This window comes from Magnolia sinica, chromosome 18 (assembly GCF_029962835.1).
Source record: "Magnolia sinica isolate HGM2019 chromosome 18, MsV1, whole genome shotgun sequence".
NCBI lineage: Eukaryota > Viridiplantae > Streptophyta > Magnoliopsida > Magnoliales > Magnoliaceae > Magnolia > Magnolia sinica.
Genome location: NC_080590.1, coordinates 55,265,083 through 55,333,590, shown reverse-complemented (window position 1 = coordinate 55,333,590; position 68,508 = coordinate 55,265,083). Strand labels below are relative to the sequence as shown.

The window sequence follows — 68,508 nt, the reverse complement described above, 5'->3', positions numbered from 1 at the left end:
CTGACCTTAAGTTGACCTTTAGAGTAGGCCATTTTAGATACATAATTCATATATTTTATATAAGTGAGTTTGGTCTATTCTAAGACTAGTCCTTGACTTTGTTCGACTAGTCCTAACACTACTTCGACCTGTCTAAACATTTCCTGGATCAGTCGTAAGTTTGTTACAAAAATTAAAAATTTTCTGTTAGGCTTTGACCAGTCCTTGGGACTGTTCGACCAGTCGTAGGAACAGTGTCGACTGCATCTTCGACCAGTCGTAGACCTACGACTCAAACAACAACGTTGAAATTCGGCCACCTACGACCAGTCGAAGGGATCCTACGACCAGTCGAAGGAGACCTACGACCAGTCGAAGGAAACATACGACTAGTCGTGAAACTGTCAAATCTTATCGCGCCTGAATTTTCAAATATCTATTGGTTCTACGACCAGTCGTAGAGGTCCTTAGACCAGTCGAAGGTATGATTTGCTCACCTATAAATAGAGCACGAATTTCAGAATTATATATGGAAATTAAAGAACTTCAAGCTAAATCAATTCAGCCTTCTGAGAGATAAGTCGGTGCTCCATATAAGCTAAATGTGCATATTTAATATTCTCTTTCTTTAGCTTTCTTAATTGACTTTGTTTCTTGTATTCCAATCTAATCTGAAAAGAGGAATTGTTGTTTTCCTTTTTCTGGAATCAAAATCAATTAGAGCTAGTCCTTTTGTTTTAATTTAAAATCTATTAGAACCTAGAACCATTATAAAGTGAGTATTGGACATTGAACTTTGACATTCAAATCTCTACTCCGACTTAATTCTTTTGGGCTGCTACAACGAAGGAGAAAATCAAGTATTTACAATTTGTGTAATTTACATTGTTTGGTTTTATTTAAGGTTAAGGTAGAAAAATCTCAAAGTTGTTGGTTATCTGAGGAGAGCCAGAAAATTCAGAAGTGAGAGTTTTTGAATTATGTAAGCCCTTTGAAAAAGACAAAATTGTGAAGGTTTTGGGTGAACCTGTGAAAACCTATTTAATAGTGAACGCTAATATCCCCTGTGTGAGGATAATAGGAGTGGAGTAGCATTTTGTGTGGCTGTTGTTTAATAGTTGGTGAACACACAGGCGAACCACTATACTTCTTTGTGTTGTAGATGTGTGATTTATATTTCCTATCTTTTATCAGTCAGAATTGTGGAATATATGCGTGGATGTGAATGTTGTAAATTTTACATTTCAAGCACAGTGGGGAATGTTGTAATAATTTAGATTTACATTTCAGCATTATATTTTTTTCTATCTCTTTATTACTTTGAGCTTCAGTTTCTTTATTTGTTCTAGTAAGATTGCCCTGCCATTTTTATGGTGCATGGTTGTCCTTAGAACAATCAATATTTTGAGCTAGCATTAAGCAGTGTGAATTGATTTATTTATTCAGTTCTATCTTTCTATATTTCTGCCATATTTATCTTAAAATTTGGCATAGTCCTATTCATCCCCCCTCTATGACATATAGCTTGGCCATTTCACATCCCATTTTCAAATTGACCAAACAACCCCAACAAGCGACTCTCTTACAGTATTGATCACAAAACTCTGACAAATAACACAAACCATCCAGTTTCTGTCAATCAAACGCAACAAACAAACATTTCCATATTCAGACCTATCTCAACCAAGTTAGATTTCGCATGTCAAGTCCTCTTTTGGTCATCAAACGCAACCAGTCCGAGACGAGTCAGATCACCATACCTATTGGGGGCCCACCATTAGTTATAATGATGATCAAAACCCTTGACCAAGTAGGTTCTAGAAAGATTTCATCAGTGGGCAAGTTCTGCCCAAACTTCCCTTTTCTAATGGTCCCGATCTCTCCTTTTGAGTGAGAAAGAGAGAGAGATGGTTCCTTTTATTAGAGAAAACATCCATTCTATGAGAAAAGCTAAGGCATACATCATAGTGGGGCCACATAAAACACATCATGGTGGGTCTGATCGGCGAGGAAAGAGAAGCTCACCTATTTGAAGACGCTGCTCGATGGCAACGGAAGATGTCGTTGCTCGATGGCGATGGGATGCCGCTGCTTGAAAATGGGAGAAGATCTTGAGGGCTGAGATGCGCTGCTTGAAAATGGAAAAGAGCAAATGGCGCTCGCGGGCTGGGATGCGCTGCTTGAAAATGGAAAAGAGAAAATGGCGCTTGCAATTCCTCTTCTAAATAAGATAAACCTTTGAATTCTGAAACAATGTGTGTTTACCATTTTTTATACCAAACAATCTGTTAACATCCGTACATGCAAGAGGGACCACTTTCTGGATGGTTAAGATTGTATTATCTAAGAAAATTATAAATATTAAACATTTACAACTAGAAGGATTATTTGAATGGTCTGGATAACTCTATATCATTACCACTGTTTTCATGAACTAGTCACCACTGTTTTACATTCTGTACAAAACTCACAGTTTTGTACAGAAGAAAAACGGTAAACATATCATTGGAAAGGGGAAGGCTCTATAGGCCCCACCATGATGGATATGTTTCATCCAAGCCGTCCATCCATTTATCAACATTTTTTTGAGATTGATCCCAAAAAATTAGCCCTAATTAACTCTATGGTAGATTACAAAATGAGAAAACTCAAGACGGTTGGATGTCCACCATTCAAAACTGCAGCAATAGCTAAACCTACCTTCAAAACTCAGGACGGCATGGATGAAACACATACATTATGGTGGGACCTATAGAGCACCGACCAACATCCACCAAGTTTTGTGGGCCCCACTATGATGTATTTGTTATATCGTCCATCCATTTTGAGAGATCATTTTACGTCATGAGCCAAAGAATGAGGCAGATAAAAATCTATAGTGGACCCCACCACAGAAATCTCAGGTGCACCACACCACATGAAATCAATAATAATTGGATATCCATCATTAAAATCTCCTAAGGCTTACTGTACTGTTTATTTTTATGTTATAAGTATAAACTGAACGTCTACTATTGAAAAATTTTGGGAGACAGATTCAAAGTTCAAGTGGACCCCATCACAAAAAACAGTGGGGATTGAATGCCTACCATTAAAACCTTACTTTGGGCCATAGAAGTTTTCAACCAAGCTAATATATATGTTTTCCCTTATTCCATGTCTGTATTAACTTATAAACAGGTTGGATCTCAAATAAACATCGCGACGGGCCCAAAAAAGGTTTCAATAGTGGGTGTTACTATCCCACTCTTTTCTATAGTGGGCCCACTTGAACTTTGGATCTGCCCCGTCAGTTAGATGCACCATTCCATGGTGGGCCACGAGCTTAAAAATAAAGTCAATCCATGACTTGGGTGGGCCACACCACATACTATAGTTGAGAGGGTTACCCTCCCATTAAAACATTCACAATCATTTATTGGGCCCACCTAGATGTGGTTCATAGATCCAGCCCATTCATTATGTGTGTCCCACTTGGATGAGGAGTCGGACCAAGTTTCATACACATCCAAAACTCATGTGGGCCCCACCAAATGCTTTTATATGTTTTAGGGATGTCTTCACATAGTTTTAGATGCTATGGCCCACCTGAGTTTCGTATATCACTGATTTTTGGACTTAAAGGGGACACATCAAATGCATGGTGTTGATGTTCTACACACATTATGGTGGGGTGCACACAAATTAACCTCATGGGAAGTTCCCATGAGGTGACCTTATAGTACCATTTCACTATTTAGGTAACTCCTTCATGGGTGTTACTCTAACCGTGTAGGGCCCACCTTGATATATTTTATGTATATCGACACCGTTCATATATTTTTCCATCATATTTTATGATGTGATTTCAAGTCATAAGAACTAAATAATCTTAAGTGGGCTATACCAATCAAAACAATATGATGAATAACCATTAAAAACCTTTTGAAGGCCATAAAAGTTTTGGATCAATTTGATCTTTGTAGTTTACCTTCATCTAGATCTTCTTTACAATATCAACAAGTTGGATTGCAAATAAACATTACTAAAACCTTACGATAGACTCTTTATAATTTTTAATGGTGAGGTACTATATTATCATTCTTTCTAGTGGTGTGGTCCACTTAAGATTTAAATCTACACAATTTTTTATACCCGGCCCAAAAATGGGTTGGAGAAACGTATGGGCGGCAAGGATATACAACACATCATCAAAATCTAACTTTTGTTATCTAACTTTTCAATTTTTCTTGTCAAAATACAAAATCTAGTTTTCTTTTTAAAAAAAATATATTTTTTTTTACAATTTGTCAATTTTTTCACAATTTTGTTTAATTTTTTAAATTTTCTTTTTCAAAATATCATTTTTTTTTATATCGATATCTTACTTTTGTTATCTAACTTTTCAATTTTTCTTGTCAAAACACAATAACTAGTTTTCTTTTCTAAAATATATATTTTTTTACAATTTATCAATTTTTTCACAATTTTGTTTAATTTCTTAAATTTTCTTTTTCAAAATATCATTTTTTTAATCTCACTTTTGTTATACAACTTTTCAATTTTCCTTGTCAAAATACAAAATCTAGTTTTCTTTTTTAAAAAATATTTTTTTTTTCAATTTGTCAAAATTTTCACAATTTTGTTTAATTTTTTAAATTTCCTTTTTCAAAATATCATTTTTTTTATTGAAATCTTTTTTTTTTTTTCAAAATTTAAATTTTTCTTAAACATTGTTAATTATTTTTTTAAGCTTCTCAACTTTTTTTTTTCGAAATTCATAATTTTTTTGAGCTTCTTAATTTTTGACAATGTTAAAGAAATATGTTATTTTGAAAAAGAAAATTTAAAGAGACAGTTTAGGACCGTCTCTTATAGAGACGATCTTTGACAGTCTCTAATAGAGACGATCGATCTTTGACAGTCTCTAATAAAGATGGTCTTTGACAAGGCTATATGACGGCTAAGGACCATCTCTAATAGAGACGGTCTTTGACAGTCTCTAATAAAGACAGTCCTTGACAGTCTCTAATGAAGACGATCTTTGACGAGGCTATAAGACAGCTAAGGACCGTCTCTAATAGAGACGGTCTTTGACAGTCTCAGATTACAAGTAAAAAACGGCCAATGACCGTCTCTAATGCGGACGACCAATAACCGTCTCAGATGACCGCATATAAGACGGTTAAAGACCGTCTCTAATGCAGACGGTCTTTGACCGTCTCAGATGACCGCATATTTCGACCGTCTTAAATGATTTGTGGACGTTCAACATTTTAAGACAATATTAGGGATGGTCAAGAGCCGTCTAAAATTTTAGAGACGGCTTGCGGCCGTCTCTAAACCGTCTTTAAACTAAGGAATTTTAGAGACGGTCCTAGACCGTCTCAAAATCCATCCTTTTTTTTTATTTTTCACGTAGTGCTCCCACATATAAATGTATACCCATACTTGGAATGTAACTTGACTAGTTGTGATCGTAATGGTCCTTCGACTTGGTGGTTATTAAGTGGTGGTATAGATGGATCATTGATGTGGGCCTACCATCCAGAGTTGTTATGCCCAATGATTTTTAAAGATGGTCTTTATCATATGGTTTTTATATCGGCCTTATGTGGCATATTTTAATACTCGCCCTACGTGGTTTTGTTTTGGTACTTGCCTTAGATGGGTTCGATGTTTTATATAGTGCAACCATGCAATAGTAAGCCCCATATACTGTAATATGATTGGCCACTAGTCGACGATTTTTCATTAAACATCCTAAGGTGGTAGTCTCATGGGCCGGGGATGGTGGTCATGGGACACTATGCCCAAGTCGTCAGCCTACGCTGGGACAAGAGCTCCTCATAATGATCGTGAGCTTAATTAAATTGATTAAGTGTAATTGGATTGATAACGGATTGGCTAATCATGCATACATGGCACAGACCAACATCTATTGCTATCATACGTGATGTACGTATTGTTCCGACTGGATGATGTGTCTTGGTTCAATGATTCTGACTGGATGATGTGTCCCAGGTTCGATGATTACATGGGTGACGAGCCCACTGTCCGCACGGATGAGCATCCCTGGGGCAATGATTGCATACTTCACGCATCCATGCATCTAATAAGACCTGCATCATGTATTGTTTTGTATGCTTTGCTTTATAACTATGCTTACCTAATGCGGCGGTGTGTAATATTGGGGGGAATTCACACTGAGTTGGCCACTCATTCATCAAATATATAACCGTACAAGTAGCACAAGTGGCCTAAGTGATTTACAAGTTCAGATTGACGAGGAGCTGGGTACAAGTGCAAGGATGCATGACTGCATCGTCAAGAGAAGCTGTGCGATCTTGCAGCTTATGTTCAAATGCATTTTTATACTTCTCATGTATCAAATTTTGTAATTCCTGTAATTGCTTCATCGAGACATTGGTTTGTATAAGTCATTATGGGCAGCTTCTTGTATATTTGAATAATAATGAAATTTTCCTTTATGTCGATTTATCCATACTACGCTCATCTGCTTACTCTAATGAAAGAAGGAAAAAAAAACTCGAATTTGACCATCCTTTAGGGTTAGCACTCGAGTTTTTGGGAAACGGGTCGTGTACTTGGGTCCTGAAAAGTCGGGGCGTTACACTAAACATTTTAGCTAGGGCTAAGAGGTTAAGCTTATAGCGTGTTGGAATGTTTATTTTGTTTTAATTCTTGTTCTTATTGAACTTCATTGATTTCTAGTTTGATATTAAAGGAATATTTTCAGTTTTCTATGATTTAACTTAAATTACAATAGATGTTATGATAGCTTTAGATATCTTCTTTTCCTATTTTGAAATAGTGAGATTGGTAAATCTCATTGTTCACCATCGTCTCCTAATCATGATAGGGTGATAGAATCCCTTCCAATCTTCACAATTCTCCTCCATTGAGAATTAGGTCAATGAAAAGTTTAGATTTGATTTAAATTACTTTATCTTCCAATTGGATAGGATAGGACTCCAATTCCAATTGTGTTTATTGAATCAAGCAAGGTAGCATTTTAATAGCTACAAGTGGATCTTTGGCACCCTAGTTCCCACATTTAATTGATAGTTTAAACATTATTCACAATTACTATCTTTTATTCCGGAATTCATATTTAGATCTTCTTCTAGTATTAGTTCTGTTCGGAATACGTACAAGTTTAATCTCTGTAGATTTGACCTCGTTCTCACGAGTTATTACTACATTGTGACCCTACACTTGGTGTCACGTCCCAAACCCGGAAATCGGATTCACTGGAATCCCGATTGTCAAATCCGGTGCCGACAACCTCCATAGTACCCCATTCTCGACTTCCAGCGCCCAAATGCCGGGTTCCGATCCTAGAATCCTACAAGGAGGATTTTCCAATATACATTTATCTCGTAAGAGGCATAACCACAAGTTTACCCAAATCACAAAGGCAACATCATCATCATCATATATCCACTAATATAAACATTTGAATACAATGCTGAAAGGAAAATACATGTTAAAATCAAAACTCCAGAAGTCACCTACATGCTCCAAGCTCTACGCTACTGCAACCTAACATCACCTGCACGCATCTATCATGCATAAGCTTATAGAAAGCTTGGAGAGTGGTGTAAGTGTGTGCACAAGTTAAGTCAAGTATTCAATATAATGTCATAATCATACAATATCGAAAATACTGGTAAGATCATTAATCATACGATATTAGAGTAAGCAGAAATACTGACAAGTCCATGAGTCAAACAATACACAATACAGATCAGCTATGCAAATGAAGAGTCATAAAGAGTCAAATATCAGATGTCGAGGATGCAATGCAATATACGATTCTTGATGAGTTCACGAATACCGTTAGCCATATATAGACCATATAAATACAGAAACACAGTAACCCAAAATGCCATAAGCCGGGGATGTAATGAAATATGCTGTCCAAATGAAATGACCATGCTAAAGTGTGAAGTCGGGACGATAGTACGTAGAATCGCAGGCTATGAGGTCCATTACAAGGGTCTTCTATCCAAACATGTCTCATACATAATTTGGATAGACAGACTCAATGTGGTAAACTCCTGATCTCAGGTTAGTCGCGCGCCCCAACCGAAATCCTGGTCATTGTGAAGGTACACGTAACAAATAATTGCGCACCACCAGCCCGAGTGGATAGTGAATGAATAAATGAATGAGTATGCAACTTCTGCTCAATAAGTCCTTATATCAGTACTGTTCATCTCTGCGATCATCACTGGGGTCTAGTACACTCTACACCAGCTTGTCGCCCCATCAAGCGCACAACTGGGTAAGTGGAAGAGACCTCACTATCCGCCTGGCCAGTAGTCAGCTAATATCTACCCGGCACGTCGATAGCGGACCCATTCACGAGCTAGTCAAACTCAGTCTAGCTATGCCTACTCCCTCAGGCGAGTAAGGCCACACTCCCTCCCAACAGACCATGACACAGTGGGAGATGCGGCCTACTAGTATATGACCCTCATGTGCTCATATATATCTACTTGGTCTCGACGTTGGGGCGTCATCTGGTACCATAAGGGTTTAGAAATTTTCACCCAGGGCCATCAATGGCAGCCCGATGCTAATAACATATTTTCGGTGTCCCATCTGGCCATCCACGATATACCTATGGAGGCTACGGCCCAGATGTCGCTAGGGCGTACACTAATCACAACACACAATGGCAGATGCATGAGTCATACAATCCAGTCATGCATCAATCCTGCGCATACCGTGCGCTCATGTGAGACAAGTGCGCTCATGTGAGACAATCTCCGCCTATTAGAGAGTCTCATAACAACCTGCCCAATGACAGATGCAATGGTCAACCACATCTCATAACAAATATGCAAAGATGCGTATGGCCATGTATCATGATTTTATGCTGTCACATACTCATAATCGGTATCAATAACTGTCATCAACAATCGGCCTCGACAATGTGGACATTTAACCAACATTGCCCCCAAGGAATGGCCCGCATAAAGCCTAACATATAGTGGACCCATGGCCTCACACAAGGGCCTAATATACAATACCATAGGCCTCACTCAAGAGCTTAATGTACATCTCAATGGGCCTCTAACATGGGCTTAATATATAACACAATGGGCTCCATCGCTTGGCCCTCAAATGCACCACAATGGGCCTCATCACATAGGCCTCACATATATTACATAGGCCTCAAATGCATCAATCCAAGGCCAAATGTTCATCATAATAGGCCTCAAATACAGGCCGCATATACATCACAATTGGCCTTGACATTCGGAATCGGCCTCAACAATCGAAGTCGGCCTCGACAATCGGAATTGGCCTCGACAATCGAAATCGGCCTCAATAATCGGGGTCGGCCTCGACAATCAAAATCAGCTTCGACAATCAGAATCGGCCTCGATAATCGGAATTGGTCTCAATAGTCGACCTCGACAATCGAAATCAACCTCGACAATCGGAATCGGCCTCGACAATCGAAAATTGGCCTAACAAATAGCCTAAGGGAAGGTCACAATGTGAACATTTAACCATCATTGCCCATCGATGTGGACATTAAACCATCCTTGCTCCCAAGGCATGGCCCGCCATAATCATCATTACATACATCATGGAGTAATCACACATCGCAATGGACCTCATATATATCACATTTGGCCCCATACAAAGGCCCCACATATGGCTCATTGGGCCTCACTCGTGGCCCTTATATACATCACATTGGGCCTCAACCCATGGGCCATCAAATACATCAAGTGGATCACATCCACGGGCCGTACCAATGGGCCTCATATACATCAAGTGGACCGCGTCCATGGGCCGCACCAATGGGCTTCATATACATCGACTAGGTTGCATCAATGGGACGCACTAATGAGCATAATACATATCACAATGGGCCTTGCCCATAGGCCTTAGATTCAAGCAGGTGGGCCCCATCATATGGGCCTTATATACATCACATCGAGCCTCACTCATAGGTTCAATATACATCACAATGGGCCTCTCCATCTGGGCCACAATTCTATCATAATGGGCCCTAACCCATGGGCCTCAAATACTTCACAATGGGCCTCTCCATCTGGGCCAACATGCATCAAATGGGCCACATCATATGGGCCGCACCAATGGGCCCATACACATCAAGTGGGTTGGATCAATGGCTGCATCAATGGGCCTCATGTGGGAGCTTGGATTACATCTAAAATCATTTCAATAGTTGCAGTGTAACATGTGTATAGAACACTATCATTTTAAGAAACACGTTGTCCATGTAAATCAGCACTGTCCAAACATTGGACAGCACTGAAAGCACCTGTCCAACAGTTGGACAGCGTGTACAATATACGTACATCATGGTCAGGCCCACACAAATGGGCGGTGTGGATCAAAACATACATTACATGGGTCCCACCATCCTGTGACGTGGATAATAAGGATGAAACACACACTTCATAAAGGCCCACGTGATTGGACAGCATAGATAAAACACATATCAATGTGGGTCGGTGCTGAAACACATACATTCTAGGTGGGTCCCACCGTCCCAACCCAGCGGACGATGCGGATGAGACCCATACATCAACGGTGGGTCACACCTATCTAAAATGTTGGACGGTTTGGATAATGCCCATACATCTAGTGGGTACCACGGAACTTGCTGACATTATGGCAGTGGCCGTCCAACAGATGGACAGCCCAGATATAGAATACATGCATGAGGTGGGTCCATGCGTGTGGGACCCACCATCACCAGATATATGTATTATATTATAATAATATTAATAATTATATCATTAAGCTCCAGCGTCCAGATGGACCACTGGATAGAACGCATGCATCAGAGGCCCGCAGCAAGATATGAAGCACATTCATCTGGTGGGCCCCACGTCCGTGATCTGGACAGCGTGGATGAGTCCCAACCTCAGATGGGTCAGCACCGTCCCAGGTGCAGCTAAACGCATACATGACAGTGGATCCCACCGTCCTATGGTACGGATATAACATATACATGGGTCCCACGTCCTTAGATGGACGGTTGGGATATAACACATACCTCAAGTGCATCAGCACCATTGGACGGTGCAGATACAACGCATACATCGATGTGGGACCCACCGTCCACGCATCTGGACGTGGATAAAGTGCATTTGTCAGATGGGTCCCACACAGATGTGCGGTGTACATATAAAACACATACAACATTGATGGGGTCCACGTGGTGGCCCAGGGCCCCACGGACCAAGCCATTATGAGTGCTTTCACTTCATACAGTCCAATCCATGACTGGATGGCATTAATGAAACCATACATTAAGGTGGGTCCATACGTGTGGGACCCACCAGCTGGCTCTCAGATTAAGCTGATATTTATGTTTACTCTTCATACGGTCCAGCAGCCTCTGCTGCTGAACGTCCCATGGTTGAACAGTATGGGTGTAATACATCCATCAAGGTGGGGTCAAGGTGGGGTCCACGTACACATGTCTCACCAACCACATACATCAAGGTGGCCCCACGTACACGTGGCCTACTGATGAATGGTGTGGATCTAATACATTTACTAAGATGGGCCGCAAAAGGTAAAAGAGAGAAAGAGATATAGAGAGACGTGAGGCGTGGGAGCTCTGCCACTATGAGCTCCCCTTTACAAAATACAATACATACATCAATTGAGTCCCACCACAAGTAGGCTCTCAAATAAAAATCAACGGTGGATCACCCACCTATATCACTCCTTCTTTAGCTCACTGGGCTCGTATGCTCCGTGCCTTCAATTTTAATGGAGGTTGATGAATGATGAATGGTTGAGATGGGAGATGAGAGGGTGGGCCACACTTGGATTTAAGAAGCTTGGGGAGTTGGATGTTGGAAGCTCTCTTGGGAGTTGGGGAGTGAAGATAGAAATGAGAGGGAGGGAGAGGAGTAATGGATGAAAGGGATGGATGGAATGGGTGTTGTAAGGAATGGGAATGAGAAAGCATGGGTTTGTTGGAAATTTTGGTAAAAGAGGGATGGGTAGGGAGAGACAGTTGACTTGGGGAAAAGGGGGGATGGGTGTTAGTACTTGGGATAGGGTGAGGTGGCATTGAGGTATGGTGGTGTACTTGACTTGATTTGATATGACACATTATAGAGATTCTCTCAGAATTCGCAACACAAGGCGTTTCTTTGGAATGAACGCGGGCCCACATCTTCTGGCCCGGGTATCGGATCGGTACGCGAGTCGCGGCGTTGGAACCGCGGCGATGGCGCGGTCGGTAGGGTACAAGTTTCGGGTCGAACCAATTCCGGTATGCAGGACTCGGCTTAGGATCGCGCGCAAACGTCGAGTATAGGTCGAGGGTTGCTAGAATTCGACCGGGAGGACTGCGGAAGCCTACAGAACTGTACGGACTATGATACGGGCTTTACACTTGAGGTTGTGAACATCCTTATATTAGAGAAAGTGGCATAGTCATAAGTATTGTTCTCCTTGTTTAACAAAAAAGAAAAAAAAAAGGCTACTTGATTGGAAAAAACTCGAAAAAACCTTAAATGAGACTCAACTCAATTAGTCAAGACTCAATAAAATTTAAGTACTTTAGATTTTAAATATTAAAAAGAACCAAGATTAGGGAAAAAAATCCAAAAAATTCATCCAAGTAACTCAACTCCACTGAGTTGGCGGGTTTTCAATTGAGATTTTAAAATATGGTTTACACTTTGTGGAGTCTGTTATACCTTATTTCTGACCGTTATTGGGAAACCCAATTAGAAAGAATACCTGTCAAAGTAAAGGAAAGATAGCATGCTAATCTTCAATGATATTTAGAGTACTTTTTATGGGCTTCCAGCAAGCGTAAGTTTAGTTCTGCATGTCAGTGGATAGTCTAGGGAGTATTGCGGTCGATATACAAGAAGTGCGGTCAAGTTGTTTAAGATATAAAAGGTGGTCGAGAGGGCAACCAAAATAAAACATTGACCAACAAAGTGAAGTAAGCAGCCGATAAGCATACGGAAGAAAAAAAGAGCAGCCAATAAGCATTCATAAGCAAATCCAGCAGCTGAGAGGTGTCTAAAACCAGACCGAGTGGCTAAGGGGAAGTCAGGAAATGGAATGTGGTCAAAAAGCTCAGTCGAGCAATTGAAATGAAAAGACATGGAGAATAGTCGGATGGAGCGTAGGCGAGCGACTGACAAAAGAGATGCAACCGATGAGTGTCCGATGATCGATTAGTGCCCAAAAGTGGATCTTGGTTGAGAGAAGAAGAACAACTAGGAAGAAAAATTATAACAGAAAGAAGAGGAACAGTCGAGAAGAAGAAACGTAATAGAAAGAATGATCTTGAGATATACTTTTTGACTATTATAACAATTGCAATAATGGAAGAAGGATATAGAGGAATAAGCTAGAACATAACTCTATAAATAGTAAAAGAATGTGAGAGAGAAAATCCCACCCAATCAACCAATCCAAAAACATAATCAAATCTCAAAATCAATAAATCAAATTTATCTTATCAATTTCTCTTATCTCAACTTATTCTAAGAGTAACGATAATTCTTAACTATAATTTTTAGTTGTAATCCAAATCTATGCTCATATACTGGATTTGTTATGTATCTAATATCAAGGAGTTCTTTCAAAATACACATTCTCACAGTCGTTCTTAGTAATTGATTGTGAGTTTTTCCTTTTGTTTGATTTAGACTAGTATTTTGAAAGTCTTTTTTTGTGGAAGGCACAAAGTAACAATCTTCGGAGGAAGAACTCTACCGTTTGATTATCGCCTCATTGTTATCGAATTCTGCAAGTAACTGAGTTAGTGATCAATCTTTTTAAAATCTTGTCATATAAGTTTATTTGGAGATGCATCGGCTTATTTTAGTGCTTGGGGTCAAAGTTGATTGGTCTATATCAAATTGTTATATCGATTTTGGCATAAACAAATTGAGCAACCAATAATGTCCTGAAAAACTTATGGACAGGATGATGTACTCACCCCGAGGGGGGCATGGCTTCATTTTAGGGCTCATTGTGATATATTTGCATTACATCTATTCCTACATATGTTTTAACAGTTCATTTTATGGCATTATCCATATCAGATAGAACACACCACACAAGAAGCAGGGGTGATTGGCCATTAACGCTTCCTGTAGGTAACAAAAGTTTTAGATCCAGCTGAAATTTATATGGTCAACTTCATACCGTTCTTTTTTACCACGTCAACTGGTTGGATAGAAAATAAATATTCCGGTTGCCCTTAAGAAGTTTTTAATGATGAGTATTCAATCACAACTATTTCCTGTGTTGTGGCCCACTTAAGTTTGTATCTACTTCATTTTTACAATTATACTTTAAAATGAGATTTCAAAACCGTTGGCATGGATGTAAGGCACATACATTACCGTGGGCACCCACAATCAGGGATCCATCGGAGCCGGGCCTGGGTAATCGGGTTGCGTAGAGTTACCAAGTATCCTTTTATCGTACGAGTAAACTCTGTTGACCGCACCTTGAATGTATATAGTTTATCCACACCGTCCATCCATTTTCAGCTCATTTAAGGGGTTGATTCCAAAATTGAAGCATATCCAAAAGCTCAAGTGGACCACACCAAACAGCAAGAATAATGATTTCCACCATCGAAACAATCCGAGGGCCCACGGTGATGTTCGTTTGTCATCCAAACCGTTGATAAACACACAAGGGAAAACACAAATATCAGTTTGATCAAAAACTTCTGTGCCCTCTGATAATTATTAAATGGAAAACGTTTAATTCATATTGTTTCGTTTGACCTGGTACACTTAAGCTTTGAACATGCTTCATTTTTGTACTCAAACCTTAAAATTATATGATAAAATGGATAAACAGAGTGGATAAAATATATAAATCAAGGTAGGCTTCACAGAGTTTACCTACACAATCCACTTCCACTCGAGGTGGTGGGACCCCGACTGTGGGGCCCACTATAATGTATACATGTTACTACATCCAGGCTGTCCATCTATATTGAAAGCTCGTTTTCAAGCATGATACAAAAAAATTAAGCAGTTCCAAATCCCAGACAGGCCATAGTACATGAAACAGTGGTGATTTACCATTAAAAGCTACTCGTGGGCCACAGAAGCTTTGGATCGTGATGATATTTGTATGGTCTATTCATCTAAGTGTTCGTAACATTATCAACAAGTTGGCAAAAATAAGCATTCTTGTGAAATCCATGAAGTTTTTAATGATGGGGATTCAATCATAACTGTTTCCTGTGGTGTGGTCCACTTAAAATTTGAGTCAGCTTCAATATTTATTTTTATTTTTCGTAACTTAAAATAAGCTTTCAAAATGGCTGGATCAGTGTAGATTCAAGACACGTATATCACTGTAAGCCCCACAGTCAGGGTCCCACCTACATCTGTAGATCCAGAGTCACACAGCCTAGTGGGGTCCACGACGGCGTGGCGATGCCTCCATGCATGTTCACGTGAAACCACCGGTTAGCACGTTAGATGCACTAAAGAAGTAATGTGATAAGAAAGAAAAAGCTGTGAAAATTGGTATTTGTTAAAAGAGTCCAAGACAAGAAAAATGGTCGGTGAAGGAAAAGGACCCACATCTCCCTTACTTTGGATTTTATAATGAAATGGACACTCTCTTTACACAGTACGTGGGCCACATATGGAGATAAAGAAAGGGACTCCAATTGCCTGCTAAAGCCGGAAGTTAGGTGGGGCCCACTGTGATGTCTATGAGGAATCTATGTCGTCCATCTGTTTTTCAAGATTCAAAACTCAAGTGGGTCACACGATTAAAAAAAAAAGAAAAAAAGTGAGGATTGAACATCCACCGTTGAAACATTCGTACGGCCACAGAAGTTTTGGATCAGGCTAATATTTCTGTTTTCAGTTTATCCCAAGTAATGTGGCCTTGTAAACGGTGTAGATGGCATGTGAGGAGGTTTCAACGGTAGGCATCTCCCTACCCACGTTTTTCCTTTTTCCTTGCCTTGCCATCCACTTGAATTTTGGATCTGCAGCATTTTTAGCCCCATGTCTTAACATGATCGGGCAGAATGGATGGACAGGTCGATTTCTCATCAGCATTACAGTGGACCCACCTATCTTCCCGTCACAGGAATTCCCTCCGAAAGGCTTTCAAAAGCAATTGGTGTCCGAAAGGAAGTGGGAATCTTCAAAGAAAGTGATGCATTGGGAAGAAAAACATAAAATTAAAATGGAAAAGAAGTGTTTGGTAAGGCTGCTTCTGACGTGGAATGGGATTGGGTACAAACGTACCCACTAAACTCTACGTGACCCACCTTAATGTATGTGTCTTATCCACTCCGTCCATCAGTTTTAACAGCTCATTTTAATACGCGAGTTTAAAATTAAAACATATCCAAAGCAAGTGTACACACAACAGGAAACAATTGTAATAATAACATCCACCATTGAAACCTCTTAAGGCCTACGGTGATATTTATTTCTCATCCAACCTGTTTGTAAGGTCACAAATCTGGATGTAGACAAAACACAAATATCATCTTGAACGAAACTTCTTATCACTCCCAAGAAGTTTTCAACCATAGGTGCTCAATTCACATGTTTTTTTCCTGTGGTGTGGTCCATTTGAGCTTTAGATATGCTTCAATTTTGGGTTTATATCCTAAAATAAGCTGGTATAATGGATGGACGGCATGGATAAGATACATACATCGTAGTGGGCTCAAAAGAGTTTAGTCAGTGCGCTCTAGCTAACTGAGTTAGCACGCAATCCGCTTTCCTTGGGGATGAAGTTTGGAACCTCTTTGTTATCTTTCTTTTCCCTTCCACCTTGATCTCCACTCAAATATTTTTTTTTCCCTTTTTCAGGGCTGGGCTCGTATATGCTTTATTCACCATTTACGTTAGAATCAATCTACACCGTCCAAGTTGTGAGCCCCACTATGGATGTAGTGGGTTGTGATGATCACATCAATCATATGATCTTAACCATCCAATATCATCCCTATTTTTTGTAGCCATCCTTTTCTTGGAGCCATGGAAGGGATGGCTAAGATTGCCTGATAAAATTGACTCTTTAAAATCATAAATAGTCTATAATGCGCTCCAACAAAAAGTGATTGATCAAATACAGTACCGTACCTATTTTTGAATAAATGATCTGGACGGTCCAAAATAAATGGTAATGATATCAGACGGTTATGATTGTCATATTAGCGATATTAGCACGTTGGCTCATAAAAATCTGTGTTGGATCTAAAATACAGTACAGATCAAACTACACCCTCCAAGTTGTAGGGGCCTCTTGTGGATGGATTGGGTACTAGAATGTCACGTAGATCTGATGATCTTGACCATTTGCTACTGTCTGTTCGATTTGGAAATCTGATCATTCTCTTTCCTAGCTGTTTGATCATGGGAAACCGATTGGATGGCTAAGATCGTTTCGTAAGTGTGCTGATAATCAGAGTGGTGGGACAATCGGATTTGGACCACACAAACATTTATTTTTCAAGTTTTAACTTTCCCATTTAATGGACACCAATTGCATATGTTTAAATCATCAAATGAACAAGATCTCCAGAATATGCACTATCACTAGTGGGGACCACATTTTGAAGAATCCAGATTGAGATGCATACATGCCACGTGTACAGTGGTCCATCCATCACTGTTTAGTGAACGGTGCAAAACGCAATTTTTTAACATGTTCTCTACCTATATAAACACTCCACACCCCTCCACTCCAAACTCCCTCCAATTTCATTCCCTTATGAGCTACGATGCACTACAGCCCCAGCGTGGCCAGAAAACCACCAGTCGAATAGCTGGAAAACCGCTGTTGGAATGGCAACAGTTCGGAAATTGATTGTGGAAGTCGTCGAAGCCCGCAACCTCCTTCCAAAGGATGGATCTGGATCGTCGAGTCCGTATGTAGTCATGGACTTCTACGGTCAGCGAAAGCGGACCCAGACGGTGCACCGAGACCTCAATCCGACGTGGAACGAAGTGTTCGAGTTTCAGGTCGACAAGGATGCGGACTTGGCCGTAGAAGCATTGGAGATTGACGTGTACCATGATAAGCGTGTGGGGCCCACCGGGAGGAATAACCTCCTCGGTCGGGTGCGGCTCAACGCTAGCCAGTTCGTACGGAAAGGCGAGGAGGCTCTCGTGCTCTACCCGTTGGAGAAAAAGCACTTCTGGAGCTGGATTCAGGGCGATATCGGACTCAGGATATATTACGTCGATGAGCTTGTTCCGCCTCCGGCATCTCCACTGCCGTCGCCGCCGGAAGATGCTGGAAAGTCTGACACACCAGCGACTCCGCTGCCGCAAGCGGAGGATGCTGGAAAGCCAAACATGCCGGAAGCAGAACCCCCTGCGTCAGTTGAGCCTACTCCCCCTACTGCCGAAAAATCCGACGCACCACCAGAAGCCAATCCGCCGCAACCAGAGGTGCCGCCACCACCAGAAGCTGGAAAGCCCGAAGAACCGGCAACTGATCCACCAGTCGAAACCGCACCTGCACCAGAACCTCTCCTGACACCGTCGGAAAACATTCCTAATGCCGAGCCTACCCAAACACAGCCGGAGTCAGGTGCAGGGAACCCCCCACCGCCAGATCTGACATCAGACACGACCATGCATGGACCAGATCACAAACAGAAAATGACTGGATTCAATGGTCCGCGGCAGAATTACCGGCATCCAGTATCCGATATCTACCCAAGAGAAGCGCCGGATAGATTTCCTGGGATTCCGAACGAGCGATCATCATATGATCTTGTGGAGAAAATGCATTACCTGTTCGTAAGGGTAGTCAAGGCCCGATCGCTACCCTTCGATGCAAATCCGTTCGTCAAGATCACTGTCTCTGGCTGCAACGTCCAGACGAAAATCGCCCAGAAAACCACCCTCCAATTCGAGTGGGACCAGACATTCGCCTTCGGACGGGACGCGCACGGATCGGCCTCCACCCTTGAAGTCTCTGTGTGGGACCCACGACCTGGGTCCGCTCCGACCCCAACGCCCCCACAGGAACCCGGCGGCGGCAGAGATGAGAACTTCCTCGGCGGCATCTGTTTCGACGTTTCCGAGATCCCGCTGCGGGACCCACCAGACAGCCCGCTGGCCCCACAGTGGTACAGGCTGGAGGGTGGTGGGGCCCACCGAGGGGATCTGATGCTGGCTACGTGGATCGGGACGCAAGCAGACGAATCGTTTTCCGAAGCGTGGAAAACGGACACGTCCGGCACCGTCAGTTCCCGCGCAAAAGTCTACCTGTCTCCAAAACTCTGGTATCTCCGTGTAACGGTCTTGGAAGCCCAAGACATCCAGCCTTTAACGCCGTTAAAGGAAACTGCCTTCTCCGTCAAAGCCCAGCTCGAATTCCAGATCTTGAAAACCCGAACAGCCATCAGCCGCAACGGCTCCCCGTCTTGGAACGAAGACCTTATCCTCGTCGCTGCCGAGCCTTTCGGCGACCTCCGCGTCGTCTTCTTCCTCGAGCACCGCTCCGGGAAGGACACGACAGTCCTTGGCATCGCCGGAATACCACTCACGACCATCGAGCGACGCGTCGACGACCGGAGAGTGGTTTCCCGGTGGATCACCCTCGACAGCCCAACCAAAAGCAGGAAAGACAGTTATAACGGCCGGTTGCACGTGCGTGTCTGCTTCGATGGGGGTTATCACGTGGCTGATGAACCAGCTCACGTGACCAGCGATCTCCGGCCAGCGGCCCGCCAGCTCTGGAAACCGCCGATCGGGACCGTCGAGCTGGGGATCGTCGGGTGCCGGAACCTTCTTCCGGTGAAGACGGTCGGAGGGAGGGGCACCGCCGACGCGTACGCAGTCGCGAAGTACGGCGAGAAGTGGGTCCGGTCGCGGACGGTCGCAGACAGCTTGGATCCACGGTGGAATGAGCAGTACACGTGGCACGTTTATGACCCTTGCACGGTCCTGACAGTTGGCGTCTTCAACAGCGTGGACGAATCGAAAGACCCCGCGCGGCAGGATTTGCGGATAGGAAAGATACGGATACGTATTTCTACGCTGGAAAACAACCGTGTGTACAAAAACACGTACCCATTGCTTCTGTTGCATCCTACCGGAGTCAAGAAGATGGGCGAGGTCGAGCTCGCAGTGCGGTTCGCACGTGTGGTCCCAAAGCTGGATGTGTTGCACGTGTATTCGCAGCCAATGCTGCCACGTATGCACTACTTGAAGCCCATCGGCACGATGCAGCAGGAGTCGCTGAGAGGAATGGCCGCACGTCTGGTAGCCCAGCACCTGTCGCGGTCGGAACCGCCGCTGCGACGGGAGGTCGTGCTCCACATGCTTGACGCGGATTCGCACGCGTTCAGCATGCGGAAGGTGCGTGCGAACTGGCACCGGATCATCAACATGATGGGGTGGGCCGTCGAGATGGCCCGCTGGGTCGACGACACACGTGCGTGGAGGAACACGACAGCGACGCTGATCGCGCACGTGCTGTTGGTGTTGCTCGTGTGGCACCCTGACCTCATGGTCCCAACTATCGCATTCTACACGTTTGTGGTTGGGGGTTGGAATTACCGGGCGAGGCGACGGGACCCGATGCCGCACCCGTGTGTGAAGATTTCGCACGCGGAAGCCGCGGATCGGGAGGAGCTGGACGAGGAATTTGATTCGATACCTAGCTCGAGGCCACCAGACACGGTGCGGGTACGGTACGATAGGCTCCGCACGCTGGGAGCGAGGGTGCAGACGGTGCTTGGCGATATTGCAACACAAGGAGAGCGGATGCAAGCATTGGTCACATGGCGGGACCCACGTGCGACTGGAATCTTCATCACCGTATGTTTCTTGGTGTCCTTCGTTCTGTATGTGGTCCCATCGAAGATGGTGGCGATCGTGGCGGGGTTTTACTATCTACGGCACCCGATGTTCAGAGACCGTATGCCCGGTCCTTCTTTGAACTTCTTCAGGCGGCTTCCGTCGCTTTCCGATCGCATCATGTAGGTCCAAACAAGGCATGGGAGTCGGTATTTTTCTAAGCTTTTTTTTTTTGGATGCATCTCTACCTCGGTAATGTAATGAAATGATGACAGTTTATCTGTTCAAACGATGGAGTAAATATCGTGCCTTTTATAAGACAAATCATGCGTTTTTATTGCACTTTGCATTCCACCCAGAGTTGGGCACGGGACGACTCCAGTCGGTAACGTTCAACTCGTTAAGATCCGAGTGGTTTTGAACTGAGTGGGTGAGTCGATCCGAATCGACTTGTTCATATCCGAACTGAGTGGGTGAGTGGATCCAAATTGAATTGACTTCATAAATCAAAACTCAAACCGAGTCGAATTTAAGTTTTGAGTTATGATTTCAGCCCATTGATACTCACTATGCAACCGACCCTACTTGGTACTTGTGACCAAATCGGACTCGGTCCAAATTAGTTCAAGTTAGATCAGGACTCAGATCAGGTTAGGCATGCTAGACTCTATACCGAGTCGGGTCAAATTTGGGTCAGGCCTATTTCAAAGCCAAATCAAGGCAGATCAGCCCTAACTCATCCAACTCGACTCAGATCCCTGCTCACACCTCAAAAGCTCTATATCAACCAAAGAAAATAGAGTACCATGCCCCAACACACCATGCTTGGATGCCTGTCGATCTGTTCAAAGATACACTTGGCTACTTGTTACAAGAATAAGTTCTCTCATCTACTTAGCCGCTCAGTAACGCGACTCAATCGGAATCCTTTCAATTGCACGTCCAATCAGTCAGAAGCGAACCATTCCAACTTGTAATGGTTTAATTAAGGTAAATTAATAGTGAGTGGGAATAAATGCAGCAAAGCTAGATTAACACATTGTAATGTTAACGACCTAACAAATTCTTGCAAAATTACAGAAAACATCACCAAGTCAGCATGCAGGGCACATCCGAAAAATATCAAATGACAAAGGACTGGAGAACACATTGTAAGGCAGGCACGTGTGGGTTTGCCATGCATCATCTACCTATAGAGATAGTACCAACTATATATTGGCAAGAAATCAAAGAAAAAAAGAAAAAAGGATTGCAACTAAAGGCCATACAGCTGTAATGTAGCCAACAATGATCCAACCACAACTATAGATGGAGTAAGATATAAATCGCCACTATGATGACTACCAGACGGATAATGAATGGATAAAATGCCTACAGAATGATATAACGCTCCACTTCAGAAATTCAAATGCCATCACTCTCTACTTCAAAGTCGACCCCCATCGCTTCTATTTCAGAAAATTTCTAAAAAACCCTCAAGTCATCGGAATGCATTATGAGAGGTGTGGGAGTCACGGTTGCTCGCCCAACCAAGCTAGAGTAATGGGGCTTGATACTTGTGGGGATGGGCAGCATGCATTCACGGCACAGGCTTCCTATAAACTAGGTGGACCATGCCGCAATAGCATCATGGTAGTGCTTGTATGAACAGTACTCACACATGCTGTATGGATTTTCGATCTACCCTGCGCTTGGGCAATCCTAGCTCCCATGAATAGATTTTCGATTTAGTAGAGATGTATGATTGCTTGTCGAATTCCTTGAGTTATGCTTGTTTTCATAATTTTATCTAAATCTATCTTGTGAGATCCTACTTTAAAATTTGGTGTACGGGTTTTTGGAGCCGAAATTAGAGTACTAAGGAGGCTGTCACTTTCGAATTCGGATACAATGTATAGCTATTAGAAATTGAATTTGGGATGTGATAGAAGTTGGTATCAGAGCATAACTTGTAAAAACCTACAACCACTTCATATTTCAATTATTCTTTTACTGTGTGATTATTGCGAACTTAGAATCACTAGAGTCCTTATGTTGAAAAGACCTAAAGGATTACATTTAGTTTTCCTAGTTTGCGAACTTATTCTAAATTAGCATTTCTGTTCGAGAACTTAGAAACTTTTGAAATAGAACTCTAGCAAGTATGACTTTACATATGGTTTGGGTTATTGAAAAATTTCGAGAATAAATTTTTTTTATAAGAATGGTAGAGTTATAAGACCCGTATCCCTATAAGGTCGACCATACGCTTCATTTTCGATGTCGACATGTTTCAGACAGACCAGATCGACGAGCTTTGATCGCGACCCGATTTTAGTACTACAATAACCCAAGACTTGTACTCTGAAAACCGCGTAGGCGCTGACGCCACATGGCGCGCCCTATTTCAATGCTCTGATTAGAAGTTGATTTCTTTGGCACAATCCGAGGTGGACCATGCAACACACATGTGGCGCATGCCTCACTTGCACGATTATGAGGTAATCCAATCAATCCATCAATAAACACGAAAAAGTCAAACAAGCCCTTACCTCCCATTACTCACTCATGCCCTTACCCATGCTAGGCCACTCTCCTCTCTTTTTCTCTCTCCTCATTTTGTCCCATCATCTTTTCTTATTTCACTCTCTATCCAAAAAGTTCCACCGCAAATCCCCTGTAGACACCGCAACACAGGGGGAAGCGTTCACAAGCCCCATACCCCTCTCATTTCCACAAATTTTTCCTTGTAAGAGAGCGAGAAGAAAAGAGTGAAAAGAGATTAAGGAAAAAGAAAGAAAAGATTAGTGAAAATTAGGGAGATTAGAAAGAGTGAAAGAAAAAGAGATTAGGGATATTGTTTGAAAGAAAAGAGAGATTAAAATATATTAGAGCTTGAGGGAAGGTTAGAGGAGTTTAGGAGATGAGCTTACCATCCGAGCCATCCGATCAATGATTCGGCCTAATCCAACCGTCTATCCACCATTGTAAGTGCAAGAGAAGAATTCCTTCCCTTGATTTCCTTGATTTACATTATTTCAGTGAGCCCATGGGGGTAGGACCCACGCTAATGTGTATGGAATGGTTGTAGTGGGCGTCATAGTGGTGGTGGCCCACACCTTTATGATTGCTTTGTCTTTCTTACATCCCTTCCCTTCTTTTTCATTTCTCTATACTTGAAGTAAGACTCACAAGTGGGCCACACTACGAAACAGCATGCACATCATGTTGTCATAGCATGGAACACCATGCGTGGCCCACGGTATTGTTTATTTGTCATTCTACATGTGTTAAGTTCACACAGATTAAGATGAGTGTAAAGCACTATTTTCTACTCGATCCAGATCACTTTATGTGCAGGTCCCAAAATTGAGCCAAATCCAGGCACAGGTGGGCCATAACATAGAAAACAGTGGAGATAGTGACGTCCACCATTGAAACCTTGTTGTTTACTCGCCATCCAACGGTGTCACAGGCTACATGTGACTTGTCCCCTGGCCACGTGTGGCTAGGATGAAGGGAGAATACAAATATCGGCTTGATCCAGAACTCGTGGGAGCCACACCAGTAGCAACAAAACCTTCGAATAAGGCATAAGACACAGATTTCCAAGGAAAGGATTTCACAGGAAGCTCCTGACTGGGAACCTATGTGGGGCCCACCATGATGTTTTTGATAAATCCACCATGTCCATCCGTTTTGTGAGTTCATTTTAGGAGAAGATGTCAAAAATGAGTCGGATCCAATACTCAACTGGCCGAAAATGTGAGAAGTAAACGTCCATAGTTAAAATATTCGTGGGGCCATAGAAGTTTTGAATCAAGCTAGTATCTTTGTTTTCATTTCATCCCATTATGAACGGTATGGATGGCATCTAAGCATCACTGTCGACCTTAGGGAGGTTTCAACGGTAGGAATTTTCCTACCCACCTTTTCTACTGCGGCCCACTTGATTTTTGGATCCGTCTTATTTTTCAACTTTTATCCTAAAATGAGCTCAAAAAAATGGATGGACGTTGTGGATTTATCTAAAACATTATGGTGGGCGCCACAATGGCTCTCAAGACAGGAACTTCCTGCGAAAGCCTGAAATCCGCGTAAGATTGGGTACTCTGGACGACGCGGATTTCCTGCGAAAGCCTTTCGTAAGAAGTTCCTGTACAAGGATATTGGGTGGGGTCCACTGGAATGTATGTGAGAAATCCATTCCATCCATCCATTTTGCGAGTTCATTTTAGGACGTTCAAGCAAAAACAAGGTGGATACAAAACTCAAATGGGTCGCACAAGAAGGAAAATTAGGAAATACAGTTGAAACCTTCTTAGGCTCCATCTTGATGTTTATATGCTATCTAAACCGTTTATAAGGTCATTCCCAATTGGATGAAGTGAAAACACCTAAAATATAGCTTAATACAAAACTTTTATGGCCATAAAAATGCTTAAACGATGCTCCACTGAATGCCCACTGTTTCCTCTTAGATGACACACTTAAGTATTGGATAAACTTCAATTTTAGGCAGGGAACCTAGGAATTGAGTGAGGGAACCTAGAAATTCAGCAAGACAACCCATAAATTGAGCGAGGGAACCTAAAAATTGAGCGAGACAACCAAACAAACCACTTTATGGAGTCGACTAGGTACATATAATCTATGTTACATATATAACCTAAATATTGAGCGAGGTGGCCTAAAATTGAGCGAGGCAACCTAGAAATTGAGCAAGGCAATGTAAAATTTGCACGAAAAAACCTAGAAATTGAACGAGGCAACCTAGAAATTTAGGGAGACAACCTAGAAATTCAACGAGGCAACCTAGAAATTCAGTGAGGCGACATAGAAAATGAGCGAGACAAGCTAGAAAATGAGCGAGACAAGCTCAAAATTGAGCGAGGCAACCTCAAAATTCAGCGAGGCAAGCTAGAAAATGAGCGAGGCAAGCTCAAAATTGAGCGAGGCAAGGTGATAATTGAGCGAGGCAAGCTGATGGAAATTAGTAACTCTATTTTTTAAAATAAATTATTATTTAATTTAAAGACAAAAAAAAAAAAAAGACATGGGGTTTTTAAATCCTTTTCAAATGCTACATTCCACCCAAAATTTCTATTACGATGTTTGAGTTTTAAATGCTTTATATACACACACACACACACACACACACACACACACACACAAGAGAATACTCAAATACTAATTTTCTCCTTAATTTTGAATTTTTCTTTCTAGCTCATCCAAAAGAAAAGATTAAAAAAACTAAAAACAAAAAATAATTAATTAAATAATTAAAAATCATTTTCCATTGTCCAATTTCATCTACTACTGTTAAATCTTCAATAGACCATCATCATCAAGGTTATTGTCATCCACTTCAAATTCCAAATTGCACCCAAATGACTACAAAACATGCAGAAGAAATTGCATTCATGAAATTTTATTTTATTTTTTAAAAAGAATTTTAATTACATTTTACTTGCTACATTGCTGGCAGAAACGCTGTTCTAGTCCGCTAGCCAAAACAACCTTGGTAGCCTTGGAATGGAATTCACAGACCTTATGCCAGCGATGATAATGCTTTGCATTGCTTAGATCAACCTTGCATCCTTCAGCCTGGCTTCTTGGGATCTGACTGGTGTGATAGAATCCATGGGACCGTTTGAAGAGTCGATCGATCACAGCAATGGATTTTAGTTGTTAAAAACGAATTTTAGTCTCTTTTTCTTCAGACATGGACCGAGGAAAGGGAGGGTAAGGAAGAGAATGGCAGTGAAAAGGATGGGTATTTTCGTCCTCAAATTCAACGGCCGTACGTGAAGGTCTAAATTGGTAAGTTATGTTTGTTTTGCCTTTAAAAACTGCTGGATAAAAGGTGGCATCTACAGTGGTAAATTTCTCGTATCCAATCCACGGCGGAAACGGATTGGTTGCTCCCTGCCACCAACCAGTGGCTGGTGGTCGGTGCTATGTGGGCCCCACCATGGTGTATGTGTTTCATCCATGCCGTCCATCTATGTTTCTAGGTCATTTTATAATAACAGACCAAAAATGAGGTATATCCCAATCTCAAGTGGACCGCATTATAGGAAAACAGTGTTGAATGAACATTGACCATTAAAAACTTTTTGGGGGCCATAAAAGTTTTGGATCAAGCTGATCTTTGTTTTTTCCATTCATCTGGGTCTATTTGACCTAATCAATTGATTGGATGTCAAATAAACAATACATTGGGCCTTGGGAGAATTTTAATGGTGGATATTCAATCACTATTATTTTCTCGCGGTGTGGTCCACCTGAGATTGATATTCCTCTCATTTTTGGTATCAAGCCCTAAAATGATCTTTAAAAATGGATGAATTGAATGGATGAAACACATACATCATGGTGGGCCAGAGAAGTGTCCCATGTTAAAACTCGGGTGTGTATAAAGCAAAGGAGAAAATCTCTCCCAAACTATACTCCCATCACAAAAAAATTTCAACATAAACGACTCCCATCGGGGAAAATTTTCAACATAAAATGATGGAGCGCTTTCCTTTTTCTGCATTAACAAACACCACTAAACATAGAACATTTTCCAAATTCCGCGTCAAGTACAGAAATTCAGCATTAACAAACAGCCCTGCCATTCTTCAATGGACCTAAAAAGTACATGGTCCTCTTGACCACATGAGATGGGAATCTTCTCTTGATTTGCAATGGGCTAAAATAGGCCCATGACCATTCCACATGGTCCTCTTGACCGCATGAGGTGGTAACCTCTCTCTTGAATTCCAATGGGCTAAAATAGGCCCATGACCATCCCATCTTGACCACATGAGGTGGGAACCTTCTCTTGATTTCCAATGGGCTAAAATGGGCCCATGAAAATCCCACATGGTCCACTTGACCACATGAGGTGAAACTTTCTCTTGATTTATTAAAGGGCCAAAATGGACCCAAGAGTATCACATTGTTCATGAATGGTTTCCCAAAATTTTAGAGCCCAAATATGAGTATGCTCTATATTGCCAGTGAGCCCAAGCCATACACAAGGCCCATGTAAATTTCTAATGCATCCACAAGTGGGAGCCACATGTTCAAATCCAAAAGAAGAACCCAGGTGATGATTTTGGGGTTCTCCAATTTTCAAATGGGCCCACAAATGTGGGTCAAGTACACCCATCCAAAGAGAGCCCAAATGATGGTTTGGGGGCTCTTCAAGTTTCAAGTGGGCCCACAAATGCAGCCGCATACACATGTCCAAAGGGGTAAATCAAAATGAGATTCAAAAAGGACCCAGAAATGGTAGCCAGATGTACACAAATCCACAAGGTGCTTAAGGCCTCTTGTACATCAAATGGGCTTAGAAGTGACCAAGAAGATAAGCTTCAAGAGAATGGGGCCCAGAGAGGCATGGGAATCCTCTAATAACTAGTGGGCTTGGGAAATGGGTCCTCACAGTAAAAAGGCCCAAAGGAAAAGCATGCCCATGGAATGGGCTACTCATGAGAGAGGCCTAAAGATGGCTAAGCCCTCCACACATCACAAGAACACACACACACACACACACACACACACACACACACACAAAAGGAGAAAAAGAAAGAAAGAAAAGAAAACAAAGAAGAAAGAGGAAAAGGAGCACTCACTCATGTCTTAGGTATGTGTAGGGCCATTTCTCTCCACCTAAGAAAGGTCCTTGGGATCAATCATTTACTGACAACCACAAGGTCATCATGATTAGCTAAGTAGACTTATCTTCCTGTCTCATTGACATGGGATGGGCGTGATGAGGTCGAGCATCGTCTTCCTTAGGGGATATAATTACTCCAAATTCACGAAGCTTCTTTGGACTACCCAAAGATATTCCTTGAATCCATGAGGAGAGAGAAAATAGAAATAAATTCTAATAAAATCCAAAATATATTGATTGATAAAAAAATAAGTTTACAATTACTTAATATAAAAAAAATGACTTTACAAGCCAAAAATAATAAGTGTCTTATTTGGCTTAACTATGTTATTCTCCTAAAATTTCTAAGCACTTTTCATATTGGACACAACTCCTAAATATTGATGGATTAACAGTCATCATCGAACTAAAACTTACTATAAATAGTAAAAATGGAAATAAAATGAATTTTCGACTGCCGATCTGATGAAATCTCGCAAATTTGGCGTGGGCAACTTGGCATAGCCTAGTTAGATAGCTAAAGTAGCTTCTCCTACCCAAAATCATATATAATATAATACATAGAATAACTCATTTCAGTTTGCGAGATACGCCTATTTGAAGGTGCTAACCGTCCAGATTACTTCCACTTCTGATCGGGCCTTCTTTTGTCCATTGTAGACTTGAAAGTGCTCACAACCCACTCTACATCACTCATGGTTTGACTCAAGAATGATGCTGAATTTCATGTTTCGACTTATGATTCCATTGTTGTGTAACCTCGTTTTAGTCTATACATAATAACCTAAATATAACCTGCTACCCTGACTGAATGCGATCAATAACAATACGTAGCACTTTTGACACCACCACATCAACCAGTGTGCAGCATGCCGGCCGCTGCACAAAAATCCCATCCTACAAGGTAGGTTTGATCAAATACATCCCCTTGACATGTAATACAATAAGGTATGTGAGGATTCTAACAGCTGGATTTGCTCATTTTCAATGAAACTTGTTGTCTGAGGGGGCTTCCTTTGGATGGGGATTCTAACGGGCATTCTAAACATTTCCATCTCCAAAAGCCATTGGGATTTAATTTAAACACAAAAAAAAAAAAAAAAAGAAGACATGGAGTTTTTAAATCCTTTTCAAATGCTACATTCCACCCAAAATTTCTATTACTATGATTGAGTTTTAAATGCTTTTTTTTTTTTTTTTTTTATACAAGAGAATAACCAAATTCTAATTTTCTCCTTAATTTTGAATTTTTCTTTCTAGCTCTTCCAAAAGAAAAGATTAAAAAAACCAAAAACAAAAAATAATTAATTAAATAATTAAAAATCATTTTCCATTGTCCAATTTCATCTGTTAAATCTTTAATAGACCATCATCATCAAGGTTATTGTCATCCAATTCAAATTCCAAATTGCACCCAAATGATTACATACCATGCAGAAGAAATTGCATTCATGCATTTATATTTTTATTTTTATTTAAAAAAAAAAAGAATTTTAATTACATTTTACCTGCTATATTGCTGGCGGAAACGCTGTTCTAGTCCGCTAGCCAAAACAACCTTGGTAGCTTTGGAATGGAATTCACATACCTTATGCCAACGATGATAATGCTTTGCATTGCTTACATCAACCTTGCATCCTTCGGCCTGGCATCCTGGGATCTGACTGGTGTGATAGAATCCACGGAACCGTTTGAAGAGTCTATCGATCCCGGCAACGGATTTTAGTTGTTAAAAAGGAATTTTCGTCTCTTTTTTTTCAGACATGGACCGAGGAAAGGGAGGGTAAAGAAGACAATGGCAGTGAAAAGGAGGGGTATTTTCGTCCTCAAATTTGATGGCCGTACGTGAAGGTCTAAATTGATAAGTTTGTTTTGCTTCCAAAAAACTGCTGCATAAAAGGTGGCATCTACCGTGGTAAATTTCTCGTATCCAATCCGCGTCCGCGGAAACGGATTGGCTGCTCCCCTGCCACCAGCCAATGGCTGGTGGTCAGTGCTATGTGAGCCCTACAATGATGTATGTGTTTCATCCATGCCGTCTATCTATATTTCTAGGTCATTTTATAGTAACAGACCAAAAATGAGGTATATCCCAATCTCAAGTGGACCACAGTACAGGAAAACAGTGTTTAATGAATGTCGGCCATTAAAAACAGCTGATCTTTGCTTTTTTTCCATTCATCTGCGTCTATATAACCTAATCAACAGATTGGATGTCAAATAAACAATACATTGGACCTTGGGAGAATTATAATGGTGGATATCTAATCACTATTGTTTTCTTGTGTTGTGGTCCACTGAGATTGATATTCCTCTTATTTTTGGTATCAAGCCATAAAATGATTTTTTAAAATGGATGAATTGAATGGATGAAACACATACATCATGGTGGGCTCAGAGAAGTGTCCCATGTTAAAAGTTGGGGTATGTATAAAGCAAGGGGGAAAATCTCTCTTAAACTATATTTGGATCACGAAAAAATTTCAACATAAAAGATTCCCGTCAGGGAAAATTTTTAACATAAAAATGACGGAGTGCTTTCCTTCTTTTGTGTTAACAAACACCACTAAACATGAAACATTTTTCAAATTTCACTTTAAGTACAAAATTTCAACGTTAACAAACAGCCCTACCATTCTTCAATGGACCTAAAAAGCACATGGTCCTCTTGACCACATGAGATGGGAATCTTCTCTTGATTTGCAAGGGGCTAAAATAGGCCCATGACCATTCCACATGGTCCTCTTGACCACATGAAGTGGTAACCTTTCTCTTGATTTCCAATGGGGTAAAGTAGGCCCATGACCATCCCTTCTTGACCACATGAGGTGGGAACCTTCTCTTGATTTCCAATGGGCTAAAATGGGCCCATGAACATCCCACATGGTCCACTTGACCACATGAGGTGAAACTTTCTCTTGATTTATTAAAGGGCCAAAATGGACCCAAGCGTCCCACATTGTTCATGTATGGTTTCCCAAAATTTTAGAGCCCAAATGTGATTATGCTCTATATTGCAAGTGAGCCCAAGCCACACACAAGGCCCATGTAAATTTCTAATCCATCCACAAGTGGGAGCCACATGTCCAAATCCAAAAGAAGAACCTAGGTGATGATTTTGGGGCTCTCCAAGTTTCAAATGGGCCCACAAATGTGGGTCAAGAACACCCATCCAAAGAGAGCCCAAATGGTGGTTTGGGGGCTCTTCAAGTTTCAAGTGGGCCCACAAATGCAGCCGCATACACATGTCCAAAGGGGTAAATCAAAATGTGATTCAAAAGGGACCCAGAAATGGTAGCCAGATGTACACAAATCCACAAGGTGGTTAAGGCCCCTTGTACATCAAATGGGCTTAGAAGTGACTGAAAAGCTAAGCTTTAAGAGAATGGGGCCCAAAGAGGCATGGGAATCCTCTAATAACTAGTGGGCTTGGGAAATGGGTCCTCACAGTAAGAAGGCCCAAAGGAAAAGCACGCCCATGGAATGGGCTACTCATGAGAGAGGCCTAGAGATGGCTAAGCCCTCCACACATCACAAGAACACACAAATACACACACACACACACAGAGAGAGAGAAGAAAAAGAAAGAAAGAAAAGAAAACAAAGAAGAAAGAGGAAAAGGAGCATTCACTCCAGTCTTAGGCATGTGTAGGGCCATTTCTCTCCACCTAAGAAAGGCCCTTGGGTGGACAACCATCATGATTAGCTAAGTAGACTTATCTTGGGGAAGGTCGTGATGAGGTTGAGCATCGTCTCCCGTAGGGGATGATCACTCCGAATGCACGGAGCTTCTCTGAACTCTTCAAAGATATTCCTTGAATCCATGAGGAGAGAGAAAATAGAAATAAATTCTAATAAAATTCAAAATATATTGATTAATAAAAAAATAAAAATAAAATAAAAAAAGAGTTTACAATCACTTAATATTAAAAAAAAATGACTTTACAAGCCAAAAATAGTAAGCATCTTATTTGGCTTAACCATGTTATTCTCTTAAAATTACTAAGCACTTTTCATATTGGACCCAACTCCTAAACATTGATGGATCAAAAGTTATCAGCGAACTAAAACTTACTATAAATAGTAAAAATAGAAATAAAATGGATTTGCGACTGTAAATCTGATGAAATCCCACAAATTTGGCGTGGGCAACTTGGCATAGCTTGGTTAGATAGCTAAAGTAGCTTCTCCTACCCAGAATCATATATAATACATAGAATAACCCGTTTCAATTTGCGAAATATGCCTATTTTAAGGTTCCAACAGTCCGGATCACTTCCGCTTCCGGTCGGGCCTTCTTTTGTCCATTGTGGATGTGAAAGTGATCACAACCCGCTCTACCTCACTCATAGTTTGACTCAAGAATGATGCCGAATTTCATGTTTCGACTTATGATTCCATTGACGTGTAACCTCGTTTATCCCTATACATAATAACCTAAATATAACCTGCTGCCCTGACTGAATGCGCCCAATAACAATACGCAGCACTTCTGACACTGCCACATCAACCAGCGTGCAGCATGCCGGCCGCTGCACAAAAATCCCATCCTACGAGGTAGGTTTGATCAAATACACATCCCTTGACATGTAATACAATAAGGTATGTGAAGATTCTAACAGCTGGATTTGCTCATTTTCATTGAAACCTGTTGTCTGAGGGGGCTTCCCTTGGATGGGGATTCTAACAGGCATTTTGAACATTTCCATCTCCGAAGGCTAGTGAGGGGCCACAGTGATGTATGCATTTTATCCACACTGTCTATCCATTTTTTTTCATATTATTTTAGATTATGGTCCAATATTAAAGAAGATCCAAGGATAAAATGGGCCACATGGTGGGGATTAAATTGTCACCATTGAAAAATTCTTAGGGACCACAGAAGTTTTGCATCAAGAAGATATTTCTCTTTTCACTTCATCCAGGTGTATATGACCATTTCAACAGGTTGGATGGAAAATAAATGACACGATAGACCTTAGGACAGTTTCAATGGTGGACATCCTTAGCACCGCTGCTTCCTATGGTGTGGTCCACTTGAGTCTTGAATCTACTTTATTTTTGGTCTAATTCTCTAAATTGATATGTAAAAGTGGATGGACGGTGTGGATAAAAGTCGTACATCAAGGTGGCCCCTCAGTGGCCCTCTGAGCCCCTGTCCGTAGCTCCGAACAGCAGGGTAGTACCTAATCCCCGGAAACGGATTGGCTACTCCCCCTGCCACCAGACCGGTGGCTGATGGTTGGTGCTCTGTGGACCCCACCATGGTGTATGTACTTCATCCATGCCGGTCATCCATTTTTGGAGATCATTTTATGGCTTGATACAAAAAATGAGAGGGGTATAAATCTCAGGTGGATCAAACCACAGGAAAACAATAGTGATTGGATATCTACCATTAAAATCCTCCTAAGGCCCACTGTACTGTTTATTTTACATCCAATCTGTTGATTAGATCATACAGACTTAGATGAAGGGAAAAATATTTATCTTGAACCAAAACTTTTATGGCCTCCAAAACGTTTTTAATGGTCAACATTCATTCAACACTGTTTCCTGTAATGTGGTCTGCTTGAGATTGGGGTATACCTCATTTTTGGTTTCACACCCTACAATGATCTAGAAAACTAGATGTACGGCATGGGTAAAACACATATATCAAGGTGGGGCCATGGAGCACCGACCATCAGCCATGGGCCAGTGGGAGGGGGAGTAGCCAATCCGTTTCCCTAATCCGCTCCGGGCCGACACCACCCTCAGCAGTAGTGGTTCATTTATCTGTTTTATATCGACCTTGTCCAACCGTTTTTTCAGCTTCTACTGAGTGGAGATACCTCGTTTCAACGCTTGAGGTCTTGGTATCGATCCCTAGTGGGGGTGGCTAGCATTGGAGTGTTTGTACTAACATGGTGTGTATTAACAAGCTAACTCAAAAAAAAGAAAGAAAGAAAGTCACAAACCCAAAACTGAAGCAGATCCAAAACTCAAGTGGACCACACCATATGAAACGCTCAAGAATTTTTTAACCGTAAGCATTCAATCAACACTGTTTCATGTGTTGTGGTCCACTTGCACTTCTGATCTGCTTCATTTTTTGAGTTCGTACCCTAAAATGTGGGCACAAAACGGATGAACGGTGTGGATACAAAACACATACATCACATAGGGCCCCACAGAGCCCAACACATTGACACACCCCTGCTGGGAGTGGTGCACCTGACCTACTGTCCTCGAACACTGTGGTTGCCACTCATGTTCAAAGCATGACAGCGAAATTATGAAAAGTTGTAAATAATTGAATTTAGAGCTTAGTTTATTTTATTTGGACCGTCAAAAGTGGGACTTGTCGTCTCATTGGAAAATGATGCATGTATAATGACTAAAGTGCCAACCAGTCATACTGCAGTAGGTGGGATGTATATTCTATCAAGCAATAGGCTAAAGATTAGAATGTGACGGCCACCTGCGAGAGAGTGATACTTTCCTAAGACGTGCAAAATACGCACCATGGTAGAGATATCAGGTCCTTTCTTAGCTTGGCCCCACACCGACATTTATGATGCTCCAATTTTTCCATGTTAGTCTCAAGCGCAAATCGTCCATTATTTTTCTAACCGTCCTTTCTCTGAAGAACATGGTCCAGCTGATGATGAGCCAGGATATTTCAAGGGTCCTAACCTGGTGAATGGTCTCGATGTTCGGCTACACTTGCCCAAGTGCCATTTACCAACGAGAGAAACTCTTCGTCCATATGCAGGCGCATGCTACCGAGGCTTTACAGAGAGACTACCACCCTGCCCACTTGGATTCGCCACGAGTCACCCCACTTGGAAAAGCTGTTTAGCCCCACCACCGTCATTATATATTTTATGCATGTATAAACAACCCATGCCAAAGAAGGAAATCCACGTGGAAGCACAAGGTTGCCGCCAACCAGGCTGCATTCTTCTTCTTTGGCTGACACCGTTTAAGCATGCGGAGTTTCTCTCTCACGCTTTGTAAATTTGTGGCTGCTGTATATTTATTCCAATGTCCATCTTAATAAATTTATATTTTTACCACCTTATTCAACCTATAAGATAATATAAGGTGATAGTATCAAATATACACCATTAAGCTATATTTTGCTTTTGTATTTTATAGGAATTATAAAAAAATCAGTTTGGAAACTATAAATAATCCCCCACTATTTTCATTTGAATCATTCAAAAAACACCTAAACATTTAAGACATCTCCTTCCATCCCTCTTACCAAGTAGAGTGAGAGTGAGAGAAAGAGAGTCTAGTCCTGATTTAATTAAGCCTTGCCAGAGCCCGAGCTTCCTAAGCCATGTGGTCATGATCTAAGCTATTCGATTTAACTTTGTGATACTAATGTCCATCTAATCATTCAATCTTCAATTAGGCGTGACACTCATTCCATTCTCAACCCCTTGCTTCTTAGATACACACATCAATATATTGTATTATATTATTTTATTTTTTTTTTCCATATAATTAGCTCAAGTGTATGCTCTACAATTTATTGATATAATCAAAACATGCCTATCAAAAATCCAACTAATTAACTTCCATTTTGTTATAAGCATTAGTACAACACCCAACATTCATGGCATTCAACATTAGATCAATTCAAACATATACTTTATAACTCACCAATATAGCTAGAATCTTCCGACCAGAAAATTCAAAGTAATTTATTATATCTTTCATGCGTGAGAATTAATTATATTAGTAGTAAATTAATCAAATCTTTTGTAGTAAAAACCGCACTCTCGTGTCCGTAGAGTGGGTGCCTAAATGTTACTTTCATACCTGCATGGCCTCAACTTCACTTTGGGCCTTAGGAAGGTTTCGATGGTGTACGTCATTATCTCTACTGTTACCGGTGGTGTGGTCCACTCGAGCTTTGGATATGCTTCGATTTTGGAATCATACCCAGAAATGAGCTGGAAAAATGGATGAACGGCGTCGATAAGAAACATACATAACGGCGGGTCCCACAGAGTTTACTTGGTACGCTCCGCATACTTAGCCAGAGGATTTCACTCCTTGGCGGCAAGTAACCGATTATTGATTCCATGGTTTATCAATTATTCTACCGTCGTTTGGGCATAGTACATCGTCTGCTGCTTTTGAGCTTTATCCTATTCCTATTGCTTTTCACAGAGAGAGAGAGAGAGAGAGAGAGAGAGCAGAATCAGATGGTATTTGCAGTGAATGGACAGAGATTCGAGCTATCCACCGTCCTCGACCCTTCCACTTCTTTGCTCGACTTCCTTAGGACTCGAACCCGTTTCAAAGGACCCAAGCTTGGATGTGGAGAAGGTTCTCTTTCTCTCTCTCTCTCTCTCTCTCTCTCTGTGTGTGTGTGTGTGTGTGTGTGTGTGTGTGTGTGTGTTTGTGTCACTCACTCATTTTCACTCTCTCTCCTGATTGTTTTGGTTTAAGATTTTATTCATTTTGATTGCTTGGAATGTTGGGTGTTTTTTTTTTTTCTTTTTTGTGGTCTTTTCAATGAAATTACCAAAACTCCCCAAATTGAAAGTATTAGGATTGAAAAACTGTCAGGTGAATTTTAATTCCATGTGTTGTCTAAGGGGGTGTTTGGATGCATGGACATAGTGAATTCATGGATTTGGAAGTTCGTTAATTAGTAGCTTTGTGAAAGTTACAAAGTTTTAATGATTTAGTTTGCTGGTCAGCTTCTCATTTTTATTGTTTGGTTGGCCTTGTCAAGTATTTATTTTCGAAGAGAGGTTTACATTAATTTCTCAAGTCCTTTAGAGTCACTTGAACACATCGAAACCCTCCAATCAATGGTCTCCAAAATTGATTGTCTGAATAAATTATAATATGGAAATGTCAAATCATCCATATTATCTGTCCATCATACTATTTTATTCTCAAACTTTTTTGATTGAATGGCTAGAGCCATCCAATTATGACTAGGAAAATGGATCGTCTGTAAGGAATTTTTACATATTCCCACCTTAATAATGGGGTATTTGCAAATACCCAGTTAGAAATATTGACTTTGTAAATAGCCACATCAATAATTAGCCGTTACTGCAAATACCCACATTCTGTTAGCTTTTCAAAAAGTCCGATAAAAATAGACAGAAAATGACTTTAAAAATACCCATATTATTAGGAATGACAAAAATGGCGCCTTAAGATTGTAAAATGAATAAATCCCTCATTTCAAATGATATTGATCATGTGAATGGGCCCTAAAAAAATTATCCAGATTGAATAGAGCCTCAAAATGCAATCCTGGCCCATCTACAATTTGGGGCCCAACAAATGGATGATGTTTATCATTTGGATGGGCCTCACAAAGAATTTACCCAAATTTGATTAGTGAGAGAGAAGAAAAAAATGCTTGGGGGTGGGATTCTCTGTGGGCGCTCATCCAAGCGATCTACACTGTCCTGTTGTTGGGCCTCACATTATGAATGGGCCAGGATAGGATTTCGTGGTTCTATTCAATCAAATTTGGGTCTTTTAAGGGCCTAGACACGATCCACATGGTCATTTGGGATGAGGGATTTATTCATTTTCTGTTATTAAGGGGGGCCTTTTCATTATTTTTTAATAATGTGGGCATTTTTATCATTTTCGAACTGTTTTTAACGGAAGTTTTGAAAAATAACAGAATACGGGTATTTGCAATAACGGCTAATTAATGATGTTGCTATTTGTGAAGTCAATATCTCTATGTGGGTATTTGCAAATACCCCATTATTGAGGTAGAAATATGCAAAAACCCCTTTACTATAATGTGTACAATTGAAAAAGAAAATTGGCTGAAGTTTTCGTACCATCTACTTATATCTAACATTGTGGCCCTCCTGCTGAAGGGAGGATAAAATGGAGGTTGCGAAAGTGAATTCGAATGCACAAATCGAAAAGGGGTTTGTCTCAAAGTAGCATTTAGGCATCAAAATCCCCTTTTGAGAGTGTGTCCAAATGGACCATAAAGATCACTTAGGAATCTTGCAATGACTATCTTATGGTGGAAGGCAATTCGAGAAGTGCACTCTCCTGGGCTTATTCCTCTTGCAGAACCCCATATAGAAGTTCTTTGCTTAATGAAATTATTGCTACAACAGCAGCAGGGCGAACAGTTCTTTTGTAGTTGATAGGTCTGCGAATTTGGTTATAGATTCTATAGCTAATAGTGAGATGGTGAGGCCTTCTTCTGTAATCAGTAATTTCCATCGGTTGCCTCCAGCCCTTTTTGCATCCTCATTTAAGAAAATTTCAGTATTCCCTTAAAAAGAAACAACTTACACCAGATTTTCCTTTTGTATTGCGAAAAATGTGAAGTGAGTGCATATCCAGAAGATGATACTGTAGAATTGGAAGAATTGGAGTAAGGTGGCGCTATCTCTCAACAGTACAAGTGGTAGGGTTGTCTCAATTGAAACCACTCATCTAGTGGGCTTACTCATGGATGGCCTACTTTTCAGAGATCACACATATTAGATAATCCTAGCCCTCAATTTCCTTCATTTATAGCACTTAGTATTAAATAGTTTGCTGATGAGTGCCCTTAAGTATTAAATAGTTCAGTGATGAATGCCCTTAAGGTCCTGCTTATTAACAAATGTATAGTTTGCTCATAAGTTGGATTCACACTCATTGGGCCCATGGTCCAATTATATGAACCGTTGAAATGATGCCCTCACCATGGATGGGGGATGCCATGGAAATCTCCCACATTACTATTTGGCCTATTCTCCATTGAATGTGCACTGATGCATTTCTTCTCCAAGAATGTTAGTGTAGGCCACAATATCAAAGGGTTGGGATCTTTAAATTTGGGAGATCTCTATGATATGCCTCTTCCATGGTGAGTTCCATCATTTCAACGGTTTGGATCATTGAACAATGAGCCCCTCATGTACAAAAAGTCTGACTCTTCAACAGACTATACATTTGCTGATGAGGACCTATACTTCCTCTTTATTTTTCAGTTGAGCCAATGGGTTTTGAGTTTTATGACTGGACCATTTTAGTAAGCTTAGGAATTGTTGGTAATGGACTGTATAAGGGTTTTCATTTTTGATTGGTGGGTTCCATGATTCATTAATCTAGACCCTCAGTGTGTTGCGTCCCACCTATGCCCCAAATATCTCCCAGATTAGAAGGTCCCAACGACCACTTTTGGGGCTTCATCTCAGTTGGATGTGAACTGTTGTTTCCTCTTCATGACTGTGAATCCATACACCAGAGTCAAAGGTTAATATTGTCCTGTGGAGGAGATTTCAGGGCATGTTCCATGCATGGTGGACTCAACAGAAGAATGATCTAGAGTCTCGACTACTGAACATTCGGCCCCACTTGTCTGAATTGAAATCCGCGTATGCTATGTCTATGAGAAGATGTGGATTGTGTATCCTATAATTCATCATTGTTGGATTTCTTCTTCTTCTTCATCATTTTTATTTATTTATTTATTTATTACAATGGAGAAGATAGGCTGACAGAAAAATGTAATCCTGCATTTAAAAATCAGCAGTACCGTTTATGTTGCAGGTGGTTGCGGAGCTTGTGTTGTTCTTCTGTCAAAGTACGACCCTATAACTGAACAAGTCGAAGATCATACAGTGAACTCATGCCTGACTCTTCTCCATAGTATAAATGGCTGTTCGATTACAACAAGTGAAGGCCTTGGAAACAGCAAAGATGGTTTCCATCCAATTCACCAGAGGTTTTCGGGCTTCCATGCTTCTCAATGCGGTTTCTGCACTCCTGGCATGTGCATGTCTCTCTTTTCTGCAATTTTTAATGCTGATAAAACTGGAAGGCCTGATCCCCCACATGGGTTTTCCAAGCTTACAGTGTCTGAAGCAGAGAAGGCTATTGCAGGCAACCTCTGTCGTTGCACTGGCTATCGACCCATTGTCGACGTCTGCAAGAGTTTTGCATCAGATGTTGAAATTGAGGATTTGGGTCTCAATTCCTTTTGGAGAAAAGGGGAGAATGCAAATGGAAATGTAGATAAGTTACCCTCTTATAGACGCAATGAGATCCATACATTTCCTGACTTCCTAAAAAATGAAATTAAATCATCTACATGTCTCATGTCTGAAACTGAAAATGAATGTTTGACGGAGTGTCACTGGCATAGTCCCATTAGTGTTGAAGAGCTTCAAAACCTATTGGAACCCAAAGAACTCGGGATTGGAAAACGGGTGAAATTGGTTGTTGGTAATACAGGTGCCGGTATTTACAAGGAACTAGACCACTACGACACGTATATCGATCTAAGACGAATTCCCGAGCTTTCAGCAATCAAAAGAGACTCCAAAGGGATTGAAATTGGAGCTGCTGTGACTATATCAAAGGCCATCGAAGCATTGATGGAAGGAAAAGAAATTTTACCTGGGTCGGTGTTCATGAAAATTGCCAATCATATGGACAAGATTGCATCGGTGTCCATCAGAAATACTGCCAGTTTGGGAGGTAATCTAATCATGGCACAAAGAAATCAGTTCGCATCGGACATCGCTACTATTCTCCTTGCGGCTGGGACATCTGTTAACATCCATACGGGTTCCGAAAGAATCCTGCTTACACTGGAGGAGTTCTTGAACAGGCCTCCATGCGATTCTAAAACAATACTTTTAAGCATTCATATTCCTAGTTGGAATCCAGGAAGAAACACATGTTCCGAGAATGGTAATTCCATCAAATACATGCCTATGAAAGAAACTCAATTGTTGTTTGAGACGTACAGAGCTGCACCACGTCCCCTTGGAAATGCTGTAGCTTATCTCAATTGTGCTTTCTTAGCTTATGTTTCTAGAACATCAGATGAATTTGTTGTGGTAAGTCCGCAGTTAGCTTTTGGTGCATACGGGACTAACCATGCAATTAGAGCAAGGAAAGTTGAGAGATTTTTAGCTGGGAAATCTTTGACTGTGCCCGTTTTGCTCGAGGCAATCAGACTAGTCCGAGCAATGGTGGTGCCTAAAGAAGGCACGTCGAGTCCTGCTTATAGATCAAGTTTGGCTGTTGGGTTTCTTTTTGATTTTCTTCGACCCCTTGTTAAGGGTTTAATGGTACCAATAAAAGATTTGCAGATGAAGATATCTGATTGTGATGCTAATGGTGGTGCCAATGGGTATTTTAATACTTTGGAAAACAAATCTTCTTTGGGGTTATCTGCAAAGCAGGTTTTAGAAGTTCATGGGGAATATTTTCCTGTTGGGAAGCCTACTGAAAAAGCAGGAGCAGAGATTCAAGCTTCTGGTATGCTGTATTCTATTTCTTGTTGTTACTACTTCTGGTTTTATTTGAAGTTGAATGTGAAGCTTAATAGATTGCAACCTTTTGTAACATTGAGACTCCCTTTCATTAAACCCAGCAGTGTCCAGATATGAGTGATAGGCACGGGTCAGCATGTTTCTAGGAACATACATTAATCTGTCTTCTTGTATTTTTTATTTTTTTTTTGAAGACACAGGGTGTCCCCACCTCTTTTTTGAAGTGAGACTAATCTGTCTTCTTGTATTTTTCAATATTATATGGGAACTGCTAGGGAGGCTCACCCACAAGGCTTGTTTTCCCTTCTGCCCTGCCACGTGGTGATTTAGGCTGTTCATCTGGAAGGTTTGATTGTAGATGAGCTACAACTACAAGGAAAAAATCTCCTTTCAAAAGTGATTTGGAAGCAATGACCAGTTTTCCAACACAAATATATCGGTGATTGAGATCTAATTAGGGCTTTCAATCCGCCGGGCCTGAACCAAGAAAAATCAAAATTTTGAATGGGCCAGGGGTGAGACTCCCAAAAAACCTCATTATCTGAATACTATTTATGTTATTTCTAGGTTCATATATTGTATAGTTAAACTTTTGTCTGTAATGCTTTAGGAATTGAACCACTTAGATAAGTATAGTGCGTTGCTAGATCCTCCCGCACCTCTACATTTTGTCAGATGTGCCAACTGTGTCAGGACATACAAGCCATGCATCAGGATTCTCCACTTTGTAAAAGATGTGGTCCATAAGCCAGGCTTTCTACTGATAAGGTGCACTGTACATTTACTAAAACGAGGGGAGGGAAAATTTGCCCACACTCAGCATTTAATGTACTCATGTGGCCTGCATGATAGTTGACTTCTGGATTTTTTTAGTCAAGTCACCTACACAGTGGCAGGGCCTGATGCATGGTTTGGATGTCCCGCACATGTTAGGTTGGCACATGTGTCCGCGTGTGGAGGTGCTGTAAACATATTTGTTAGTTCATTATCATATAAGTATAACCATATGTATCCCTGATGCGTCAGCTTGTGGTAAAATGATGTAGGTGAAGCAGTGTATGTGGATGACATGCCTTCTCCTCAGGATTGCCTTCATGGTGCATTCATTTGTAGCACAAAGCCTTTGGCACGTGTGAAGGGTATTGAATTCAATTCTACATCAGCTTCTAAAAGAATCATGACAGTTGTTTCTGTTAAAGACATACCGAGAGGAGGGAAGAACATAGGGTCCTTGAGTATTTTTGGTAGAGAACCTCTATTTGCTGATGATGTTACTCAGTTCGCTGGTCAACCGCTTGGTTTCGTGGTAACTCTCTCTCTCTCTCTCTCTCTCTCTCTCTCTCTCTCTCCAATTGATTTTAGACATATGCAATGTTTACTGGTGAGGGAATTGTCTTGAATCCTACTCTCATGAAAGATGCCAATTTGTGTGTGAGATCTGGACCATTCATCTAGTCGGCCCCAGTTTCTATGTGCCATGGGCCCAATTTTTATTTTATTTTTTAAAATTATTGAATTGGTAACTAAAAATTTTATTGCACAGCAAAAACTACACAAGCAGAAACAAGTTTCCATGGACCATAATCCGGCTGGTTTAAGATTCGTAAGTATGAAGAAATGGCCAGTTAAAAGAATTTGACAAACAGTCCACATTCAACGTGTGCCAGATGTGGCCCATCTGATGAACAGCCCAGATCTAGCACACATGTACAACATTAGAACACATTGAAAACTATGATTCAGAATCCCACTCCGACCAATGGCTGTAAGCCTGTAGCAGGGCGTTGAATTTAATGACCTTTTCTTGAATTAGATAAGCATATTTCTTTTCTGTGATCTTGGATGTTTTGTATGTATGAATCTGAGTGTTTATTTATTTAGTTTGTTTTATTCCATGGTTCAAGTTTCTGAAATGGTTAATGGTTAGATTGCAGAAACACAGAAATATGCCAACATGGCTGCTAATCAAGCCGTGGTTGATTACGATATGGAGAATTTAGAACCACCCATTTTGACAGTAGAAGAGGCTGTTGAAAGATCCAGCTTTTTTGAGGTCCCTTCTTTCCTTAGCCCAACACCAATTGGCGATTTCTCAAAAGGAATGGCTGAAGCCGATCACAAGATCCTCTCATCCAAGGTACTTCTCAAATGCCTTTTTCTTTTTTAAATTTCTTTGTTATCATGGGTTGAAATCTATCGCCAGCTTATCTTTTAAAATAAAATAAATCTATCTCTGGCTTGAGAACGGTCCATGTATGCTAGACTTGCCATGGGCCAAGTCAGACCAATGATCTAGATCTGCAAACCATGGCCCCACATATACCGTATCATTTGCTGGGTTCAGTATGCAACTCTTAAAGTGAACTTTTTCAGCAGGCAATCAAGTTCAGGGTTGCATTTATACAAACTCTTTTTTATTATAAAAGCAACAACTATGCTGTATGAAGATCTGTTACCAAAGACTGACTAGCATGCAATGATTTGTTCAGATTGAACTTGGGTCTCAATACTATTTCTATATGGAGACTCAAACAGCGCTTGCCATACCAGATGAAGACAACTGTATGGTGGTTTACAGTTCGTGTCAATGTCCTGAAAATGCACAGCAGGTAATTGCAGAATGCCTCGGCATCCCCCACCATAATGTTCGGGTGATCACGAGGAGGGTTGGAGGAGGATTTGGCGGAAAGGCATTAAGGGCGTTGCCTGTGAGTATTGATGCACACCATTTTAATTAAACTTGAATAAAGTTCTCTAGAGCAATTACTTTCAGTCACACTCGGGTGTATTCCCAAATTGTGGTTTGTGGGTCTTCCTAGGTCAGCTCAATGTACATAGTATTTGGGCCTTTGGAAAATGGAAAACTTAGTTCAAAAACCCGAAAACTTTACATAACCTGATGTTCAGCTGGGTCAGGTTGACTTGAAGGCTCGACCCAACTCGACTTGATATTTAATTACGGTAAGTTGTAAATATTTGGAGTGTGAATAGAAATTTCTAATAGTTAATGTAAGTAATATAAAACATAACTTGTATCAGCAGAAAGACATTTCTGTCACTGGTTAAGTGTGTTGCTTTCTTTGGTTGAGGTTGGGTGTTCAAATTCCACTCCCACCATTTTTTTTAAAAATAAAATCTCTTTCTCTGGAGGTGAGTGACTTGGAATATCTTGAGGTCATTTGGATTATATCATAACACCATTGGTTTTGTATAAAATACTACACAAAATCTCTATGATCGATTTCGAGCTTGTTTGAGTTGCGAGGCTCCCAATGTTGACGAGCTCTGATTTCCTAGAAAATTGTTGGAGTTTTCAGCCAGATGATCTTTATACAGATGGCATATTTTCACTGATTCAGCTGAGCAAACTTGGATAGTAGATGAACAACCATTTGAGTCAAGCCTTTTTTCTTTCATTCTTTCTGTTTTTGTCTACTTTTAATCAAAGTTGTGAAAGAAGAGGGAGGGAGGGAAAACGCGGACGTGACTTTTTTTCTTTTTTTTTTCCTATTGCGACAATAAGGCAACCTGTGGAAAACTGTTTCCTTTTCATGGTTTTACTCAAAAAAGAGCATTTTCCTTTCCTATGAAAAGTTGAAAGTCCTGATTTTTACACTTATTTGAGAGACAGATTTCACTTTTAACCATTGATCATTCTAAAATTTCCTGAAAATCATGAAGACTAAAACAAACAGCCTTTTTAGGATTCTTTCCCACTGTTGTTCATCCACAGCTTTCCTCTGATGAGACGTTTCCCTTTCCTAATCCACTTTTTGGAATCACCAAGCCAAACAGGCCCTGAGTTGAGATGTTCTAAGTGGAGCAAGCCCCACTCCATTTGTAACGAGGCACTAGCCCAAATAGCAATTCATGTCATTTTAGTCCAACTTGAGACCCATGGAACTCCAGGTATGGGCTGGTTGTCATTATATAGTAAGTTGATTCAACCCCCAGTTTGGCAATTTCATTTATGGTTAATCAAATCATTGCATTAAGTCCAAACACTATCAAAATAAATTACAAGTATTAGTCTATTAAAGTTGAAATAACCCAACTGTAACTCCCGAAGTATTTTTCTTTTTCCAAAGTCTGCTCTCCGAATTGCATCTATGTTACCTTGAGGTTGGACTCGAAAGAAATGTAACTGCAATCTGACTGGAAATTCCTAATTTATAACTAGGTAATATCAATATTTGTTGTCATTTCCTCTTGATTAAATGGAATGTTTGGGATTCAAATCTCTTGTGCAACCAAATGCAGTCTAAATTATCTCATTTGAGTTATGAATGCAGTGTTGTGTGCATGACGTAACAATCAAGTGGTTTCTGTTATTTGTAGGTTGCGACAGCGTGTGCACTTGCAGCATACAAGTTACAACGCCCTGTTCGAATTTACCTTGACCGCAAGACTGATATGATAATGGCAGGAGGACGCCATCCAATGAAAATAAACTACACTGTCGGTTTCAAATCTGATGGGAAGATCACAGCTCTACACACCGATATATTGATCAATGCAGGGATATCGGAAGACATAAGTCCGATCATGCCATCAAACATGGTTGGAGCATTGAAGAGGTACAACTGGGGAGCTTTCTCTTTTGACATTAAGGTCTGCAAGACAAACCATTCAAGCAAATCGGCCATGCGGGGTCCTGGAGAGGTGCAAGCATCTTTTATTGCTGAAGCTGTAATCGAGCACGTGGCATCAGCTCTTTCTGTGGAGGCTGATTTCATAAGAAAGAAGAATCTCCACACATTTGAAAGTCTCAATCTGTTTTATGAAGGTATTGCTGGAGAACCCGTCGAGTACACATTACCTTCAGTTTTCGATAAGTTGGCTGCTTCTTCAAGCTTTCACCACAGGACTGAAATGATCAAACAGTTCAATGGTTGTAATAAATGGAAGAAACGTGGCATTTCACGTGTACCCATCGTGCATGAAGTGAGACTGAGGCCAACACCAGGCAGGGTGAGTATTCTCAATGATGGCTCGATCGTTGTTGAAGTTGGTGGGATTGAGTTGGGACAAGGACTGTGGACGAAAGTGAAGCAGATGACTGCATTTGCTCTCAATCGTTTATGGAGTGATGGAAGCCTAGATGTTTTGGAGAGAGTTCGTGTTCTTCAGGCGGATACTTTGAGCATGGTGCAAGGTGGATTCACTGCTGGGAGCACCACATCGGAAGCGAGCTGCGCTGCAGTTCAACTTGCATGCAATGTCTTGGTTGAAAGGCTTATGCCACTCAAGGAAAGTTTGCAGCAGCAAATGGAGGTGCTTTCATGGGATGCTCTGATTTTTCAGGTGATGATTTGGATTCTGAACTGTATTCGACTTTTGGATTTGTTTGAGTTGAAAAGTATGTTTGAGAAATTTACATCAACTGATTTCTAAATTCCCAATGGTATCCTTGACTCACTACCATCTATTAAATTCTACTTAGAACCATTGATATACCCATGCATGCATGCATGCCTGCCTTGCAGGGTGGTCTTGCTAACCACACACTCACCTCTACATCTGGCCACCCATTGTTTAAATCATGATACAGGATGAATAAGAGAATGGAGAGAAGATGAGAGAAGAAGAGGAAACTCCCATATTTTATAAAAGAAAAAGGAAATGGTACATCCCAGGGACACAGAAATATAAACATATCTTTATATGAGAATATGAGATCCCAACACACGTATTGGACATATCTTATCATGCATTAGGTGACCTATTTAGATTACCTGGACCAAAAGTCAGGCAAACCACATACATAATAGATAGTTTAGAACTTTTAGCCAATAGCCCACATTCAGCATACACATGTGGGCCACCTAATGAGTGGACAAGCCAAATTTTTAGGCCTTTTCATCCAAATGATGTGGCCTGCTTGATGCACAGATTAGCTGTCACACACATGTGCCTGGTTGGTGTGGATGCCAGTGGGCTTAGTAAAACTCATAGGGGAAATATTATATATGTTCCACATGGAGTCTATAGATATAGGGAAAGTAGCATTTTGTCTTTAATTCTTTTCGTTACTAGTTTCTTGCATGGTTTTAAGATATGGACAAGTCCGATGCAACCCATCCAAGTAGATTCAGATTCAGTACTACCCAATCCGGTTCGATACCATGAGTCTCACCCTGAGTCATCCAAGATTTGGGCGATTTGGGCTAATACACCCCCTGACTCGGGCAAGTCGCGACTCAATGAGTCGATCTGAGTCCCTGAATCTAAAAACCATGGTTTCTTGTATAGACATTCTAAAACAAGTGAAAGTTCACAAGAGGTTCACGCTGTAAATACGCAATGTAATCTGTTAATTTGTTCAAGTAGGAAAGATTTGCAGAAGATTTCTACCATATTTTTTCAATGGGAAATGGTCCTTGATGAGTTAGGTGGCAGAGTTTATCTGGGAAAGGTGTCTGGTTGCATCACTTATATCTGTGTTGGTCTTGGTCATAAAGCAATCTGTTTAGCGAAACCGTATGGGATACAGACTGTTCATCTGCTGGCCCTTCCATACCTGGCTTTGCCCTAAAATTCACCTTAGTTGGACAATCGTAGCCACTATTTAGTGGGGTTCTGATTATCAGAATTGAACGGTTGGGAAATAGTCCAACCAACCATCGACATAAAATGGGAAAGTCCTCCAGTCCAAGCTATGATCAGGGCCCATCCATGGCAGGGCCCAACTGATGAATCTTCCAGATTCTGTGCATTTGTGCCACAGTTTACAAGATGCGATTGGTTGCCGACTCAAATTAAACATTCAGCACTGGAGATTATTCCCTTATCCACATTAATCCTCTTAACCTATCTTTAATTTTTATTTATTTATTTATTTTATTTTATTTTTTTAAGATGAAAACCTCTCTCTCTCTCTCTCTCTCTCTCTCTCTCTCTCTCTCTCTCAAAAAATGTATCTTTAATTAAACCCATGTCTCACACATCTACCTTTCATTCCTGGCCCACGAGTTATATTATCCTTTTTCACTCTAACAGAAATCTTCTTTGCAGTAATTAAAATACAAAGTGGCCTGAGAACTAGTCTCTCTTACTTCCTCTCTTTCTTTTTGCAGGCGAATCTCCAATCAGTGAACTTATCAAGTAGTGCTCTATGGATCCCTGACTATAGTTCCATGCAATACCTTAACTATGGTGCTGCTATAAGTGAGGTGAACTCATGGCCCTACTTTGTTCGCTTTGAACTAATCTATATTATCCATAAAGAAGAGGTGAATTCATGGCCCGTCCCTTTGTTTCCAATGTTTAGCAAATTGGTGCTCGGACTCGGTACTTCACTGAGTTAATCTATTTGTCTCAAGGTGGTTTTTGGGAAAAAAAGAAAAAAGAAAAAGAAAAAGAAAAGGAACAAAAAACACCAATTCATGAAATCGAGCAATGGTAGCCAATCAGGAAAACACAAGTCAAAATGTTCAATACCCCACTTCAAGAATTACAGGATTTTAGGTGACCTATTTCAGTTTCATCCTTGAATTGGTGTGTTTCCAAATTGAGTGGGGTCCATTCATGCACCAAGTTTGATCAAGTAGTCAATTTTCACAAACTTGACCAAGCATGTGAACTGCAGAATATGAAAGATAGTTCTCAATTCTTATCCTTTGTTGTTGAATATAACAATTCATCTGCAAATGCTTTTCTTATGCACTTGAAAGTCAATCATTTCTATAAAAAATCATCAAGCAACTAGACCTGTTCAATCATTTCTATAAAAAATCATGAAGCAACTAGACCTGTTCCTTCTTTTTTATGGTGCTACCTAAAGTTGATCCTACCTAGGCCTGTAAATGGGTTTGGCCAGCCTACTAGGCTTTCAGACTTGGCCTGACTAGAGTCGGGTTTGGGCTTGATTATTGGACCCATGGATCAGGTTTGGCTTGGGATTTTGATGCCCGATTCTAATGGGCCAGGCTTGACCTTGGAATTAGTCTATAGCTACAATATCTAAGCTACTAAATATAAATCATAATGAATAAAACCCCTAATCATCCCTTTTACATGAAACAGATTCAGCCTCTTTAAGTTTATTCATGCTAGGGCTTTGGCTTGGGCCTATTAGTTTAATAAGGGTCAAACTCAAGTCAGGCTTGGGTTTTGCGTATCAGGCTCAGGCTCAATCTCTCTCTGCTACCTAGATGTGGGCACATGTGTCAAGTGTTGTGTTCCGTAAAATGTCCATCACGGAAAACTCCAAAAAGTAGTCATGTGGCATTTCCATACACATACGAATAACATTTTGATTCAATAATAAATTTTAAAAATAGAATTAAAATAAAATAAAACAATGAAAACATTAAATGCATGGAAATTAGGAAAAAATATTGACATAGTTCCAACAAATTCCAAATACTTTAATCAAAACTAATAAAGAATTGATTAACAGAACATCAAAGATCATGCATAATCATCTCAAACAATAGATTTTCATTTGAACATCACTTGCTCTCCTAAACAAATTAGAAAACCCCATGTCCCAACAAACAAACTAAAAGAATTCTGCTTTTTGTTATTTGGGTCATGGTACCTATAATGAAACGTAAAAAAGAATTCTGCTTTTTGTCATATGGGTCATTGTACCTATAATTAACAATGAAACTAAAATCGAATTAGTGAGAGGAAGTCTCAGTGAGTTGTTTGTTCAATTATAAGAACAGAGGCAAACCTGAGGGCTTGAAGTGAGGTACCTTTGGCTTGACAAAAGAAATTCATATAGCAGAAAGAAAAATAAAAACAGAGCGAAAGAAGGATGAAAGAAAAGTTTTGTGGAGAATATGTTTGGAGTCACCAAACATGAAGTGTCCAACACAACTTTCTCATGTCATGACTAGGACACTTTATCTGTACATATTTTGGAGTGTCATGCTGTGTCTAGGAGTTTCCAAGTGCCCCCAGTTGACACAACAAAACCCTAGAAAGTGGACGTATTGAGGCAACAATATGTGCCCGGCTATACCAAGCCCATTTAGAGCTAGGGTTGCGACCTGATGGGTCATTGGAACCGATCCAATGGTAAACGGATCCAGATACCAATTTGGACATATAGGGTAGGTTTGGGTCCAAAAGTTCACCTTGATTACTAAATTCGTTGGATCTAGGACCTCTCAAAATCAATCCATCCAGCTGCATGCCTGATTTTTAAGTGGGTCCGATTTGGAAGAACCTAAAATGGATGCAATATAGGACCTGACCCAGGCCTGGCTGAGAGCCAACCGTTGAAATTCCATGTGTACTTACTACCGATATCTTGTTTTAAAACTCAAAGATAGGGCATTGATGCAAATGACATTACAAATTTACATGTCCAACTTCTCCTATTGTAGAATTTATGGCATCAAAGGAAGGAGAGAAAAGAAGAAAGAATGACAGAAAGAGGAAGGGAAAACATTGTCTAAGAAACTACTATAGAAAACCCCCTCATATTTCACCGTGCGGCTTGTGTGATGAATGTCTTATATCCTGCATATGTGTGCCAATTTGACATGTATTGGGGTCTTGCAGATTTGTGGCTACAACTAGCACTTTTGGAAAAATATACCAACTTGGGAAGTTTTTTAGTCATTCTATGTTTGTTGTTCATCGTTTTGACCGTTCTCACAGAAATGTAGAGTGGGCTTTAAATGGTAGATTGGAAAAGCTGCCCACCATACTTCAACCTTTCTCTTGGAACTCGCATGGGAACTAGCCATGGGAGGTTCACATTGACATCAGTCACATGCCAGCATGTTCCTACCTAGTATTGAGCCTAGCCTATTACTAGCAGGTCCCAAAGGATGAGCAGCCATATTAGGACAATTGAAGAGGGTAGTTTCCAGGCAAATTGCTAATCCGCAGCACCCATACACACGAAGAGTCATGCTCTAGTAGTTGGATGCACAACAAGGCACCCACCTATTAGGGTTGTCAGTGGGTCAAGTATCAATGTCTTGTATCTGGACCTGCCTAAGGGATTTGGATTACGGCCTTGTTGGGTTCGGATACAAGTACCAAATTTGAGGTACTGGATTCAGATCTAATTGGATTTGAGTACCTGTTGGGTCATGTCAAATACTGTTGGTTCTAGTTACAAAAAAAAATTCGACTTTGGAATGGGTTTGGATCCGTAATTGGCTCTAGAATTGTTCTAGACCAAGTTATTCAATAATGGTAGCGGTGGTTATAGCAACCATTGTAATTACTGTTTTAATATAGGCCTTAAAGTGCTGCTGCAAGGGTTTGTAATGGCTGCTACAGTCATTAAAAAATTGTATCGGCCCTGTAACGGCCACTGCGGTCATTAAAAATATGTATCGGCACCGTAACGGCCATTATGGGTCATTTTTTCTGTAACGGTTACGGCCCAATAATGCATGACTGTTCCCACCGTTACTATTATGTAACAGTCGTTATGTAACCCTTTTGGAATATCTTGGTCTAAACCCATGTCCATGCTAGAAGCACACCTTTTGTATGGTTTCCTTGAGTTGTAAGTATAGTCCAAGGCTGGTTTGGTTGCACGAAAGATTGTGAAATTTCATGATAGGTTGCACCGAATTAGAGTGCTAGCCATGAAATATAATGAATTTTTGGTGCAACCAAATGCACCCTTAGAAATGATAAGAGTAAATGAATCATATATTTGGGTAGCTAACAGGTACACAATTCAGATATACGGAATGATCTGATTTCTAATCGAATTGAATCCGAATATGTGGACCTGAACATGACCCAATTGTTAACTGGGCCAGAAATCTGGACCCAAACTGGTTAATTGGTGTATGATACTTTTGTCATCTAAGGATTCAGGAACCGATTGACTGCCTACCATTGATCCTTGTATCAAACGCCCGCATATGCCAACATAATAAAGTCCATAACGAAACTTTCACCTAACCATTACTCAAGGGAAATTGCAAAAATTATGGTCTCTAGCATGCAATGCCACTTCTTCCTACCTCTGGATCGACATTATCCATGAGGACATCACAATGCTTTATTTTACTTAAATAGTCATATTCCACTTGTATGTACCAGTTCAAAGTCAACTATTGATGCCCTGAGCAAGGTCCCAAAAGTGGGCCTTCCCCAGTTTGTCCCTCAGTTGGCACACAGTTACCTGCTCTCACCACAGGAACAGCTCAGTAGCTGATGGTCCACATCGGTTGTTACATTTAGCAAATCTTAATAAGATATGGACTTATAAAATCATATCTAGTGAATACTAACCATTAAGATGTGATTGTCACAGGTGGAGATAGATCTTATTACAGGTGCTACCACTATCTTGCGGACAGATATTACCTATGACTGTGGTCAGAGCCTGAACCCTGCCGTGGACTTGGGGCAGGTTAGTTCCGCTAGGCTTTCACTTTTAATAAGTCCCTTTTATGGTTTGCTTCTTCAGGTGCATCTTCTAAGGTGCACTTTCTCTGTGTTTATGCATGTGGTATGCAGGTGATGTACATGTGCATGTTTGTCTCTCTATTATTCTGTACATCAATGCATCGAATAAAATTGGATCACATGTATGTGTAGTTGGAGATGGATGTATTGTTCACCATTACCATCATAGCTTTGTTCCAGTTAGGATGTCAACTTGAGGAGCTTGGAGATGCGTGTCTTGTCACTATGCTTACCTATGTGCATGTGCACCGCTACATGTGGACTCCAACATTTTTGTCATTTGAGCAAGGTGTTCCATACCCGTTACGATTTGTCCATAAAGGCCGATACATATAGGTAACAGCTGTGACCGTTACATGATATGGGGGTGAAACGAGGCAGTTGGTTTTTTGGGATCATATCGACCGTGACAAGAGTCTTAACGGCCGTTATGGGGCATAACAACTGTTGCCCCCTTAATGGTTGAAAAATGGCTATTTTAAAAAAATAATAATAATAATAATAATAAAATCCATTTTCTCATTTTTCCACTTATCTTATTCTAAACACTTTCTTAGATTATTCTACAGCAGATTTCTGCTACTCTTACTATAGTTTTAGGATTGAAACTACGGATTGAAGCGATTTGGACGATTAAAAGCTCTAAGGGCAATTTTTTTTTTTTTTTTTTTTTAAGTGGTATTTATGCCTTTCTTTTCCTATTTCTAGTTCTAATGTGCGATTGTGATGTGTAAATATTTGAGATAGATAGCCATGTCCATAAATTCACTAGATATAACACTCTCACCAAAGAGTGGATTGTTACACTACCATAAACATGTTCAAAACAAGAAATGAGTACATATTTGGAATATTTACATTAGTCTGGATTTTCTAAATATTTTTCCAGAATTTTTTGAGCAATTTTTTTTCAACCGTTATGGGGGTCCTAACGGTCGTTACGCCCCTATATCGGCTATCACGGCTAATACTCATATCAGTAATGGTGGTGACCATTACCGCCACCATTTCGGATACGGAGTACCTTGCATTTGAGCTACTTAAAGATGCATTGTACAAGCATGTGTAAATGCATCCACAACCTTGCATGTAATGGTGCCCTAGTACACATGTAGCTTATGTATGCAAGTTGACATGTGCATCTTCATGCATTCATCTATGCAAACCACTTGTAATTAGAGTTTAATAGATTGACTACCTTGTCTGCTTGTAGATGTGTAATAATACCACATTAGCTTAGCAATGTAACAATAAGCATGGCCTAACATTTACATTTGCATTGGGATGTGTTCATGTTACATGCTTGACATTCCATCTGTCTTGTTACCTTCATAGAACTCTAACTGCACTAAAATTCTGCACTTTATCATTTATTGTTTAGCATGTCCTATCTTCAGCTAAATCAAATAAGTAGTTAAGACGTGCTGAATTCAGCTTCTTTTTTTTCCCAAAGGTCGAAGGAGCTTTTGTCCAAGGTCTTGGATTTTTCATGCTCGAACAATATGAAACGAATTCGGATGGATTGGTGGTCTCCGAAGGAACATGGACGTACAAGATTCCTACTGTTGACACAATCCCCAAACAGTTCAATGTCGAATTACTCAACAGTGGTCATCACAAAAAACGCATTCTCTCCTCCAAAGGTATCATCTTCCTCCCCTCCCCTTAATGTTTTGCTTCCTTCTGAGTCATGTTTAAGAGGGATATGACATAGCCCTAAATAGATAATACTCCTGTAACTTAGATATGGACGTGAGATGTCAGAATGGTGAACCTTGAGAGCCAGAGAGCCCAATAAGGCTGTGTCCATATAGTTGCATTATAATGATAATATCACAAGACATATCATTAAATAGATATTAGCTCATAGGACTCTGCCATGGGAGTTTTGCGCTATCATTGCTGGTCCAAAGCCTGGATAAAGGAAGGTTGCATCAAATTTGGCAGCAGGCATGAAACTTCGGACAGCTGTTTCTCATTAATATGACAATCCGACATTCGAAAGAGTTGGATGCCAAAACAGGATTCGTGCAGTCGACCCCAATCATATGAGGCTTAGAATTTAGATGTATTCTCTTTACCTTGCACGGGAACCGTGCTGATCTTCTCTTTTGTTCTAATTTTTTCGGATGTCTCCGAAGAGGCATATGTATATCCCTAGATGAATATAAATACATTGGAACTATGTTACTGATGTAGAAATGAAATAATCTACTAGTAAAGACCCAAGATGAAAGTTTAGAACCAGGGAATGTTATCATTGGCTGCTCAAGGTCAGAGAGGATTGGAAGTGGGCTGTGATCCCGCTAGTTGCTGACAGGTCCAAGGAGGCCCATTTAATATGAGTCTTGATTGCTTGGTGATAAGATTCATTCTGAACCTTCACTGTGGATGTTCCACATTTCACCATTTGTTTAACATCAAGAGATGAAAAAGTAAAAAAATCAATTAACGTGTTGTCCTATAATTGTCTTTTGGCATGTGTTTGAAACCCATCTCCAACATGTCTTTGACATTACAGATTTTCAGAAAGTGCCTTTGTTATATAAGTTTATCCATGTTTATGCACTGCTTTTTATACCAAAGCTATACACGTTTCCTATGTTTTGGTGTTTATACATAACTTTTGTGGTCATACCATTCATAAAGAAAATAAAAATCATGGCATCTTATTCCACTTCTATTTATGCATATATGTTTCTTTAATATGTACTTATACCAATATGAACTAAATACTCTTTTACAATAATATCATCATCATCATCTTGGCCTTTCTTCCAACAGTTTGGAGTTGGCTTTTAAATAGTAGATTGACGAAAGTTTGGAGATCAACCATCAACCAAATTACAACCTTCCTCCTTTACCGGGGCTCTTGACATTGGTCATGGGGCTCTCATTGATGTTGAAAATATAATTTGAAAATAACAAATATTTGAGAAATATCTAGATTGTATCTAGGAAGTGTCTAGAAAGTATCTAGAAAGTGTTTAGGAAATATCTAGAATGTGTCCCTAGTCTAGTCTAGAAAGTGTCTTTTGAGTTTCCTAGGTAATTAATGCTTATTGTAGAAAGTTGTAATGCATTTACTCTTGTATGTAGATCCTTCCTCAAGAGTCTATAAAAAGGGACTTCATGTACACGGGAGGCAACAAAGAACAAGAAGGAAAGTCCCCCCTTCCAACAATTCAAAGCATTATAATATCCACTTTCATAATTCAAAATATACAAAAGCATTCTACTTGCAATACTTCTAAGTCCAAAAAATCTCTTATTCCACTCCTCTTCCCCAACAAATTTGGTAGCAGAGCAAGGTTCAAGATACATATATGACAGCAAGTTATAGCAACACCATCTTCAACTATTCACAAAATATGGTTCTCATATTCGAAGGAGAAAGCTACGACTATTGGAGCATTCAAATGAAGATTCTTCATCACACAAGACTTGTGGGAGTTGGTGGAAGATGGCTATGAAGTACCAGAAAATGCCGCAACATTAACAACATGGATGGACGCAAGACAACACGCATTCAAGGAGAATAAAAAGAAAGATGCCAAAGCTCTACATCCAACAACGAGTGAGCAAAAGCATCTTTCCTAGACTCCTGCCTACAACAACTTCAAAAGAAGCATGAGAGATTTTGAAGAAATAATTTCAATGATTAGAAAAGGTGATCAGTATCAAACTTTAATATCTTTGGAGAGATTTTTATAATTTACAAATGAAGGAAGGTGAGTCAATTCAAACTTCTCTCGTGTTTCTGACATCATTAATCAAATCAGAAATTACGGAGATACGATCCAAGATATAAAAAAAATCGTGGAAAAGATTTTAAGAACTCTTTCGATAAAATTTGATCATGTAGTAGCTGCCATAGAAGAATCTAAAGATTTATCTAAGTTAAGTTTACATGAGCTGATGGGTTCTCTTCAAGCACATGAACAAAGGATGAGCAGGTTTGTGGAGCAAAGCATTGAAGAAGCTTTTCAGTCCAAAATAAATATATCAGGAAAGAAGAATATGGAAGTAGACAAGAGAAGTCAAGAGGCATATCCAAATCAAAGATGGCAATCCGAAAGAGGTCATGGGAGGACAAACTTTAACTGTGGCCGTGGAAGAGGCAGAGGAAGGTGTGATTTCAACAACCAAAGGAATCCAAGAGGTAACAAGCAAAATTATTCTCAATGCTCTATTTGCAAAAAGTCTAATAATGTTGACAAGGATTGTTGGTACAACAAATGCAACATATGCAAAAAATTGGGCCACATAGATAAAGATTGTTGGTATAAGACAGAATGAAGCAATTTTTTTTTTTTGAAAAGACAAAAAAATCGGAAAAATTATTTTATTCCTATTTGAATACTCAAGAAGAATCAAATGATATTTGGTATTTGGATAACGGTTGCAGTAACCATATGACAGGAAATCGAAGTTGTTTTGTTAATTTGAATGAAGGAGTACATTCTCAAGTAAAGCTTGGAGATGGAAAGCTTTAAAATATTAAAGGAAAGGGAGTCATAGCTGTACAAACAAATGGAGGTAATTCTAAACTTATCCATGATGTTCTTTATGTTCCTGGCTTGGCTCAAAATTTGCTTAGTGTTGGACAACTAATTTAGAATGGATATTTAGTCAAATTTGATAAAGATGAATGCATAATCTTGGATAAGAGTAAGAAGAATAAAAAAAATTGTGGCAAAAGTGAAAATGATATCAAACAAGGTTTTCCCTCTCAACATGCCACTAAAAGGAAATTTTGCATTAAAATCTGAAGATGATGAAACTTGGCTATGGCATTCGAGATACGGGCATTTAAATTTCAGAGGCCTAAAATTGCTAAAGCAGAAGAATATGGTGATCGGTCTACCTTTTATTAACAAAGAAGATAAAGTTTGTAAAGGTTGCATCTATGGTAAATTTCACAGGCTTCCATTTACGAGTACATCATGGAGAGCAAAAGCTCCTCTTGAACTGCACATGCTGATATTTGTGGTCCTACGCAGACGCCATCTCTTAACAAAAATAGATATTTTTTACTCTTCGTTGATGATTATAGCAGGATGCTGTGGATATATTTTCTTGAACAAAGGTCAGAGGCTTTCACTATTTTTCTTCAATTCAAAGCATTTGCAGAAAAACTAAGCAGCTAATTCTTGAAGGTTCTAAGGACAGATCGTGGTGGAGAATTCACATCAAAAGAATTTTGAAATTTCTGCAAGTCAAATGGCATCAAAAGAGGGCTGACAGCTAGATATACTCATCAGCAAAATGCTGTGGCAGAAAGAAAGAACTAGACAATTATAGAAATGGCTCTGAGCATGCTAAAAGGCAAAGAGCTTCCAAATGATTACTAGGCGGAAGCTGTGCACACGATAGTCTCTATCCTCAATAGATCTCCAACAAAAGTAGTAAAGAACTTGACTCCATATGAAGCATGGCATCAGAAAAAGCCATCAGTAAAATATTTTAAAGTTTTTGGATGCATTGCCTATGCTCACATTCCATCACAAAAAGTGAAAGAAAGTTGAAAATGGAGAAAAATGCAGATTTATAGGCTACTGTGAAGACTCCAAAGCCTACCGCCTTTATAATCCCACTTCTAGTAAATTGGTGATTTCTAGAGATGTGATATTTGATGAAATGACAGGATGGAACTGGGATGAGAAACAAAACTATGTTCTAAAGACATTTGAAGAGTCTGAAATTATGCCAAAGGTGACTACAACTCCATGCTCTTCTCCACAAAGTCCCACTACACCAAATTCAAGCTCAAGCAATTCTTCATGCTCATCAAGCAGCTTTTCATCATATTTTGATTCACTTCCAAGGAAGGTGCATTCTCTAATAGAAATTTATGATAAATGTGATGTTGCCTACTTTGCATGTGAGTCGCGGATATTTGAAGAAGAAGTAAAACAAGAAGCTTGGATTAAGGCAATAAATGAAGAAATTGCAGTTATTGAGAAGAGTTGCACATGGGAGTTGGTTGATCTACCTAAAGGAAAAGATGTTATAGGCTTGAAATGGATTTACAAGACCAAGTATAATGAAGATGGCTTGATCCATAAGCACAAAACTTGATTGGTGGCAAAAGGCTATTCTCAACAACATGGTATAGATTTTAATGAAGATTTTTCTCTTGTCGCTCGTATGGAAACCATAAAGATTGTTTTGGCGCTTGCGGCTCAATTAAAACTAAAAGTTTTTCAATTTGATGTTAAATCGGCTTTTCTCAATGGAGAAATTGAAGAAGAAGTATACGATGAGTAACCACAAGGATATGTGGTGAAAGGAAAAGAAGAAAAGGTATATCGACTCAAGAAAGCTCTATATGGGTTAAAGCAAGCACCAAGAGCATGGAACAGCAAGATCGATAAGTACTTTCATCAAAACAGCTTTAAAAGAAGTCCAAGTGAGTCATCCTTATATGTGAAGAAAGAAGGTACACAAGATTTTCTTATTGTCTGCCTTTATGTTGATGACTTGATATATACTAGCACCAGTCCAAAGATGATAGAAGAATTCAAGAGGGCGATGATGAAGGAATATGAAATGACTGATCTTGGCCTTATGAGATACTTCCTTGGCATCCAAGTAAGGCAAAACCATGGCGACTTATTTATTTTACAAGAAAAGTATGCCAATGATCTCCTAATGAGATTCAACATGTCAAAATGCAAATCTGTCGCAACTCCAATAGCTATAAATCAGAAGTTGTCAAACAATGATGGAGCACAGAAGGTCGATGCCTCAATTTACAAAAGCTTAGTTGGTTCATTGATCTATCTTTCAAATACTAGGCCGGATATTGTATATGTAGTCAGCTTGGTCTCGAGGTTCATGAGTGAGCCTAACAAGAATCATTTTGAAGCTGCAAAAATAATTTTAAGGTACATCCAAGGGACCAAAAGTTACGGCATCAAATACTCAACGGAACAAGACAACAGACTTATTGGATTCACAGATAGTGATTGGGCAGGATCAGTTGATGATAAAAAAGTACTTCAGGATATGTATTCTGTATGGGATCAAAGGTTATCTCATGGTCATCAAAGAAGCAGAAGACAATTGTGTTATCATCCGCCGAAGCAGAGTATATTTCAGCTACTAGAGCAGCATGTGAAGCAATATGGATTAAAATGATTTTGGGCGATTTACAAAATGAACAAAAATCACCTACTACTATTTTCTATGACAACATGTCAGCAATTGCCATAACAAAGAATCCAGTCTTCCATAGTCAATCAAAGCATATCGAGCTTCGCCATCACTTCATCAAGGAGTTAGTTGAAGAAGGACAAATCGAGCTAAAGTTTTGCCGGTCAAAAGATCAACTCGCAGATATTTTCACCAAGGCCGTGACTATAGAAAAATTCATCAAATTCAGAAAAATGATGGGAGTGCGAGATTTTCAAATTAAGGGGGAGTGTTGAAAATATAATTTAAAAATAAAAAATATTTGAGAAATATCTAGATTTTATCTATGAAGTGTCTAGAAAGTGTTTAGGAAATATCTAGAATGTGTCCCTAGTCTAGTCTAAAAAGTGTCTTTTGAGTTTCCTAGGTAATTAATGCTTATTGTAGAAAGTTGTAATGCATTTGCTCTTGTATGTAGATCCTTTCTCAAGAGTTTATAAAAAGAGACTTCATATACATGGGAGGCAACAAAGAACAAGAAGGAAAATCCTCCCTTCCAACAATTCAAAGCATTGTAATATCTACTTTCATAATTCAAAATATACAAAAGCATTCTACTTGCAATACTCCTAAGTCCAAAAAATCTCTTCTTCCTCTCCTCTTCCCCAACAATTGACACCACACACATGTCAACTTGGTCCCACCCAGTATCGACCCCCGGTGCAACTAGTACATGCATGCCCCAAGGAAGGAGCAAGCAAGTAATGAAGGTGGTTGCCAGCCAAACCACTGATCACGAAGCACCCACAAAGATCACTAATGCAGGGGCATTTTCACACCTGGCTTGAGTGGGGTAGCCCGTGGAATGCGGGGACACACTTGGGGTGGGTGACCCATGTGATTTGGGGCCCACGGGGGAGGTCTCGTGTTCGAGATTCCTCACCGGGGGTGATTAATGCGCATTTCACACCGAGCTCGAGTAGGGTAGCCCGTGGGATGCATGGATACACTCGAGGTGGGCGGCTCATGTGATTTGGGGCCTACGAAGGAGGTTCGGCCGAGGTCCTAACCCATGAGACGTGGGGCTTGGGTTATGAGATAAGGGGATTAATTCGCTATACTCTAACAGTTCAAGCTTTTAGAGCAAGTGGTTAATTGTCCTGCATCAAATTTGGTAACAGAGCACAAGGTTTTTATAGGGGAATGCATTGCATGTTCAGGGTTTAGTTTATTTGTGTCCATTATGCATCAAGTATCATTATATAGAGCTGCTTAGAGGTCTATAATTCCTGATATAAGCTACTGAATTTTCTGCTATCAGAAAATCCCCATATCTCTTTGCTGGATTTTTTGTTAACAGATTCTTTGGGCAGATAGGTTGCTGGAAATTGAGTAGTATTGTGTTGTTTCTCCCATATAGTCCTATAGGAGCATTTAGTCCCATCTAGGCGCATATAGTTGTATTAGAAGTTCCTTGAGTTAGTAGTTGTATGCCTACATGTACGGGTTGTGGTTTTGGCTTGCACCCTACACTAAACATAGAGCAATTGCAAGAGTCAATGAACAAGCTGACCCAACAGTGTGAGTCTTTGGCTAAGCGCTTGGAACAACGTATGGACCAACGCTTTGAGGAGCTTGATGTGCGCATTACCCAACTAGAGACCTTCGCCAGGGCAAACCCGACCATTGGGGAAGATACCCAATCTCAGGTAGGTAGTCAGGAGGATAGACCAAGGAATCGGTTATGGGCGCACACCCATGCACCCACCCGGTGAGGGACATCAAGACCACTATGACCCCGATGCATAACTTCTCAAAGGAGTTGAGTAGATGCCCCCACGTTTGATGGCCACTTGAACCCTAAAGCTTTTCTAGATTGGTTGGCAAACATGGACCACTATTTTGAGTAGTACGACATGTACGGCCTTGTGGCTAGAGAGAGTGCACCAGAGGCTTGTGTAGAGTTACCAACTGAGGCTATTTCGGTAGTAGATGAGTTTCGTGATGTCTTTCATGATGATCTACCAAATGAGTTTCCCCCTATGAGGGATATACAGTACACCAGAACGTGGGACACCGTACTACTTATAGCCGAGTTTGCGTTTAATAGTTCTGTCAATAGGTCCACAGGTCTAAGTCCTTTTGAAGTCGTTACTGGTTTTAAGCCTAGGAAGCCTATTGATCTTGTCCTTATGTCACTATCTTATAGGCCATCAGAGTCTGTAGAGTCCTTTGCGCATCGCATCACATTCATTCATTGCATCAAGAAATCAGGCGAAAGATCACTACTAGTAATGAACATTACAAATTTTCTTCAGAATAGCATAAAAGTTTCAAGGAATTTAATGTAGGGGATTCTGTGATGGTCCGCATCAGGCCAAAGCGGTACCCCCAGGGAGTCGTTCGTAAATTACACGCGCGTAGCGTTGGACCATTCAAAATTATAAAACGAAACGGTCTCAATGCGTATGTAGTAGATCTTCCACCTTCCATGAGAATTAGTTCCACATTCAATGTGGAGGATTAAGTTGCATTTTAGGGGATCACTGATACATTGTCCAGCCTTTCACCTAACTATCCTGATTCCCCAAACCTTTCCTTTGATCCATGGCCCCCTCCCGACCTATCTTCCCAGCTTCTACCTCCCATACCTACCCTTCCCACACCCAGAGAGGAGATAAAGGATATTCTGAACCATTAGATAGTATCGACGTTGGACGGCGGATTTCAAAAGTTCTTAGTCAAGTGGAAGTCACGCCCATCTTCAAACAGTATGTAGCTCGCTGAGGAGGAGCTTCAGAGACTTGATCCTGACATCTTGGAGTGGTTCAGGAGTTTTGTTTCGCCAGTGGCGAAACCATCTTCGCAGCCGGGGAGAATTGATAGGGACATCTCACGCACATGCACTCCCCCCCCCCTCCCCTCACGCTACGCACGTAGGCAAGTAGGAGGGCCCCACCATCGATCTGGATCGATGACGACATCCAGGGAGGACCTAGTTAGAGGACTGCGTTTTGGTTCGTTGGAGTGGACCCGATAGTCATGTGAATCCCGCTATGGGTTCTCATGATCGTGGCCCACTATTCTCATTAATCTAGTACTTTAAGTTTTGCTTATTATTATTATTAGGAATATCATGGACGGTTTAGATTGCCTTGATTAGTTGTTATTTTTTATTACTTCGTTCCAAGTAATAGGTTGCGCACATGGCGTGAGTTTTGGGGTATAAGATTTTATTATAAATAGGCACCCCTTGTAGTCTATTTTCTCATTGAAGATTAATAAAATTTCTGCATTTTCCTGCTCCTTTCTGAGTTATGAAAACCTAATTGGGTACGAAACCCTCCCTTCTTTGAATGACTATTTACCGTGGTGCGAAGCCACATCTATCCGGATTCGCCCCCAGCTTCTTCCATCCATATTTCTCTTTTCCTACAATCATTTACGCTTTAAATCCATCTTCTATTGCAGCAGTTTTTCTCTCTATAGCAGATTTTCAGAATCTAGCCCTGCAGGAGGGTTGAAACTTCGGCGGAGTATCACGCACAAACCGTGCATCGGATCGAGCTGATATCTGGGAGTTTTGGAGTCCACCCCTGGCAGACCAGGGCCAAGCTGGCCATTTTTTGAATAGTGGGTCCCACACACGTGCGGCCGGGATCACACGCACGTGCGTCTGGGGCCATTGCTGCTGTCCACACGTGTAGTACTTCTCTGGTTCGTCTCTCTCCTCTCTTTTACTCCTCTTTCACCCAAAATCCCTAAATCTAACCCTAGATTGCATTATTTTCAATTTGTTTGCCCCTTGTTCTAATCCTAGGGTTCTCTGAACTGAAACCTGTGAATCCCTTGGATTAGGGACTGATTGTTGTGCATGTGTATATGAATTTACTTCTCTAACATGTGTAGGCCTGGACCCGCATAAATTCCCCTTGCTTGAATGTTTGAACTTTTGTGTGGGGCGTGAAATTTTTTATGTGATTGTTTCTGAATTAGTATGATCTGAAGCCTAAGATCTTGCATATCATAGTTAATTTTCATGTCCTGCATCAAATTAATTGATGGGGACATCTCATGCACATGCACGCCCCCTCGCTACGCACGTACGCAAGGACCCCACCATCGATCTAGATTAATGACGACGTCCACGGAGGACCTCCTAGTTAGAGGACCGCGCTTTGGTTCGTTGGAGTGGACCCGATAGTCATGTGAATCCCGCCATGGGTTCTCATGATCGTGGCCCACTATTCTAATTAATCTAGTACTTTAAGTTTTGCTTATTATTGTTATTAGAAATATCATGGACGGTTTAGATTGCTTTGATTAGTTGTTCTTTTTTATTAAGTCGTCTCCAAGTAATAGGTTGCGCACATGGCGCGAGTTTTGGGGTATAAGGTTTTATTATAAATAGGCACCCCTTGTAGTCTTTTTTCTCGTTGAAGATTAATAAAATTTCTGCATTTTCCTGCTCCTTTTTTATTTATGAAAACCTAATTGGGTGCGAAGTCCTCCCTTATTCGAAGGGCTAACTACCGTGGTGCAAAGCCATATCTATCCCGATTCACCCCTATCTTCTCATATCCATATTTCTCTTTTCCTACAATCATCTACGCTTCAAATTCATCTTCTATTGCAGCAGTTTTTCTCTCTATAACAGATTTCCAGAATCTGGCCCTGCAGGAGAGTTGAAACTTCAGTGGAGCACCATACACAAACCGTGCATCAGATCGAGCTGATATTTGGGGTTTTGGAGTCCACCCGTGGTCGACCAGGGCCAAGCTGGTCATTTTCTGAATAGTGGGCCCCACACACGTGCGGCCGGGATCACACACATGTGCGTCTTGGCTATTGTTGTTGTTCACACGTGCGGTACTTCTCTGGTTCGTCTCTCTCCTCTCTTTCACTCCTCTTTCATCCAAAATTCCAAAATCTAACCCTAGATCGCATTATTTTCAATTTGTTTACCCCTTTTTCTAATACTAGGGTTCTCTGAACTGAAACTTGTGAATCCCTTGGATTAGGGACTGATTGTTGTGCATGTGTGGATGAATTTACTTCCCTTTGAGTATCGTTTGGTCCATAATTTTTAGAGATCTAGCCCTAACATGTGTAGGCCTAGACCTGCATAGATTCCCCTTGCTTGAATGTTTGAACTTTTGCGTGGGATGTTGAATTTTTTATCTGATTGTTTTTTAATTAGTATGACCTAAAGCCTGAGATCTTGTATATCATAGTTAATTTTCATGTCCTGCATCAAATTTGGTATCAAAGCGGGAGGTCTCGTGTTCGAGACTCCTCACCGGGGGTGATTAATGTAGGGGCATTTTCACACCGGGCTCGAGTGGGGTAGCCTGTGGGATGCGGGGACACACTCGGGGTGGGTGACCCATGTGATTTGGGGCCCACGGGGGAGGTCTCGTGTTCGAGACTCCTCGCCAGGGGGTGATTAATGCGCATTTCACACTGGGCTCGAGTGGGGTAGCCCATGGGATGGGGGGACACACTCGGGGTAGGCGGCCCATGTGATTTGGGGCCCACGAAGGGAGTTCGGGCGACGTCCTAACCCATGAGATGTGGGGCCTGGGCTATGAGATAAATGGATTAATTCGCTATACTCTAATAGTTCGAGCTTTTAGAGCAAGTGGTTAATTGTCCTGCATCAATCACGGGTCATGCATTATAGTAGGGAACCTAGTGATCCATGATTACTAACGTGACTCATATCCCATCGCAGCCAGGCTCCACATTACACATTAGGCAACTATTTCGTGCTACCATAAAGTGCAATTTTCAAATAATTGATGTCTAGAGCATAAAATTCCAAGAAAGCCCGTTGAGCATGATTTTTTTTTTTTTTTTTTTACAGTAGTATATGCGTGTATCAATATTAACTCTGAAGGAGAGTTTGCACATATAGCTGCCTAGCCCCAACGAAAGATGAGTGTCAATGTTAATTAGGCAGCAGGTCATTGAACTTTTGCCAAGCTAACATGAGAATGAATCTTATTTGGATGAAATTTTCTGATTAGGCTAATATTTGCAAGGTGGGTTACAGTTAGGTCTAGGGATGAGGAATCACAAGTGTGAAAATTCTTAAGATAGTTATATATGGATAGAATATATAAAATTGCCAAAAAAAAAAAAAAAAAACCCAAAGTGCTTGACCGCTCTGGTAATAGAATCATCCTGCTCTCCTGTTGAAGTCTCAGAATCGAAACATGGCTAGCTCTGTTTTTATGAAGAGAGGACTCTTCTCAACCAAGTGACTTGGTTTGAGTCGTCGCGAGTCACTTCGAGTTGAGACCGAGTCACACTCATCATCTAGTTTCCTATTGACTTGGCTTGAAATCTGGTTGAGTCAGTCACCTTATTTTGGAGCATTCTACAATGTTGTATTTTTGCATGAGCTTTGCTAGGCGCACAGTTGTGTGCAATAAAGCTCATGCATATGCCACAAATTTGCTAGCATGGTACAATAGATCCAAGATCCAATCCACCCATCAGAACGGCACCACCATTTTGATGCCCTAGCCCAAGAATCAGGTTGAATAAATATCTATTCTTTTCTCTAAGCAGACATCCTTTTCTTTTTTTTCAAATTGATGAGACATGTTAACGAATTGATGGTCTTGTGCAGCTTCTGGAGAGCCACCGTTGCTTCTAGCAGTCTCGGTTCATTGTGCAACAAGAGAAGCCATTCGTGAAGCCAGGAAAGAGCATTTTTGCAATGGTTCTGATGGGTCTACTTGGGCGTTCCAAATGAAGGTTCCCGCAACCATGCCCGTAGTGAAGGAGCTTTGTAGGCTCGACAATGTAGAGAGGTACTTGGAGAACATGCTTTCTCATCGATGAAAATTACATCTCTTTTTTTTTTTTTTAATAGCTTGTATCTTAATTATATTTCTGAAAGCATGCATATCATACGATAGCGCATGTTCTTGTGTAATAGCATGTGTATATATGCATAAATGGAATAATACTTGGAAGGGTTGGAATACTTTCTTGAGTCTCCCTCACGCTTTGACTCAAATGATGGGATAACCCTGTTCTGGGTGACTTTCTCTAACATAGGGGAAACCAATTTAAGTGAAGGTGATCAACACCGTCCATCACATACACTGTCCTATGATTGGCCTTGATCCCCCCAAATAGGCTGATTAACACTCAGGTGGGTCATCCCATATGAAAACAGTATAAATTTATACCTTAAACCTCTAAATTCACTTTTTTTTTTGGTAAACTTAGTTATGGAATAGTGTGATTTATGGCCAATTATTTCATCATAATGATGCCACATTAGATGAATGTATTGGATGTCATCTATAAACCCCAGCCCAAACTGTTTCCTTTGGCGTGGCCTACCTGATATTTAGATCATCATGGGTGATCATGAGGCAACTTTACCTAACGGATGGGGTTGCATATTATGAAAGTTCCACCATGGCCCTTGGTTGGTTAACGAAAACCACCTATGTTGGGTCCTCACGTGAGGTCATTGACTGCAGTATCGATAGTATTGGCCGATGCTCTTGGTATTGCAGCTACCTTATATGAAATTAGGCTGAAGTTGGAAAATTGAGTATCTGTCGGTATAACATTGCAGCATATCATAAACATTGCAAATTTCACAATTGTTAAAGTATATTCGGTCATTTCCTTGTTGGGTTAGATTTATATTATTTCCATTCCTGTTAAGTTGTAAATCTATAAAGATCTCTGAACACGATCTTTCAAATCTCTATGCACCGAAGGCTTTTGGGATTTTAACAATATTATAAGTATTACGATATATATCACATGTATCGATGATATCACAACTGTTGTGTTTTTTATAATAAAATTAAATTTTAAAAATAAAAATTTATTTTTAATAAGTAAATAAATATATTAATTATGAAGACTTTTCATAAAAAGATTGTATAGTCAGATGGTAAGAGTGGTTTTTTTTATTATTTATTATTATTTAAACTAAGCTTCAAATCTTCACAATGCCAGTGTGAAGTACTAGGTTATAGGGCTACAGCTACTTGGGCCTACAGTACAAGAGAAAATTTAATCCTAACGAAACCATAAATAAGTTTAAAGCTTGTTTAGTAGTCAAAGGCTTTATATAAAAAAAAGAATGTATTTATCATTAGGACTCTAAGTGCATTTGCAGCAATTCATAGCCTAATAATCTATCAAATGGATGCCAAAATGACATTCTTAAATGGTGATATATAGGGGTTTGTTCAACCATGTAAATTGGTCAAATCTCTGTACGAGCTTA

The 68,508-nt window shown here is 40.5% G+C and overlaps 2 protein-coding genes across 5 annotated transcripts; both read left to right on the top strand.

The window, feature by feature from the left end:
• The first annotated feature begins 17,703 nt into the window (after window positions 1–17,703).
• Window positions 17,704–21,104, top strand: LOC131232971 (multiple C2 domain and transmembrane region protein 16). The gene has a single exon (XM_058229512.1). It carries the CDS (start codon window positions 17,811–17,813, stop codon window positions 20,964–20,966), a length of 3,156 nt encoding a protein of 1,051 aa, XP_058085495.1. The 5' UTR covers window positions 17,704–17,810; the 3' UTR covers window positions 20,967–21,104.
• A 15,390-nt stretch (window positions 21,105–36,494) lies between these two features.
• On the top strand, window positions 36,495–67,245 carry LOC131232252 (probable aldehyde oxidase 2). Of its 4 annotated transcripts, none has more exons than XM_058228469.1 (10): window positions 36,495–36,756; window positions 39,973–41,691; window positions 42,752–43,011; window positions 43,633–43,842; window positions 44,195–44,413; window positions 46,044–47,009; window positions 48,782–48,877; window positions 52,948–53,046; window positions 54,556–54,745; window positions 66,877–67,245. In XM_058228469.1, exons 1-10 carry the CDS (start codon window positions 36,510–36,512, stop codon window positions 67,089–67,091), a joined length of 4,221 nt encoding a protein of 1,406 aa, XP_058084452.1. In that variant the 5' UTR covers window positions 36,495–36,509; the 3' UTR covers window positions 67,092–67,245. The 4 variants fall into 4 exon arrangements, with proteins under 4 accessions (XP_058084452.1, XP_058084453.1, XP_058084455.1 ...); XM_058228470.1 differs by lacking the exon at window positions 66,877–67,245 and adding an exon at window positions 58,275–58,446 and having other exon boundaries at window positions 36,549–36,756; XM_058228472.1 differs by lacking the exon at window positions 42,752–43,011 and having other exon boundaries at window positions 36,550–36,756; window positions 43,640–43,842.
• Window positions 67,246–68,508: the final 1,263 nt, after the last annotated feature.

What these genes read in the sequence shown, in the direction of transcription:
- LOC131232971 (XM_058229512.1), top strand. Translation starts at nt 17,811, where the DNA reads ATGGCAACAGTTCGGAAATTGATTGTGGAAGTCGTCGAAGCCCGCAAC.
- LOC131232252 (XM_058228469.1), top strand. Translation starts at nt 36,510, where the DNA reads ATGGTTTATCAATTATTCTACCGTCGTTTGGGCATAGTACATCGTCTG. An exon ending in CAAGCTTGGATGTGGAGAAG is followed by an intron (nt 36,757 to 39,972) that starts GTTCTCTTTCTC and finishes TTTATGTTGCAG; the next exon opens with GTGGTTGCGGAGCTTGTGTT. An exon ending in GGGATGCTCTGATTTTTCAG is followed by an intron (nt 47,010 to 48,781) that starts GTGATGATTTGG and finishes TTCTTTTTGCAG; the next exon opens with GCGAATCTCCAATCAGTGAA.